A 72,089-nucleotide genomic window follows, 5' to 3' on the forward strand; every position below is an offset into this window, starting at 1 on the left:
TCAACATATATTTATATCTGTTATATGCATAGAAGGTGTGATTCAAATTTCAAATTCCTAATTTTAGACCAAACTAAATAATTTCCCTTTAGTTTTTAGCATAAGGTACCTGAGATTTTGTTGTTTTCTTTCTTTTGTCATGAAAATGACAATTTAAGTAAAGTAGTGTATCTGATAGTTAAAGTTTGTTCAGTGTGACATCTTTGCCTCTAAAAGTGTTACTGAAAAGACTTGTTATAATTTATCTGGGACTACCAATGAGAGCTAATTAAGATGAGCATCACAAATAATTGATAAGTCAAGTCCAAGAATCAATAAACAAGAACACGAATACGTTTTGAAATGAATCTCTAACATTAAACGGAGAAATATAACTCAGAAACTCAATTAATTATAACCACTCAAACTACAATTCGGTTTCTCTCTTAACAAACCATTATTCGGTTGCTCCTATATATTCATAATGTTAACTCTAACTTAGTTAATAACAAACCTGCTAACCCTAACTTGACCATTTACAAACCTATTATTAATCCATTAATAGTTTCTTTTAATTATTAGGTTCGGCCATTTTCTCGAAATCTCGGACCAAATAACAATTGACCTAAGACCATCCATAGTCATAATGCGATACCTCCAGACATTTTAAGCCATGTGACACCCAGTCAGTACTTTAACATTTTGTAAAAATATAGGTATAGTCATAACTCTGTAGCAATCATTACTCAATCATTTTCTTCTTTTTTTTAATTAATATTCCACTCAATCAATAAAAAATATACAACACATAGATTATAAATTTAAAAATACATAAATACTTGAAACAACTCTTTATTCAATAAACAAAATTCATAAAAATACTATTCTTAATTCCATCGACGTTTGACTTTCGTTATGACTTCATACGTGTCGTTATCGTCGGCGTTAATTTGCCTCATCATATTTTGCAATTTCGAGCACACTTGATCCTCTGTACGATAGCTTGATCCTCCCTCTGAAAAAAATAGTTACAAACTCGTGGCCAAAACCCGACGTTCGTTGTTCCTCGGGGTTCAAGTCTTCGAAAACATAGGACTCAAGCCTTTCCTAACGCTACCTCTTCTTCATGAGTCCATATTCGTAACCCTACCTTAATTATCGGTTGAGAATTTGGTAAAGTGATGGTATTTGTTCGGTTATTTGAAAAATAATGAATATGGTGAAGAAGATGGTTTAAAAATATAGAAATGGAGGTTTATTTTATATTATATAAATAATAGGTTTCTATATTTTTTTATGGTCAAGTTATTCTATAAAATGAGACAAAAATGAGAAGGATTTATAGCCACATAAAAAAACCTCTTCAAAAAAATTATAAAAAAAAAATCATACCTTAAAATTTAATAAAAAAACGAAAATAGTAAAAACATAAAAATGTTTCCACCTTCTTTCTCATTCTAAAAAAATAACAAAAAAATAAAATAAAAAAATATTGAGTGAAAAAGATCATTGTGTCTTTTTATTTATTATTGTGTTCTGTGTTTATTTTTGTCATTGATTGTGTCTTTTTTCTTTTACATTGTATCTTTTTTTCTTGATATTACGTTATATTAATCAATATTGTGTTATATTTTGTTCAACATTGTGCTATATTTTGTGATATATTGTGTCTTTTTTCAGTTACAATTGTGTCTTTTGTTTATTTTCATCATTGTGTCTTTGATCTCGGCATTGTGTGTGTGTTTTTTTATTGGGAATGGTGGGGGAAACATTTTAGTTTTTAAAATTTTTTGTTTTTTATTTATATTTTGAGTTATGATTTTTTATTACTTTTTTTTAATTTATTTTTAAGGAGTTTTTTGTGTAGTCACAAATCCTTCTCACGCTTCTCATTTTTGTCTCAATTTGTATTTTAACTTTACCATTTTTTCCCAATGTTCAACGGTTATATACTTATATTTATTAAAATTTGGGCCATTTGAACGTTATGTACAAAATTATACCTAAAAAAAATTGACCTAATACGCCCCGGCTGGGGGGGGGGGGGGTGGGCTGGTGTATTGGCCCAAGCGCCTACAACGAAGCTCGAGTACGAATGGTCTAACAATAAAACAATAAGTTGGTTACTGGCTTTCTTATGGAAAATAAACGCTCTAATCTGTTGGTGTAAGGATCATACTAATTAATAAAGGCTGTTTTCTGCAGCCTCCAACTTTATTATTTATCCTTGTCCAAAGCCCTTTTGCATGTTACTAGTTCCTGATTCTTTGGAATGCATTCAAGGAAGGTTTTAGAGAGGATATGATACAAAATCCAAAATATGTTGGGCAGCATGGACAAATTATTGACACAAATTAAATGCTAAAGCCCCGCGGGGCTTCGAATCACAACGGGGTTTCATGAGCTAGGGGCTTTAAAGCCCTATCCACAACACAACCTTAGAGCGGTGTTCTTTGCATCGTTATCGAAATGGTTGTGGATGTATCAAACGGATCCTTCGTGCCTATTGGTTAATACAATTAATGCAATATTGTTTAACGCAATCTCATCATGTTGTATTTGTATAAACTCGCTAGCTGCATGTTGTTAATCGGTAATTATAAAATTTTATGCCAATAAACGAATATGAGATTTATGTTTCAAACTTTTAATTTCTATTTCATAATCATATATTTTAATTAACATTTTATAAATGTAGATGGCAAACTTTTAGATAAAAAATAATGAGTATGTTAATATTTGAAATGGTTTTTAAGTTTTTTAATACGTATTGCATATGAATTATTAGAATGAATGGAATACTTGTGAAATTATAAAATACTAATTCAGCAATTTTACGATATGTGTTTTTTTATTGTTATAACTAATTTGGTCGTTCAAAAAATAATAATACTGAAGAGGTAGGTCCCAGCAGAGCTCAGTTGGACCCGCAAGACTCACCTTGAAGAGGGACGTCTGCGCAATGACCAACTGGATCCGCAGGACCCACCATGCTCAGAGAGATGAAGACCTTACGCGCAGTACGCCAGCTGTTCCCGCAGGAAAAGCCTCCCAATGGTAAAGTACCCCGCCTGTTCCCGCAGCTGCAGATACAAGCCATCAGGGAAGGCTACCCGCACTAATAGTAAGGCTACACGCACAAGGCACTAACTCAATAATTCAGTAATGTCACCTGAAGAAGGAATGAGCAAGGCGGGAATACTCCCGCCCAAATGAGCCAGTCCGTACGCTTCTGGAAGATCTTTTGTACTATACCTGCCAAGGTATGGACAAAATAGACAAGATCTGACCAAAGCAGCCCATGAACCAATCACAGGGTGACAGCTCACCGACAACAGTACGATGAGGAGCACGCTCTAGTACAAAATGTCACTATCAGCCGCTGCCTACCCACCAACCCTCATCGTGGCACGTACATAGCCTGTAGTTGGTGGAAAAGGAATAGTACACAGCCGGCCATGTCACTATCAGCCGCTGCCTACCCACCAACCAGCATGGCACGTACGTAGCCCACAGTTGGTGGAAAAAGAATATTATACAGCTGGCTGTACCTGCTTGGAAACCTACCTTCGGCTATAAATACTCCAACACCTTGGAACGGTATTAATATCACATCTTATCACATATCATCTGATATTATCTTATCTAGCTATTTCTCTTAATATACACTTATATTCAGAGCAATCTAGTCTGATTCTCACGCCGGAGGGTGGTCACAAGGAGGTACCCCCCCTTCTCAGTGACGAGCTCACGGTGTCTGTTTTGCAGGTCATCAGAAGAATAACCATCTTTGCCGAACCTAACCCTCGTGGGAAACATCTACTTAACCCTAAGATTATCCTTAATCTGCCGGGGTCACTTAGTGTTTCTTCAAATACAAAACGTTATTACTAATTATAGTAACTACTGTTTTATTAATGATGGGAAATCAGTAACTGATTAATAAAAATAAACGATAAAGAAAAAAGTAAGTTACGCATGTGCAAGTCAGCTGTTTTTCACGTATCAACGTGCCAAAAAATGTGTCACGTGACCCTACTCCCATGTTATTAGAGGTTTGTATCTAAAGTTTGTTTCTTTCCTTTTCATTTTTCTAAATTAATATATATATATATATAGTTAGGTTAATCCACTTGAGTTGTGAAAACTCTAGAAACTCATTCTCAACCACATGTTTTTAATTAAAGTTTAAATTTTGTGGTCCACAATTAAAGTTAATAAAAAATGTAAATACAAATATAATAGTTTCTATCTCCTGAAAACATATATAAAAATTAGTAAAAAATGTTAAAAAATAGCAAAACAATTTTTTTTTTATTTTTCGATGTTTTGTATTAAACAAGGTTGCAAAAGTCGTTAGGCGGACCCTAGGCGGCTGATTGGGGAGTTGGGTGTACTCGGAGTACTCGGGGAGTACTCGGAAATGGTGAATATAAAGAAAATTAATTTTTGGATATTAAATATATGCCAAATATCATAAGTATGCTAATATTTATAACAAAATAAGTGAATATCGATATAAATAAAAGAATATATTTTTAAATACTAAATTATTCTAAAATTTTCTAATCATTAACTAAAAAATGTGATATATTTTTTAAAATGTTATAGAACTATGAATTATGTTTTCTTTTTTAAGTCAAAATCGGCCGAAATTAACCGACTACATGTGATTCTGGCTGGGGTTGACCACATTTGATCGATTCTCAGTAACTAGGCGGAGTTGAAGAAACTCTCCTCGGTGCCATACCTTGTTGCGAGTACTCGAGGAGTACTCGGCCTTAGAGACATACTTTTACAACATTGGTATTAAATGTAACATCATATATTACATGTTCAAAAAAAACAAAAAACAAAAAAACAAAAACAATGTTACATAGGGTTTTCACAACTCAAGTGGGTTTTCATTCTATACTTCCCCTATCTACCTATTCTAATAAAGTAAAATAAATGTGGACACTTGTCATGTTTTGGTTAATTCTTACAATTCTTTTCCCTCCAAAACTAATATACTCTAATATATGTAATAAATCAATAATTATTCACTTTTCTTTTACACTATATTTGTATAATATCTATATATTTTTATAAATATAAATATTAACATATTATTTTATTATATATTTCAAAATACTTGGTTAATTCTAAAAATCAACAACAAATCATGTTTCTCAAATGAAAATTGTTTCAGGTTTTCTGTGAAAGTTAAATTTGATTTTATGGGTCAAAAGTTAGTAAATAGGTTGTTTGGTACAAGTTAACTACATTTATATCAAAATTTGTTATAGGTCAAAAATGAAAATTTTGAATATTTTTAAAAGTCTGAGAATGTAAAATAGATTTATCGTCAAATTTGTTATGGGTTCAAAGTGTTGACTTTAAAATGTCAAAAGTATGAAAGTTAGAATTTTAAACAAAACTCGGGTTTCAAATTTATTTTTAAGGGCATTTTTTGAAAAAATCAAAAGGTTCGGGATTTGGTAAATTTACTATTTTCCCTCAAATATTAAAATTTAAGAAAAGATTACGAACACTTTCAACATTCCACTTCCATACCTATCAATGCTTCTAGCTTTTATCAAATTTGAAATATTTATGTCAACATTAATTTTTCCTTCAATGGTAATCAGAACGTTGTATAGGAAGCACATCATGCAAAACTATGCTCAAATGAAACAAAATATTCACAAAATTGAATGGGTTAACATGTTATTTTTTATGTTGTCATTATGACAAAGTCGAGAAGCCCTCTGAAACTTATCAAATCTTTTTTATGGTGTAGCTCAGAAAAACATAGTTCTTGAAGAACATCCATTGCTACAATTTAATGTCCTACTTTCCTTTGATGGGTGATAAATTGATAAATATATCAATAAAGGGAGCGCCTCTTTTGTATTTAGGCTGAGTGGTTAGAACTACTATCATGTAAGAAGTTTTATTTTCGAAATTGGTTCATAACCAAAATTTTTTCAATTATACATATATGACAGCGAGAATGAATTTTTCAATAGAAAGAAACATTCTCGGGTACGATTTTATGCGGACATTTTTTTATTAAGTTGATTTAAAAAAATCATTTTGTGATATAAATAAAATCAATTTATGTACACATTGTATAGATACAAGATGTAATACATTTTTTTTCATATACGCCGTGTAATTATTTGTTTTACTTATAATTTTATAATTCGAATTATCCCGTGTGTGATTCGGGCTCTAAAACTAGTATATTAGGCTCTAAAACTATATATATATATATATATATATATATATATATATATATATATATAAAGAAGAACTTTGGTGTCTCAAGTGGCCTATTGGGTCACTTTGCGGCACCGTAATGATTGATGTTTTTTTGTTTTGTTTTTTTATTTTATTTTTTTATTTCAGTTATCATAATAAACGTAAAGAAACCGATTAAAAGTTAATTTTTTTTGTTTTGGTTCCTGTATCATAACAAACCTGAAAGACACTGACCGAGTTCGCGCAGATTCGCAGCCTTATTTAAAGCCCATGACCGACAACGCTCAGGTTTACCAATGCTTAGGTTTACCGACCGACACCCCCACCCAAAATAAATAAATAATGGTCGTTGGTCCAGCTCAAATTTTATATTTTTTCGTTTTTTAGTTTTGGTATCATAGCGTAAGTAATCAAAACCGGTTAAATTCGTGTCAAGTTATCGCCTCAAGGCCCTGGACCGACAACGCTTGGGTTTTACTACCGCTCGGGTTTGCCAACCAAATAAACATCGTCTTTAATATTTTGTTTTCTTATATGTTAATGTTTTTATATGTTAATTTGACGAATTAATTTTTTGGATTTTAACGCTCAAATTTTACCAATGGTGTCTATATCATGACGAACACAGCCGATACCGACCGAATTCGTGTCGACTCATCGGCGTAACTATTGGGTTTACCAACACCCGTGTTTCAACGATGGGGTTTTGCAACTGTACCGGTGCAACGCGCCGGGTAAAGAAATTAGTTTATAATAACTTACAATACATGTAATCTCCTAAGCTATTTTCTTTTTTATAAAACATCAAACTCACACACTCACTGAAGAAACACTAACCGAACCCTGGGCAGGTTACTGGCAACCTGGGGGTTGGAGAGATGTTTCCCACGAGGGGTTAGACCCTTGGAAGATGGTTCTTCTGATAACCTGCAAAACAGACACCGTGAGCTCGTCACTGAGAAGGGGGGGTTCCTCCTTGTGACCACCCTCCGGCGTGAGAATCAGACTAGATTGCTCTTTAAATATAAAAGTATATTAAGAGATTGCTAGAGCAGATATCAGGTATAATATGATGATAATGTAGTAAGATATGATAAGATGAGATGGTCATACCATTTGGGGTATTTATAGCCGAAGGTAGGTTTCCAAGGGGTTTAGCCGGCCCAACACGCTACCAACTGTAACCTATGCACGTGCCCTGCCTGTGAGTGGTGGATAGGTAGCGGCTGACACAGAGCAGGCGTGTCGTGCACTCTTCCTCTTCTGCCAACTACAGGCTAGGCACGTGGTATGGCAGGAGTTGGTGGGTAGGCGGCGGCTATTGGTCACAGTGCTGTGGCGTGCTGTCTGCCATGCTGCTGTCAGTGAGCTGTCGCATTCTTGGTCAGATCTTTTGTCTGTACCTCGTCAGGTATCACACAAAAGATCCTCCATCATACGGACTGGCTCATTTAGGCGGGAGTTTTCCCCCTCCCGCCTTTGCTCATTCCTTCAGGTGACACTGGGGAGAGTTAAGTGCCTAGTGCGTGTAGCCATGCTGCGCGGGTGGCCTTCCCTCATGGCTTGTATCCGAGGCTGCGGGAACAGGCGGAGTCCTTCACCATGGGAGGCATTTCCTGCGGGACCAGCTTGCATACTGCGCGTAAGGACGTCACTTCTCTGAGCATGGTTGGTCCTGCGGATCCAGTTGGTCTCTGCGCAGACGTCCCTGTTTAAGGTGAGTCTTGCGGGTCCAACTGGGCTCTGCTGGGACCTACCTCTTCAAGTCCCCCCAGTCCAATGTTCTTCTCATGCGTGTTTAATAAAGTGAGGTGAACTTTTGGACTTAAAAGGGTTTTGAAAAGGGTTTTGTAAGGTTTTCCATGGGAAGTCCTTGTCACTTGCAGAAATGCCCGAGTTTCCTGCTTGGTCTTTGGGTATGATGCGGGTAGGTCTGTAACCTCCTCGCAGGTCAGGAGCATTGAGTCCCAGTTGTGTGGATTCTCCATGAGGTTTTGGTAGTTTTGAACATAGTGATCAATTATGTTAAAACCACCAATTCCATCCTGGAGCTTCAAACAACGTAGTTCTCGACGTTCCCGCTATGCGGGGATGTTATTTCCTTTTCCGCAAGCATTGCCCAGAAGATCCTTCTTGGTTTCAATTCCCAGCGGAGCGCTAGGTATGTGAAGGGTTTTGCCTTAACACTGTACCTGCGCTCGTCTTACGGTTACTTTACTTCCAAGGTATTCCTGGCGTCAATTCCCTGCGGGTGCTAGGTATGTGAAGGGTTTTGCCTTTACACTGTACCCGCACCCGTCTTATAGTTACTTGGTTGCCGAGGTATACTTGGCTTCAATTCCCTGCGGGTGCTAGGTATGTGAAGGGTTTTGCCTTAACACTGTACCCGCATCCGTCTTACGGTTACTTGTTGGCCAAGGTTTTCTTGGCTTCAATTCCCTGCGGGTGCTAGGTATGTGAAGGGTTTTGCCTTAACACTGTACCCGCATCCGTCTTACGGTTACTTGTTGGCCAAGGCAAGGGGTATTTTCCCGCTTACTTTTTAATACTTCCGAAGTTTGAATTTTGAAATTCGAAGAGTTGGTGAAAAGATAAACCTCTGAAACGTCGTGCGACGGTTTCTTCTGACTGTGTCAGGACGTGCAGGAAGTTATGGTGACGTGACAGAACATGGTCATTCCAGTCGCTTTTTCAGGCGCGTGGGAGCGATTTTTCGGGCGCGTGGCCGCGAAATTACTGGCACACGTCCTTTCAACAGCTGTTGCCAGCTTGCTTTTTGCCACGTGTCATAGTTTCATTGCCCATTTGATTTCTCTCTCCTCCGCATTAAATTCACCGCATTAATTGCGATTACTATATAAAGGGGGAGAGGGTTATTTGCAATTCACACTTTCCACTTTCATCTCTTCTTTTCAAGTAATTTCCGGCGAATTTTTCTGTTCAGTAAAGCTTTACCCTGAAATCTCTTTTCATCTTTCTTTCACCATGTCTTCTCATGATGCTGATGACCAGAAGACTGCTGGCGAATGCCAGTGCTCTCTTCCTGTCGATCTGTACCAGTATATCGTCAGGAAGTTCATGCTCGAGTCTCTCGAGCCTGAGTTTCCTGAACCCCACCATACTGTGTACGATGCCCCTAGTGGCAAGATCGGGGTTTATGCTGCATTCTTTGTCTACGGGAACCTTAGGTTTCCGTTGACAAAGTTTGTGTACCGTGTCCTAGAGAGGCACGGTGTGCACCTGACAGAGGTGCACCCCATGGCCATTGCCAAGGTCCGGCACTTTGAGTGGGTGTGCCGGATACTGGGCCTTGAGCCCCTCGTTGATCGCCTGATGACCTTCTATACATGGAGGTGCATCCAAGGGTGGTACACTCTTACAACCCGTATCAAGGGTTTAAAGATTTGTACCACCGAGCGGAGTCTTCGCTCATGGAGAAGAGAGTTCTTCTTCATATCCGCTCGCGCCATCCCCATCGCCATGAAGTTCAAGAATGGCCAGGCGCTTCCGAACCTTCCCGCCCTCAACTACGAGGAGGCGGAATGGTTCTCGAAGATTTCCCGGGTCCAGTCCCCGGTTTTCCGTTTTCCGGAGTCGGCGATGGTGATGTTGGGGATGAGCCGGGTGTGGAAGGCGGCGAATGCGGATAAGGTTCCGATCGTCCTTGAATATGGTTCGAACTCTGTCCCTTATGGTACGTCTTGTTTCATTTTGCTGACTTCGATTTTTACTAACTTTCTTGTTGATTTCAGAGGGGAACGATCTTCAGTCGCTCCTGAACCCGCGGGAGGAAGATGGTCCCGCGCGGATGGGTACTCGTGCTCTGGACGAGAACGAGTTGCCCATCTTAGAGCAGACCGCGGGTCGGTTCGTGGAGGTTTACCCGCCAGGCCAAGAGATCCTGAGCCACCGACGGCCAGGTAAGCCTATCTTCTACCCTGAACCTCTCAATGCTGTGCCTGCTGCTGGAGTTCATGACATTTCTTCTTCTGAGGAATCCGCAGAAGGTCCTCCACTGGTGCGGAAGAAAAAGGCTGCCGTCGGGAAGGGCAAGGAGAAGGTGGCCTCTACGGCCGACCCGGTAATCCTATCTGACTCGGAGTCAGATAATGCAGAGGTGGCGGGGAAGCCCGGTGGTGAGACCACCGCTCCGGAGGCTGCAGGTGTTACCTCCGGGGAGGCAGCGACGACGACGGTTACCGGTGTCAAGAGGCCGGCTCCATCGGGTTCGCCCCCGCTCGTCCGTGCGTTCAAGCTCAAGAAACCCCGTGAGTACCTCCATAATTCTTGTCTAGATTTGTTGTTTCAAATAAATTTTTCTAACACTTTTGCTTGTGCAGGTGTGGATGTTGACGCATTCCAGGGTGGAGTTGGAGCAAGTATTCCCCCGCCAATGACGGTAGGCTCGGTCAGCCTTCCCGAGGCGTCGACCCAGGCGTCTACGCCTGCTTCCGCTGGTTCCAGCCTTCCCAAGGCTGTTCCAGCTGAGAAGGTGTCTCCGCCGGCCGTGAGTGCAATTTTTACAGCATCTTTCACGGAGCCGGCGGTTACTGTTGCTGAGAAGGTGGCGCCAAACATGGCTACCACAGCGGCTGCCACTATACCTGCGCCACCGCCACCGACGGCCGGACCATCAGGTATGCGCCAGGCTTCCCGCCGATCTATGCCACCTTCCCGTCTGCTTGACCTGTTGGATGGATTTCCTTTAGGTTCAGGTGATGGGTTTGGCGGCTATCGGCCTGTTATTGACCCTACAGGTACGTAGGGTTATTTTTTTCCCTTATATATTTTTATCATCTTTTCCTAACTGCCTTTGTTTCTTTTGCAGTGTCGGATTCCAATGAAGTGTATGTTCCAAGATGGAACATACGCCGAGGAACAACCCTTCGCACCCCTGTGGAGTGCGTGGACTGGGCTCGCCACGCTGCTCCTCATGGTGCGTTGGGGGAAGCCATGGCCAGCTACCAAGAGGGTAGGCTAACCAATGAGCTTCGGGTTCTCCAGGCCCGAACGCAGCCCCGCGTCGAGCTGCTTTGTCGTGAAAACGACAAGTTAAAAGCAGCTCGCGCCAAAGATGTATCTGAAGCGCGGGCTCTTCGGGAGGAGAACCGGCAGTTGGCCGCTGCCGCAGCCGAGAAGGAGAAGGCATTCAAGGCCCTCGAGGTTGAAGTCCAGGCGCGACTCGAGGCCCGCTCCAAGGCTGCCCAAGCTGTGAATGAACAGCTTCGGCTGGCCAAGGAGACTGCGCGAAACTCAACTGAGAGGGCTGCCAAGGCTGAAGCTGTTGCTGAGCCACTTCGCGAAGAGAATGAGCAGCTTAAATGCAAATTAAAGGCTCTTCAGCATGCTCATGATGCCTTGGCAATGGAAGACGCCAAGAAGCTGCAAGAGATTCTTGACCAGAGGGGGGTGCTTGACCAAACCGAGCGGAAGCTTAAGGGCGTCGAAGAGGCTGCCGCAAAGGAAGTATTACTTGCCAATCTGAACCAAAGCGAAGCCGAACGCGCCCGTGACGAAGTGCAAGCTACCCTCCAATGGCTACTTCGAGAAGCGTTGCCTCAGGTATCCTCTTTTTTTTTTCTCTTTTCTACTTGTAATTAGAAAATGTTCTAACTTGTAATTTTCTTTTGTAGGTTGTGCGTCGGGTCCTTTCAGAGACCTCTTACGACGATGCAATGAGCGCAGCCCTCAACGCTTCTCATGAGGATGGGGAGAAGACTGGTTTCCTGCTTGGTTTAGGGTTTGCTGAGAGAGGCTTTCCGCCCTCCAACTTCCCTTTATTCCATGTTAATACTGAAGTTGCTTATGACCAAGCTGTGAACCAGTATGCTGCCTTCCCGCATCCAGTGGTGGAGAAGGTGAATGAAGCTGCTGCTGCTGATGATGGGCTAAACATCCTTAAGGCTTTCCTTGGGCAGCCACGCTCAGACGGTGCTGGTCCAAGCGGAGGTGGCCCTGAAGCCTGATCCTGAAGATCTCTTCCCACCGTTAGGATAGACAGCTTTGTATAGATTTCTTTTAGGCGGGTAGTTACCCGGCTACTGTTGTAATACATCATTGAAATATTAATCTTTTTGCGTATAAGACTGTTATTTCCTTCTTTGGGTTCCTTGCTTTATAAACTTTATGACTTGCATACTTAGTTTAAATTAGCAATTTTCCAAGTGTTCAGAATAAGAACCTTTGAACGTGGTTGATAGTGGGTTAAAGTTTCGCTTCCTCCTTCGTGATTGTGCGGGTAGAACCGTCACTTGCACTTAGTAGGATGGCAGAACTTTACCCTTATCTGACCTGCGTGTAGGTTTCTCATCTTTTGAGGATAAGTTAACCTTTGAACGTGGTTGATAATAGGTGTGAAGTTTTGCTTCCTCTTTCGTGATTGTGCGGGTAGAACCGTCACTTGCACTTAGTAGGATGGCAGAACTTTACCCTTATCTGACCTGCGTGTAGGTTTTTCTCATCTTTTGAGGATAAGTTAACCTTTGAACGTGGTTGATAATAGGTGAAGTTTTGCTTCCTCTTTCGTGATTGTGCGGGTAGAACCGTCACTTGCACTTGGATGGCAGAACTTTACCCTTATCTGACCTGCGTGTAGGTTTTTCTCATCTTTTGAGGATAAGTTAACCTTTGAACGTGGTTGATAATAGGTGAAGTTTTGCTTCCTCTTTCGTGATTGTGCGGGTAGAACCGTCACTTGCACTTAGTAGGATGGCAGAACTTTACCCTTATCTGACCTGCGTGTAGGTTTTTCTCATCTTTTTAAGAATTTTGTTTTGAACCGTTCGACGCGCGGTTGTCGATAGGTTAGTGTTCATTTTCCTTTCATGATTCATGCGGATAGACCGGCACTTTCATTTAATGGGATGAACTCTTTCAACTGACCTGCGTGAAGGTTTGCCACGTTATTGGGTTCGTGCGGGTAAGACCGCCTTCCCACGCGACGACTTCACGTAATGTGAATGTTGTCACCAGTGTTGGATAGTTTTAACCGTTCGACGCGCGGTTGTTGACAGGTTATTATTCAGTTTCCTTAATGATTCATGCGGATAGACCGGCACTTTCATTTTTGGGTGCTGAACTTTTTCCCCTTCAACTGAGCTGCGTGAAGGTTTGTCACGTTATTGGGTTCGTGCGGGTAGGACCGCCTTCCCATGCAATGACTTCACGTAATTATGCGGTGGAAACCGGCATATTAGTGTTCAGAAAAGTATAAATGTAAAATCATCAGCTTCGATATTCTTAAAGAGAATCATTTCCATTAGAAGTGGCTCTTGGCCTTCTCTTTACAAATTGGAATTGATTACATGCAAACTGTGTAATTGAACTCCCTTCCATGTTGGGATGGGAGTGCCATCGAGCCGATACGCACCTGGTTCGGGATCTCGTTCTTTACGCAGCATGTAGTCTCGATTTTGAAGCTGAAATTGGTTCGTGTTTTCCCCAGCTGGGGTTCTATACGCACTCGCCTGCCTAGCTTTTATTTCGCCACGAGGTGCGCGAGCGTCCCATCTCTGACGAATGTTTCGACCATGTCTTTTACGTCTATGCATTCTTCGGTGTTGTGGCCTTTTGTTCTGTGATAGTCACAGTACTTGCTCCGATCAGCATCGTGACGATGCCGGATTACTGGAGGCTTTGGCCATGGGAGCTCCTCAGTAGCAAATATGTCAGTGACGCTTTTGGTAAGTGGCGTCCACCTGGAGTTCCGGTGCGGCTTTACATTATCCCTTTCACCCAATCGGTGCTGTAAGCCGGATGAGGTGTCAAAGTTTACCCTTGACTGCCAAATGCCTTGCTTCCGTTTTTTGTTCAATCGGGCGGTGAGGGCGTTGTCCTCTCTCGTCCTCTGGGTGTAAAGGTTTGTGTTCTGCGGAAGGTCTCTACCCAGTTGCTTCTCCGTTTCCGCATAGCGTTTGGCTGCTGTCATGATGCCATCCCATGTGGATGGCATTCCATCTTTACCCGTTAGGGTGCGGATAAGCTCTGGGTCTTGCGCGCCCTGGATGAAGGCTGCGCGAACAAGATCCTCGCTGATATTGCCCAAACTTAACTTCTTTGAGTTGAAGCGAGTGATGAAGTTTAGCAGAGATTCATCTTCTTCCCGTGTGCATTTGAGGATTGTCCATTGCTCCTCGGTATACTTTCGCTGCTGGCTGAAGTGTTGGCTAAACTTCTGCTGGAAGTCTGCCCAGTCGTAAATGTGGTTAACCGGTAAACGATCGAACCAAGCCCTAGCAGCCCCCACCAGCGTCATTTGGAACATGTAACACCACGTGGGTTCCGTCCAATTGCTAACGGTTGCCCCCGCTATGAACCTGTTCAAATGATCGTCTGGATCAGATATGCCATCATATGTGCCTATGTTAGGCATTTGTTTAGCACTTTTCGGGGCGATTGCTTCAGCAATGTCCCTTGCAAATTTGGACGTTCCTGCATTTGTAACGTTTGGTCTGAACGTTTTAGAGAAGTCTCGTGGACCTCCATCTATGCTTCTTGGTTTGAAGGCTTGTCCAAAATGCCTTTTCGGTTGGATTTCCGTTTCTTTACGCTTCCCTTTTGCCTTATGACGAGGGTTCGCGTCGGAGTCGGATTCCTCCGAGTCATCCTCCCAGTATTCGAATTCGTCGGCCTGTTGCACGGAACGCAAGCGTTCGTTCAACTCAGCCTGGAATTCCTTTTGTCGTGCCTTCGCCCATGCCTTGACTTCGTCAAGAGTCTGGCGGGGGAGTCTTCGTTTTTCAAACTGGGTATCGGTGGATCCCAGTAGGCGGTCATTTACTGCACTTGCCCCTGCTTTAGTAAGTGGGGTAGTGTTCGTAAAATTTACTTCACTTGCTCCGGCTTCGGTAGCCGGAGTAGTGTTTGTAAAAACTGTGTTGCCGGTATTCCCCCCAATAGCTGGGGTTGTGGTTACCGGAATTTCTCTAACCATCTTTTGTATAAAGTTTTGAAAAAACTGGAGAAAATTGTAGTTCTAGCTTTATGCACGGATGGCGCCAATGAAGAAACACTAACCGAACCCTGGGCAGGTTACTGGCAACCTGGGGGTTGGAGAGATGTTTCCCACGAGGGGTTAGACCCTTGGAAGATGGTTCTTCTGATAACCTGCAAAACAGACACCGTGAGCTCGTCACTGAGAAGGGGGGGTTCCTCCTTGTGACCACCCTCCGGCGTGAGAATCAGACTAGATTGCTCTTTAAATATAAAAGTATATTAAGAGATTGCTAGAGCAGATATCAGGTATAATATGATGATAATGTAGTAAGATATGATAAGATGAGATGGTCATACCATTTGGGGTATTTATAGCCGAAGGTAGGTTTCCAAGGGGTTTAGCCGGCCCAACACGCTACCAACTGTAACCTATGCACGTGCCCTGCCTGTGAGTGGTGGATAGGTAGCGGCTGACACAGAGCAGGCGTGTCGTGCACTCTTCCTCTTCTGCCAACTACAGGCTAGGCACGTGGTATGGCAGGAGTTGGTGGGTAGGCGGCGGCTATTGGTCACAGTGCTGTGGCGTGCTGTCTGCCATGCTGCTGTCAGTGAGCTGTCGCATTCTTGGTCAGATCTTTTGTCTGTACCTCGTCAGGTATCACACAAAAGATCCTCCATCATACGGACTGGCTCATTTAGGCGGGAGTTTTCCCCCTCCCGCCTTTGCTCATTCCTTCAGGTGACACTGGGGAGAGTTAAGTGCCTAGTGCGTGTAGCCATGCTGCGCGGGTGGCCTTCCCTCATGGCTTGTATCCGAGGCTGCGGGAACAGGCGGAGTCCTTCACCATGGGAGGCATTTCCTGCGGGACCAGCTTGCATACTGCGCGTAAGGACGTCACTTCTCTGAGCATGGTTGGTCCTGCGGATCCAGTTGGTCTCTGCGCAGACGTCCCTGTTTAAGGTGAGTCTTGCGGGTCCAACTGGGCTCTGCTGGGACCTACCTCTTCACTCACCCAATCTACTTCTAATTCTTTTTATTGTTCACAACGGACTTGAACTCTTGACTGCGGACCTTTAAGAGAAGGGTCACTATTTAACGCACAAAGCATTGAAGCGCTAAACGCCTTTTGGTTTACGTAATCTCCTAAGTACGAGAACAAATTCACAATTAATGTGTACTATATTAAAATGTCTACGATTAATTTTGTTTTTAAGTATTGTTCATGATTTTAACTCATTAGGTAGCATTCGAGCATTCTTAAACACCATCTCAGTATTTACCTCGGACAACTGGCATGAAAAACATCAACCCTGATAGTATATGAATGAAGCATTTAGACAAACTTTTAAATTTATTTATTTTTGGACAATAGTTCATCTAAACTAGCTCTTGTCCAGTCAAATAATAAATAAAATTGAAGTTTTATCATACGATAAAGTTCTCTCTATGTGTCAACCAAATTATTCAAAAATGATAAGCATCCTTTGCTACGAAACGATTAATGCATTTTGTATGTATATATATACAAAGAATAACAGGCATATAAAGGCTACCAACTGGGGTAGAAAAACTGGGGAAAAAAACAGAAAAAAAAAAAACAAATTGTATCCGTAACCAGAAAAATCGAATCCAAATTCATAATTTGATTTTCAATTTGGTTATAACCGGAAACCAAATTCAGAGTTCGATTTTCGGATCGATTTGCAAATGTGATTTTATTTGAATGTGATTTGTTCAATTTATTCAGTTTACCGAATTAATTAATTTAAAATTAGGCTATATTAATTATATTATATATTATACATTTAGTTGTATAATCTTTTAAAGCCCATGTTTTATTTATAATCCATATTCATAATTCATGTTAGATCAAAATACTAAAACTCATCACTATTAAGACTATTTGTCATTATGGATGTTTATTATGTTTAAGGCTGTTCCGGTTTGTATGGTTTGTTTATGCTCATATGTATGGTTTGTTTATGCTCATATGTTTAAGACTATTTAACGATTTGGATTTTTTTTATGGCCTTTAACTTTTGGTTTTAAGAATTAAGACATATATATGTTGTTTTGTTTGAATGTTTTGATGTTGTACAAACTCCAAATAGCTGCTCAGAACAAAAACATAAAGTAAATATAGGCAAAATTGTTGTTTTGGTTGAATTCGATTAATCAGTTTGAATTGGTTTGTTCGGCTTTAACCTAAACTGAACCAAATTGAATTTGGATTGATTACGAATCGATTATTACCATTCTGAATTTGGTTAGGTTTGGTTTTCGATTAGGGGTAAAAAACTAATAACCGAATAACCCAAATCAAATAAATTGTTAACTGGACCGATGAACACCCCTACCACCAATTGTTTTTCTTGAGCATTTACTCTCAGAATGTGTTAAAACTCCTAATTCTAACAATACATACAAATATTTGCAACAAAAGGCCATTAGTCTAGAGGTATTGAGATGCTTGATAAAAATCTTTCATTTTCATGTGAGAATTCGAATCTCATATATGACAAAAAAAAATTGTGTATTTTTAACAGATAAAAAAACATACAAATATTTACTCTCAAATAGAAAGACTAATGACTAATTATTACAAAATATTTATACACTATTCCTATATAGTATCAGATAAATACCCTTTGAGCACTATAAAGGCTTGGAACAATATCGCCAGGATGGTTTTAAATCTAAAATAAGATGGTATTCCCTTGTCGATTTATATTAGAGGCAACTTTGGTTTTGGTGATCGGTTTGCTTTGGCTCAACCTTGGTTTTCAAGGGACCTGTTGCGTATTATCTCCCCAATGTATTTAGATTGGAAAAAATGCAGGATTGCTGATTGTTAAGCGAATGGCAAAAATGTGTAACGTTACTAGGTCAAGTACAAGCGTCTACCAATGAAGACAAATGGGGTTGGGAGGGTGATGCATAAAAATTTTTATGGTTAAGTCCGTAAAACGTTTGCTACCTAAATTGGATGGGTTAAGGGAGATACAATTTCAAATGGCACAATTAGGTTCTAGTAAATGCGACATCTTTGGTTGGAGAGCCAAAATGGACCCTATTCCAACCTTGGTGGCTCTAAGCATTGGGAGCTTTCGCTTGAAGAAAGGGAAACAGTAGAATACATTTCCCTCTTGTTACATGTCCTCGATTATTTGGTTGTTAGCAATTGGTGTAAGATTTTGTCTTTTCGATTCGAGATATTTTCGATCTTTATAAGCAAGTCTCAAAGGAAGATTTTAAAGACATCATTCATGACATTTTTGTCAGCTCATGCTAGTGCATTTGGAATGTAAAGAATGAGCTACACATCTCAAATATGAAAATATAGTCGAGGAAAATATTGAAAGACATGAAGTCTCTTGGATAATTATTAAGGTTTTCTAATAGGTTTAACTCCAAATCCATATTTTGGCTGGATTGATGCAAATTCAATTTTATGCAATTATGCTGTAATTATCTTGTAATTGTTTGGTCTTTCTGGCCGTTTTATATAAAATTTACCTTTTCAAAAAGAAAAAAAAAACACTACTAGAAAAGATTAATGTTTCCTACAAAATTTCCAACGCATTTCTTACGAATGTTCTTTCCTACACATTTCCAATGAAATTCCAACGAAAAAAGACTACCCAAAATTTGCAACAGATTGTAACAAGTTACTGACAAAAACAATTGTGTCAGAAATGCGTAGCAAATATTCCTACACATTTCCAACAAAAAATACATTCCGCACGCATTTATTTAAAATTTTTGTGAGAAACGCGTAAGAAAGAAAAAAAAAATAAATTATAAATTTCGTTGGAAATGCGTAGGTTGTATTCCAACACAGTTATTATTGATGCTTTTTTTAATATTGTTTTATTTATAATTAGATTATTTTTATTACTAGTAATAATAGTAATAGTAAATTTACTGCTTTTTATACTAAAGTTATTGACAATAATAATATTAATAATAATATAAATTTTTTAAATCTAAAATATATATCGATGATAATAGTAATAGTATAAATCAATTGGTTTTTTGCAATATTTTTTTGTTAGAATTGTGTAGAAAAAAGGAACCAAAAAATAAATTGTACATATTTATCTATACTTGTAGCCTACTGGTAGGAAGGTTTAGGTTTGTTAGTGGAGACGCAAGTTTGATCCTTACTTATGTTATTTGGGTGGATAGTGGCAGCTAGGCCTTGCGAGGTTTCAGTTCAGATCCGGAGCCCACCCGGGTTTTCGTCCCACCGTGTGTTACGCCAGAGTTATGCTCTTGTGGTGGCACAACGACTGTTAAGTGGCAGCCGGCGGTATGGTTTTCTGAGGGAACGCCCAAGCCAAATTCTGAAACCCAGCGTGAGTCTGATTAAGACAACATAGTATTGTCAGAGTGGGGCAACGAAGCTCTCCAAATTGGAGAGTGCGGTAGCCTAACACTAAAAACAAAGTCGTCGTTCTAAACAAAAATATTACATATCTATCTATTTTTTAATAACAAAGTTATTGGTGGTATGATATAGTGGTGTAACGAGCTGAGCCCGAACTTGATTATACTTACTAGAGCTCAAACTCGAGCGCGGCTCGTTTCAAGCTCTTTTTATAAAGCCTGAACTTGGCTCGTGAGTTATTTTTCAACCTTAGGCTCCGTTCATTTATTATTTATTAGCTAATTTACATACGTTTTTAATTATTTTTATATATTTTGAAAAAAAAAACCTTAAACGAATCAAAGTTGGCTCGAGTTCGTGCAGTACCTTATTCGTGTTTCAACTTTAGCCTATATTGATTTTTATGCAATTTATGGCCGGAAACAAAAAGGAAAAAAATATTGTTTTTTTCGGGGGGGGGGGGGGGGGGTTGACTCTTGTAAATTTTTGTAATATTTTTCGTCAGAAACATGTACTCTAAGAAAATAAAAAATATTATGTGTTATTGGAAATGCGTTTGGGAACATGAAATAGATAATAATTATATGTTCATAATTATTATTATATTTTTTTTTGAAAGGTGGCTTAAATACATTAGAGAGAAAAACATAAGACCACTACTAGCAAGAAACTAAACGCATTGCAAATGGAAAAGACCATTACAAGTGCGTTAGGAGATTCATTATCCACTTGGTCTAAGTAACAAAACACTACTAGAACTACTGTAATACCAAAAAGAAACAACTTGAACAATATCGTCATGAAGGCTCTTCTTCTTGATTCCTTTAGATTGGAAGACTGTCGTTTCTCATCCTCCGAGTAATCCACCAAGTGATAAAAATAATCGATCCCCCTAAAACATAACCGATCCCTCCATGTAAGGCACCGAATTGAGCCAAGCTAGAATAGAGAATGAGCTTGATTCACCAACAGCACAATACCCGGCCAAGAAACAATTTTACTCAAGATGCCAATGATAGAAGGGTAACTACCAAAGATGTGATTACTTGACTCATGCCAAAGATTAACAAATCGGATAAAGAACCATAGGGGTGTCATAATTTCTATCGACAAGGTCCAATGGGTAGGAAGACGATCCAATAAAAAATCTTCAAGCACAAATGTTGATTTTTCTTGTAATATGATCGTACAAATACTTGAATGAGTGGCAACCGGTAAAACATGCTACCCAATCGATTTCCTCGTTTCCTTACCAAGAATCCCACCACCCCATGTCATTGAATTCCTACCGCTAACAGTCGTTACCATTTTCAAGATGTAACTATATGTCACACCCCGACCAAAGGCGGCGGAACATGCCGAGGTGTAACGATTGTCCATAAGCACATGACACTAATTAAAGTGACAGTATTTAATAAACTCATTTCATTTCACAACATCGAAAATGTTACATAACAATTATCCATAAAATAACCATAAACAAGATATCACAAAATATGGCAAATTGATATTGTTCATTTTTACTAATATCCTAAGGTCTTTGATGTCGTTTTCTTCACAATCATAAATCAACCAAGATGCAAACCTGCAACATTTCATAAAATAAAGTTTGTCAACACAAAGGTCGGTGAGCAATTCATAAGTTTAATCATATTAGTATATAATAAAGATAGCCACAAAACTTGCATACGAAACGATAAATAAAAGTGGTAATTTGGATAAATAGATATCGCTAAACACATTAGCGACACCTAGCTATAAGGGGATGCCAAATAGTCTAGGATTTTATAGTTATCGTTAATTGCATTACGTTAACGACACCTTGCTATAAGGGGATGCCAAATAGTATAGGATTTTATAGTTCCACCAACCAAAAGTGATAAACACATAGGCATATAAGCATAGAACACCAAATCGAGCAATTATTTAGGTAAAGTATACAACTACGTTTGTGGTTTAAGATTCAAATATAAAGCATTTTGTTGAATAAGTATGAAATGTCACCCCCAAAATAAAAGATGGAAAATGGGGTATGAAGTACTCACCTTCAAGTGGTAAACTTGAAAGATGATAATTTGGAGATTTGTCGGAACGACGAGTTTAACGCACAACGCCTAAAAAGAAAAGAAGTCTTGAATTTAGAAAGATTGTCTTGAAGGTCTTTAAACAAAATAAATGTTGAGAAATGTAAATAATTAAAGTTCAAGGTTTAAAATGTGACTATTTAAGAATTTATAATAATAACCCTTTAAAAATGTAAGTTTGCTCGAAACCGGGTTAAAGTAGAACCTTAATATTTACTCAACCTATGTTAAGTAACAAGGTGGGTAAAATGCAATAATGCAAATCCCTTTGGAATAAAGATACTAAAACGGGTTTTTTTTATCGAGTGTTCGGGTTGTCGGTTCGGGTCTTGATAATTGGTCAAACCCAAAGTCAACTTTCCAAAATATTGAATGTTATGAGATAACTCAATATTTTGGAAAGTTGACTTTGGGTTTGACCAATTATCAAGACCCGAACCGACAACCCGAACACTCGATAAAAAAAAGCGAGCAAGAATCGGTTTGGTTCGGTTTCCATCTCACAACAAGTTCATAGATGGTTTCCACATGTCCAAACACTAAAGAACTTGTATAATAATGTACAAATAAAAAAATACTAAAAGCTAATAATAAAGTCTTTAAACAAAAGTTCGGTTTTCGGTTCGGATCGTGTTTCGGGTTAAGACCGAGGTAAGATTCTACAAACCCATAACCATAGAATTTGTAAAAATGATTTTAGAAACTTAGATCTAACACTAAGTATGTTTAAACAAACAAAACTAGTAACAAAGTTTGGTTTACGGTTTAGAGCTATTTACGGTTAAACCGAAGCATAGACTTTTAAAAACCCATAACCATGGAACTTGTAAACATGACCAACAAACTAAAATAAGCAAGATTAATATGTATGAACAAGTTATATAGATGTATATATATCAAGGACACGAAGTCCTCTATGAAGCCTTGCCTTATGAGGTCCGAAACCTCACCGACCGGAATCGGAGAAGTAACTACCAAAGGTAAACAAGGGGTGTATATTATATATATGTTGCACAATCATAAACAAGTATTAATAAGGCTACATAAACTAATTAAGATGAAAGACTAAAAACCTTCAAGAACACTTAAGAAGATAACCTTGAATCTTTGATGTTTGAGAGAGTTTTTTTTGGAGTTGTAGCAAGGGAAAATGAAGAGGAAAGGTGGTGTATATATAGGGTAATGTTGGTGGTCAAATATGGGTGTGAGACACAAGAGTTTTCATGCAAAATGGATCAAGACAAAAACACAAAACAACAAAAATAAATAAATAAACATAAATAAAAATAAAAATAAAGATAGGGTGTTTTCAAGACCAACAAGTGTGAAACAATATTGTAACATAAATCCATCATTTTGATTATAACATAAGCTTCGGTTTACAAATTGGGTTGGTTTACATAATAAACAAATACAAAAACGAATACAAACAAGACCCGAAATTGACGAATGTCACACTATATGAATATATTATTATTGTTGTTATTGTTGTTGTTGTTGTTTGTGTAGGAGTTGGATCTAATACAAAGGATATTCTTGTAAGGGTATTCCCTTACAAGGTACGAGCTTGGGCAAATAACTAAAGTAGTATTATTTGAGGTTCGAACGCTGCTCGAGCTCAAGTAGCTCGCGAGCGGCATGCTTGTTTCAATTTTTTTTATTGATCTAGGCTCAGGTAGCTCACAAACGGTTATGCTCGTTCCGAGTTTTTTTTTAAATCAATTTGAGCTCAAGTAGCTCGACTCATTTTGAGCATTTTATCGATTTGAGTTGTGGCTCGGATTGAGCTAAAAAATACATAGGCTTGTTTCAAGATTTTACCAATCTAAGCTCAAGTAGCTCACGAATAGTTCGACTCATTTGCAACCCTAGTATAATATACATCTATTAAACTTCATGACTTGACTTGTTACAACAGAATTCTGACACTGCCTGGCTTGACTTGTTACAACAGAATTCTGACACCGCCTGGGGAAGGTGGCAAAACATGGTTCGATCAAAACGGGCAGGGTAACACTTTACTTTTTTTTTTATTTACTACTGATACCGTAATAAACTTAACCAATACTGATTGAAGAAATGTATGTAAATCAGGTCTTTTTGTTTTGAGTTTATTCTAACTTTTGGTTACCTATACAACATCTTTAATCCTAATGTTGGTAACCAAAAGACAATATTTTTTATTGATTTGTAGGAACAACTTGGAATAAAAATGATGAAATCTAATGATAAAGCTCAACCGTACTTGGCAAATCTTTGGAGCAATGCTAAGCACCAACCATGTGTAGGTATCAATGTTTTTATACACTTTTAAGTTTTATCCTATTTGGAGAAAGCTGTTTATATGTTTTTTTTGTGAAGCTAATTAGATTCAAGATGAATGTTGATTCTTTTAGTTGTATTAGATACTCATACCAACCAAATATCGGAGATTTAACAAATGCTAGTTCAATTACTGCTTGAATAAAGTAACAGACACTACATTAAGGGATAATTTGGATTATGTTTGAGGTTTATCTAAATTGAGATATATGAGAAGAAAATTTGAATGGATTTTAAAATAGAGTGCGGTTTATTATAACTCTCTGATTATATTTATTGGTTAGCAAGTTAGATTAGTATTTAAAGTGGGTTAGGGCCATTGCATTTTATTAGACGTTTTGATTAATAATAGTTCGAGCAGGTTGCTTCAATAACTATGAAGTTTCCAGATTTGGTTGTCAAATGCTCGACCAAACTTACAAAGGTTGTTTTTAGATATACTTATAGTTAACTTCTACATATTGTTTCAATATCCCTATTGCCTCTTTTGCAATTAAGTTGAATGCTTTCATGCTTCCATATGATACAGATTTTTCAAAGTACAATTTCTAAGGTTGACTTTGACTGCATTTTTCAAAGCATTCATAATTATCTGCAAGAAATTGGGATGGAAGAGATCAGGAGGAGGTATCCTATACTTCTATTATAAATTTTTTTTAGTTGTTAGAACTAGGTTTTATTTGTAGTATTACTAATTCATCTTTACTTATTGAGCTAGAGAAGATGACAAGCCTTTGTGCATGGTGAAACAATTCTGCATGAGCTTTTACAGGTCATCTTTTGATGAAATCCATAGACATGGAGCCGCAACCTATAATACTCACCTATATCAATCATAATCTTCAGGTATTTTGTTTGAGATATAACCTAACAATTCTATATAAAGGAAAAACTTGGAGCTTGTACCAATAAAATATTCTTTTTGAAAATGATTAGACTTTGGCTGCTCCAAGAATATTGACACCAATTGGGCCAAATGGAAGAACAACTAGAAAATGAACGGAAGGCAAGAGAAGACTTGGAAGTTGGCACATTGAGTGAAAGAAATGGAAAATGAGCGTATGAGAAATGAAGAAAAGATACAAAAATTTAAAGAGTATAAGAAAATTTGAGTCTTCTGCAAATTAGTAATTTGATTTTGCAATCAACCCTTCTTAAAACGAATTCTATATTATGAACCTTTTAATTTAAATTAGTGTATTTGTGGTTGATTTGTAAAACATGTTTTACATTATATTCAACTTTTTATGCATTTTTTGCATAAAACATCTAGATTTTTTATTTATGTTTTGGAATATTATTGAAATGTGCAGAAAAAATATATAAAAAAAATTAAAAAAATAACAAATGTGTTGGAAATGCGTAGGAAAATAAAAACAAAAACTGGTTGGGTGCGTTGGAAATGCGTAGAAACCTCTAAGAAATAAAAGAACGAAAATAATTAGATTGCGTAAGTAATGCGTAAAAAAATATATTAATATGCGTTGGAAAAACGTACGAAAATGAAAACAAAAGTTTTAATTACCTGTGTTGGAAATGCGTTGGAAACTTCCAACGACATATTTTTGTAGGTAATACGTTAGAAAATGTGTTGGAAATGCATAAAAAATTATTTCCCACGATGCTTTTTCCTACATACCCGTTTTTGTTGGAAATGTGTTGGAAATGGTGATTTCCTACGCATTTCCAACGGTAACTGATGTAGGAAGTCAATCAATTTTCTAGTAGTGAAAATAATGATTGTTGCAACATGAACTTTCAGTTTGTTTTTAAATAACGTTATAAGATAGAACTTTATAAGATATGTTTTGATAAGAATTTCATGTCTAATATTTGTTGATCCAATATAAGAAAATTAAGTAATAATGTTAGGTCAACAATAACAACATAAAAAATAATTATTATTAAAATGTATACCCATAGATTAACATGTTTCAACGGTCATTAAGCATTTATGTTGATTAATATAATCAAACCTTCAATAATAAATTTATAACCTAACTTAAAATACTTATAAAAACAATACGCATTGGATATAAATATAAAAGTATATATCAATAAAAAAATGTAATTAACGTTCTTTTATGGATTTTTGCTTTCCTATAAAGGTGCATGTTATGGTACACCTAGTTGCATTTGTTTTTTTGCAATCATCGGGTTGATTGAGTGTAAGAATAAATATATTAAAATAAACTTTATATAAATAAAAAATATGCTCAACCAATTAATGTCCATTTCTACAACTCGACTCTAATACCATGTTATGATCCTTAAAAATATTATTTTAGTAAGGTAGAATGTCCTCGGTATTGTGTCCACATATTTTTATCAGTAACTATCTTGAAGATCAAATATATATGATTTAATGTTTTAAATCTTGGTAAGAATTGGCCGGTAGTACAGAAACTACCGGCTACCAGACTCAGCTCTGATATAACAAAGGTCGGTAAAACTAAGAGATGGCATATGTTCCAAACAGCTAGTAAATCCGGTTCTACATGTTCACACCGTTAAACCGGTTTAACAATCTTCAAATTTAATTTTTGAATTATACGGAATTTTTGGTGGTTGAATCAGAAGGAGAACTTCATAGAGTCATAGTAATGATATGAATAACATGTTTGACGAGAAAAAACATGAACCGACTTCTCAAACACAAGGTATTGGTATATATGTTACTAATATTATGTAATTTTAGTATATTATGAGTGTAGCTAACTAAAATTCTTATTTAATATTGTAGGAAACGAAAATAGTTAATTTCATCTTTAAGCGATCGCGAACTTAAAGCGTTTAACACTCCAATACCATAAACTTATTATAGCCTTTTATTTAAAAAACTTTGTTGAAAATTTGATTTTTTAATTATGAAATTATGTACTTTTGAATTATATTTTGAGTTGAAGTTGCATTTTTATGAAATTAGTTAACTAGTCATACCAGTATAAACCGCCGAGTACAACCGGGTGTGTCATTTCTAATTAAGCAGATCCTGGTAAGGTTAAAAACCGGTTTTTAAAACGTTTATATGATCAAATGTATTTGTTAATTATGGTTCTAAATTTTTTTCAACTAGTTTCTAAAACCAGATTTTGGTCAGTACATATATGTCATCAATTGGCAGGTTCAAGCAATGTTTTGAAAACCGAACAGTTTGTTGAACCATATCATTATTATCATGGTATGTGTCGAACACTAAGGTACGGGTAAAAAGAGAAACTATTATGGTTTTGACCCGTTTTTTAACCACTTCTTAATTTTTATCAAGAGTATTGATAGTGTCAATTCTAGATGTGACCGGGCTGGTCGGTTTTCCAAACATTGTGTACGTCATATGGTAAACAATAGAGGTTATTGTATTGTTTACCATATTTATACATAATTGTGTGAAAATTTGCGTTTAGAAGTAAAAGCTTGAACATATTAAGAAGTAAGCATTCATCACCTAAAATTACCCAAGCATTAGAATTTCATATACACAAAACTGAATCCCGTCACTTATCGAAGAGGAGGATATCGACAAATCTAATTAGATATAAGAAGACCCATATATAATTAATGTTGAATTTTGGAATTAAAATGTCGTATTTCATCATGTGTGTTAGGTACAACTTCCAATGAGACAACTCATTTGTATTAATCTGTGATGCTATCCTGTCGGTGTACATTAAGGCCAAAAACTTATGCATTAAAAGTTACAAGTTACGCTACAAAAGTTGTAACATTAAGACCTGTGTGCAAAGTGTCGGTAGCTTTTAACAAGTCCCCTTCTTTACTTGTTCTTTTAAGGACATCAAATCCCACTTTAGTTAATGCATCTTGTATAATTTTCTTTTATTTTTAATCTTTTTTTCTTTCACAAATATATATATATAATAATTCTTTAAACTAAAGTTAGACAGAAAAGGAACATTGATCTTATCAAATAATATACATGATATGCGATAATCTTTTGTTTATAGTTTTAATAAATAGAGATGTGTAAATTATGCAATAATACAATAATCAATTAGTTTAATATAAATAAACGTTAATGGGTCACTCTCTCTTTATGTGACATGCAAAATGTGTTGAAACTTCTTTATCAAAAGCTAAAGAATCAAAAGTACAGGGTTTACTTTGCATCTCGGAAGTGGTCATAAGCAAGAAAACACTAGAGACTGAATAAATATTTAATATAATAATTTCCTTAATTTCTTTGTTTAAATTAAAATGTATTTTCAACTACGACATATAAATTCCACCAAATACGTACTCAAATGATGGGGAGATATTTATTCCACCATATTGGTATTTAATAATGTTCATGTATTAATTCATCATATATATTATTATGGAATCATATATTATTTATTTCTAGTTAGTATACTATTAATATATGAGCAATTACATGATTCTATGTTCATTTCATCATATACATGTTTAATCGTTAATTTGACATGTTTAACCGAAATATCTAGATTAATATTTTATAACATGTAACATTAAAGTTTTATTAATTTAACTTAAATCAAAATGGAATCTTTTAGAATATTCTATTTTTAATTTTCAAGATTTGCCTTATCCAACTTTTGAATTCAAAACCTAATCAAATTATATCCTTAATTCATCTCAATCTCTCTCTAGACACCCCTATAAATAGAATTCCATAGCAACCTCAAAATTCATTCCAAACCTGAATATTCCAAAGCCCCAAGTTTGCAAAGTCGTGATCCTCATCCTCTCAAAGATTTCACAAGTCGTTTTCCTTCCTAATAAGTTCTGGTTTTCATTTAATATTTTGTTCTTTCATTCTGCAGAAAAACCTTTTATTTCAACGCTTAGATCTCGGACATAATATGCTCAAATCACAAATTTCAAAAGCCTGAGTTGGTTCTTTATGTGTATAGTATCTCTGTAATTTTTGATGTAAAATTTTTAAAATTTAAAAACGTTTTACTATTTTTCTTTAATAAAGGGTCTTGCTGAAATCCTGACATAAAACTTTGGTCTCAAAACGAATGTTATAACTCATCCATGTTTACGAATCATAACCCAATTTTTGGATATATTGTAAAACTGTGAATTAGAAAAATTATCCAACCGGAATCGCCTTAATTTGTTAAAGTATCGATTTTTAATGATTTTCTACTCAACTGACTCCGAATTAGACCCCTCAGTAGTTTACGAATTTTATATATATTTTTTAATAACCACTTAAATCTTATAAAAAACATATATAAGATAAAAAAAACTCATACGTTTGCAACATATAAAATTTCGATAATCTAATTCAAAGGTTTACTATTTTTAAAAATTCGTATCTTGAACAGCAAGCAACCTATTTTTTTTCTAGAAAAGATTATCTAAAACCTAAGCCATAAAGTTATCACATGAAACCATAAAATCCAATTGTACTTCCAAACAAACACCAAATCTATAGATATTCGCCAAGGGTTCTGTCACTAAGGCTACGGGCCTAAGGAAAAACCAAGTGGCATGCCCGGGTTGAATGGACCCACTTACCTTTTCTTGGGAACCTGAGGTCGGAGATTCTATTCCACCGAAATAAAGTAACATCCTAATAACAACTTTCTTGATCATTAGGGCTATAAACCAAAGTGTTGCAAGTCTCAATTCATCAACAAAGGTGAGTTCATAGCCCCTTTTACATGCTTTTAAACATTTTCTGCTTTGGGGTGGAAAACATGCATAACCAATTATTTTACATGCTATCTTATTCAAGCTTTATTTTCGTTATGTGTGATCATTACAAGTGTATACATATTCGTATTGACAACCATTAACTTGTTAAGCCTGTGGTAGTATGATGATAGATCCATTGGCCCGATTCGCCACTCAGGCCTCGAGTAGAGGCCTGTGTGTTCAGAATCCGACGACCATTAAACATTAAACATAATAGTCTAATCGTGGATTAGACAACCCGCTAAATGTGTCAGAGGTTTGGCTGTTATCACAAGGTATATAAGTAACTTAACACATATGGAATGCTTTCAACTTAAAACTGATTTTATTAAAACTTATGTTCTCACAAATTATTTTTAGTTGACACTCTTACGTGTTTTTCATGTATTAGAAATTTGTTTGTTAAAGATTACTTTATGCAAGATATAGGATTGCATGATTGGACCTAGCTTAATATAAAACAACTTGTTTCATTGTATCTTTGTATTGCTTGATATTGAATTGAATTGAATTGAATTGAACAACTATTGTAACACGTAGTATCATGTGCTATGAGCAATCATCTTCTCGCCTTGACGTATTCCGTCGTCGGTTGGGGTGTGACAATTTCCTCCACTGGCCTACTTTGTATCAATTGATTTTTAAAGGTTAATAAAATCGACCCTTGATTATAAATTAAAATAAAAAAATTAGTATGAACGCAAACTGAAGGGTTGGGTCATGGGTGCAACGATTTTTGACCAATTTTACTTTACTTTAGATTACTTTGTTTGCTCCTATAAAATCGTCTTAGAATGTATTAATATTGACATTTTTGTGTTTATTTTGTTTTTACCCGCGCAAATTAGAGCTTGGATCAAGGGAGGCCGAAAAGTAGTTAGATATTGCATCAACTCCGGTCAACGGTCAGCCACATGTATATGATCTCCCACTTTTTCTTGCCTGTTTTTCGGTTTTAATTTTTATTTTGTCCTTTACTTTCAAATAATAACGACTAATTAACGATATCCTTTATCACGTGACATTAGTTTTTGGTTATTTCAATATATTTGAATTTGTAGTTGATAATATATGTTACATAAAAATAAAATCAAGCCGATGATATGCGATTAGATTAACATGGGATTCAATATGCATGGATGGTAGGTGGTCATACGGTTGCAACTTGCAACCATCCAACCTTCCTGTAATAGATTAACATGAGTTTTACTGTTTGCATAAATGTGAGTCTCCTAGTGATCTGCGTTCGGCTGGATCCTTCCAGACACCAGCATTCGTTTGTTCGTTCTTGTTTTCGATTGTTCTCTCTTAGCATGATGATATTGCCTTAATATGAACGGAGTCTTTCATACCTTCTTGAGTAATTGTATAACAAAGTGTCAACTTTCTTCCTTTTTTATCTTTTATTTTTAAAAATTAAAAAGGCTAATTTCTTTATTTTCACATAAAAAATATTCGTAATAGTTTCACTCAACTACAATAAATAAAATAATGTTTAACAAAAATAAAATAAAATGAAAACATGTGCATGATAGTGATTTATGGAAAGTATGATTCAGCTTTCGAGAGTGGGAACGCCGCTCTTTGGATAACGCTAGGAGGGGCAACACTCATTTATTTGTAGAGTTAAGGGCAATTTTGGGGTGCCGGAAAAACGCCCAGTACAGGTGCCCTTACAGAGTTTAGACAAAATTACTTCCTTCTGGCAGTTGAGTTACTTCTGATCATGACATTAAGTTACCTAGATAGGCCATTAACAATTGAAAAAAAAAACCTTAGAAAAGAATTTTAGGGATTTTCACAGTCAAAAATATTAAAAGAGGGGTGACATATCACATATACACAGTAAAAGTTGGTATGAATACATGAAAAGAATGTTTTTTGATTGACGAATTTGCCTTAAGACAATTGATAAAAAGACGGATAGAAACATGTTTGGTGTAACGGAGCAATAAAAAGGTTACCAAGATGCATGCATGCATGCATGAAATAGGGAGGTGTGGCGTGGAGTAATAGTAAGATCTTCACTTTTTCACGATTGCCAAAGGCTTATTGTGTTTGGGATCTCGATGAGGATAAATTGCGGCCTGGCTATTTTTATTGTGTTCTTATGTAAGCATTGCAACTCCATTAAACGTAAAGAAAGGGCATTGTAACTCTCAAATGGGCAATTTTAATGGAGCCTGTTTTTCTCCAATCAATCAAACTATTCACCCACCTTTCCATATACATTTAAAAGAGTATTGAATAATAAATGTTTCTTTAATTAAATCATTACTCGTTTTTTGAGTAAGAAGTTTGTGAAATAATGCCCCATGCCTATGGATGGCAAAATAACCCGAGCCCTGTTGATATACCCGAACCCGAAGCATCCAAGACGAGTATACCAGAAGCCCGACGGATACTGGGCCGGGTATAAGATTAGTTTTGAAAAATTTTCGCGGGTACTAGCCGAATATAAGATTTGGTGATACATGGCCCAATTACCAAAAACACATACCTATTTATAAGAACTATATATCCGAATTATAAACTCGAAAATTTTTCATTTTCAATTTATTTTTCCTTAACCTTTGTCTAATAACATCTTATTTTTGTAGGTTCATTATACAAAGAAATTATTTTGAATTTAAGATATGTATTTAAAAAATCTTATTTATATTTTGCATCTTATCAAGTTTATATATAAACTTATGAAAATTATAGTAATATTAATTATTTATGATAACATTTATGTGTACATAATGTATCATATTTTAATTTGTCATTGTTTAAAGGTTAATTAATAAAAAATATATACGATAATTATAATGGTAAAAAAATATATTTCAAAATTCTAATAGGATTATTTTTCACAAACTAATCGGTATACCCGACGAGTAATTACCCGACACATACCCGACGGGTAATGGGCCTGGTATAAGACTGAATTTTACAACCGGGTATTTGTATAGGATTAGCAATACCCGACCTATTGTCAACCCTGCCCACGCCTAGGGGGAAATGACATGAGCACGCGGTAGCACTTTTGATTAACCAGCCATGCTTCATAACGCTTGAATATGTCTTACTAGAGTGTGTAATGGTGAAGATGAAATGTAACGATGGGTGAGATTGAGATAAATAATTGATTATGCATATATAAAAATTTAAATCAATAACCAGTAAACAAACCCACAAACATTTTTTAAGCACACTAAATTTCTTTAAATCCCAACAATACTAAATTTCTTTAAATCCCAACAATAAGGAAAACTAACCCCAATAGTCTAATGCATAACTACCGTTAATCTATGATTTTTTATTTTTAACATATAAGAGTCTATTTTATAGTACTCATTTGGTACTTGAAATATTGAAGATGATTAATTGATTATGTGAAGCATTGATGTGCCTAATTGTATATCTAAGCATTTAAATATATTTCATATCAAACACTATCTTATCTTATAGTTGTCACACTAAATATCTTGTAAAATAATTTAATGTCACAAGATACAATCGATTTCTTGTATTTAATAACTATCAACTTTGTATTTTGAGATGACATGTTACATTTTTATGTTTTTGTCTTTCACATGATACTTCACGCATTTGGATTTCCAACCTTTTTATGGATCTAATAAACTTCCCATGAACTACTCCTATGAATATACTTATATAATAATATTTGTATTTCTAGTTTTATGTTTTTTTTATTTACATCTAAAATTTTGTTTAAAGACTTACAAACTTGCAAAATTTTATTTACAATGTAAGATAAAACAGGTAACTTTTAAGAATATATGAAATGACAACATATGTACACGTTAGTTATTTGGTTTATTATTGGTGGTTACCTTTTTAGTTGAACTAATATGTCTAATTCTATTTTCGTTAGTGGTAAATGTTAGACCCTATTTTGTTGTTTAGTCTTTTGTGTTATTTCTGTCATGTGTGATGTATTTTATTAGCTTTCAGCCTATGTTGTTATAATATTTGGACCCGAGGCTATGCATGATGAGCACATTGGGCCGGTTTATAATATAAAGAGGCATAGCATGGCTTCATCTATAAAAGGTGAAGCATGCATATGCTACACAACCTTTTGTCAAATTCCTATATAACTCTCTCCACTCCTTCTCTTCTTTCCCTTTACGGAAATAACCAAACACCAAACATATCTGAGATCTTGGCTCCTCTAGAGTGATTTATGCTAGCTCTAAAGTGAGATTGATCCAAGAACATTGTTGTTAGATCAATTCTAGGTACCTAGAGTAAGTATTTGATATTTGATTTTAAAGCGAAACTCTCGATTGATTGACTTATAAATTTTATCAAATTCTGAACTACTAAAATGGGTAACATGACAATTCATGTCTTAACAGGTTTAACATGTTAAAAGGGCGCGCTTAACACAAGTATTAAACATGAATATGACTCGTTTAATTACTTTATATGTCATGACTATAAGACAGTTTAAGTTTCATGTACCAATAAGGAAAAATGATGGAGTCCAACCTATTAATTATTAAAAAAAAAATAAAAAAAATCGCATATCGCACTTTTTTTATTAACCGGTATTATCGTGTCTTAAACATGTATCCAATTACCAGAGCTTAGATGATAATGATCACACTACTATGTAACAAACAATTTCTTTTAATTATTATTTTTATCGTTAGCATTTTAACTAATCTAAAGTAATTTAGGCTTATTGTGGAAGAGGGCGTTTGAAACCCAAACTAAAACACCACATCATTGTCAAGTAGGAAGCGAAGCTTTAACTAATAATTACTTTTAAAGCCTCGTTGTCACGTTAAAGCCCATGTTGTGGTTTGACATGACCATTTCCTTGTTAAAGCCCCATGACCCCACCTTTTTTTCTCAATTGCCGTCCGTTAACGCCTCAATGAGGTGTGCTGGGCGTTAAAGCCAGGCCATGTCACTTTGCCGCCTGCAACAACCAGTCTTATTAAATCTAGCTATTAATTTAATTCGAAACATATACTTATATATTAGAGTTATCTTTTTTATGATTAAGAATTCGTTCTTTTCTTGTCAACAAAACATGTGATAATTTTCAATTTATGTTCATATTGTTCAAATTTCATTTCTTTTAATAAATTATTTAAAGTTATTCAAGTAACAAATCACCCGCATGAGAGGAGTGGTGACTTTTTGTTACACCGACTTCCTAAATTACAAACAACCTATTTCTAAAATTTTAGTCGGCAAAACTGTCTTTTATTTATGTAATAGCAATGGACTCACTAGTTATAAAACTAATGTATTTTTCACAAAAAAAAATGCCACAACCGTTTTGTTGATTAAATGTATACATTATTTTTAATACTAGAAAAAAGGCGTGAATTTGTTATCAGACACGTAAGACATAACCTAGAACTCAAAAGTTACAAAATAAATAAGTATCCGATTATATATATATTAAATTTAATACATATTAACATAATCGATTGTAATATGTGATTCTAGAGAATTAACATGAAAAATATATATAAAAAAAAATCGTGTTAAACAGGTTGTGTTCGTATCAAACAGTGAATACATGTGTAATGCATCTATTTGTGTATCAAATGATTTTCATGTTCATTTCCTCTAAACTTTTAGGTTCGTGTCATATTCGTACAAGCAACATGCCGTAATCAGTTGTAAACATAAGCGTAACAAAATAAAACCAGTTTGCCATTGTTTTGTGAAATAATGATTTACATGTCAATGTTTTATGGAAGACCGGAACCAAAGGCCTCTTGGTCTAGTGGCAGTGTGGTACTAAGGTGTTTAATGAGATTTTGTCTTTCCAATACGTGAGTGCGAGGATTAGAGTCTCGTAGTGTATATTCATAATTTAAGAGTAGATATAAAGAGTGTCTAACTTATTTAACTTTAAAAAAATACATATTATTGCATAGTATTATCAAATTGGGATGGGATTTAGTTTTATACGCCGGAATATCCTTACGTAACAAGTAACTACATCATCTACAAGATTAGCAGCCGGAGGATGGCCGTTGACTAGTAATTCGTTCATCGAAGTTTCACTTTCAACCCTTCTTCTTTCACTTTTAAAATCTGGCTCCTTGTTACTATTTATGCTCATGAACTTTTGTTAAAAGTTGAACACCAAAGAAAAATCTAGCTGTAAACTATCAAGTATCGACTATTGCTGCAAATGTGAAAAGTAGCAATGACATATATACTCATTATGAAGGATCCCATAGTTATGAGGCTTTATATGATCTATTATTTATGAATTATGAAATTTTTTTTAATACAAAGATTTCTTTTTTATTACAAATAAAACAAATAATGACATGCTTTATGACTTTCTTCATACATGGTACTGATTTTTACAAAATCTTGGTACCGGTATTGTATGCGAAAATCGGAAAATAACGGTACCGTACCAGTAGCGTCACGGTATTGATACCGGAAACTAAAAACTTGGTACCAATTCCGTACCAGTACCCGTTTTGTTTATCCCTAATACACGTTTTTGCTCTAAGACCAGGCCATACGTGAAACATCTCCCCTATTTCCCACCAATACGCGGCTCGTTGTTCCCTTATCATAGTGACAAATTAGATAGCGATGTTGTGATCCTGTCCCTTGTTCTTTATTGTGCCAATGCTACATCGTCGCCCGCTCAAGTCATCCCGCATGTATATCACAAGGCATAAACTAAACACTATACATATATGTAACACCTTAAATTCTTGATTTTTTAAACATGCCAAGTTGACCAACCAGGCCACAAAGAAAAAGTCAATAGGTAGAACTTGGAAGGATTAACTTTGTAAAACCACATAGAAAGCAGGACTCAAAGCAACACATTATTAGTTTCTTATTATTTGTTAAAACTAATAAGGTAAGAAAATAATTAAAAAAACATAATAAATCGACTATAAAAAACGTCAAAAACCCTCACTCTCTCTCTATCTTCACCCTCTTCATTTCCTATCCTCTCTTCGGCAATGCCACAACACACCTCTGTTTCTGCTCTGTTTTAACCCAACAGAACTCACAGATTCACCACTGTTTTGGCATAATCCGAAGCTGAGGTTAGGAATCCCATCAAACCCACCCATTTCCTCATCTGGGTATTCAACAAAACCTTCAAATCTCAATCACATTCATAGATCTAAGATCCCTTGTTTTCCACTGTTTTCCTTTGTTTCAGTTTAATTCGAAATGGGTGACGTCATTTCCGGCAAGAATTTGATACCGGAGAGTTTTCCGGGAGCGTCGGTGGACTTGGCGGCGCAAATTGGGATGCTGTGGGACTTAATTAAGGCGCCATTGATAGTCCCATTGCTGCAATTGGCTGTTTATATATGTCTGGCCATGACTGTTATGTTGTTTATGGAACGCCTTTACATGGGTGTTGTCATTATTCTTGTTAAGTTGTTTTGGAAGAAACCCGATAAGCGGTACAATTGGGAGCCGATTCGGGACGATTTGGAAATCGGGAACTCGGCTTTCCCCTTGGTCTTGATTCAAATCCCCATGTTTAACGAGAAAGAGGTTTGGTTCGGTTCGTTTATTTTTATTATTATTATTTTTTTTTTGTCATAGATGATATTTGATAAAACAGGTGGAAAGACATTTATTTGGTTTTTTAAGGTTATTAATTTGTAAGATTTTTTGGGGAATTTAACTTTTAAGGTTTTTAATGTGTTGAATGAATGATGACGTCACAGGTATACAAGATCTCAATTGGGGCGGCGTGTAATTTGTCATGGCCATCTGATCGGCTTGTGATTCAAGTACTTGATGACTCTACTGACTTTGTCATCAAGGTACAACTATTTGAAGCATAAAAGTTTGTATAGAATTAGTTAAAACATAAAGAAGATTTCAATCATTTTTCATCTTATTCAACCCTTTTTACTTGTTCAAATGATTACATCATTTTTAGAGCCTATATTCACGGTTTCAACATCCGAATTCACAAAAATGAGAGCATTGACCATTTGACTATAGGCGATTATTTTTGTTCCAGATACATTTATATTTTTTATGTATCTTACAGTTTAATGCAAATCATTAAATTTTATGGGGTTGATACAAATTTATTTATTTCACTGATTCTAATTTTTAAACAGCCGATTTAATTCATTTAACATTTAATGCCATTTTTAGTTTATTTTTGGTTTTTATATTGATTTTTTTAAAAAGAGAAATAATTTGTTTTTATAAATTTTAGGATATGATTGAGAAAGAATGCCAAAGATGGGCAAGCAAAGGGGTCAATATCAGGTATCAAATTAGAGAAAATAGAGGAGGTTACAAAGCTGGTGCTCTTAAAGAAGGATTAAAGCATGATTATGTTAAAGACTGCGAATACGTGACCATATTTGATGCCGATTTTCGTCCCGAGCCCGACTTTCTCAGGCGGGCCATCCCGTTCCTCGAGTTCAACCCTCAAATTGCCCTAGTTCAAGCCCGGTGGCGGTTTGGTAAGTCTTTGTTTTTTAAATAAACCATCCCTCATAAGTCTTAAGTTTTGGTTAATTAAATTGATACATTGACTATGTATAGTTAATACAACCCCAATATAATTAAATAATTAAAAGAAAAAAGAAATGAAATAAAAGGTAAGAAAGAGTACACCTGCTAACAGTGTAGAAGTTTCGGTAGCCTGAACCACTTTTAAGAAAAAAAGAAATTATAATGTTCACTTTTTATCTCATTAAAGTAATGGAAAACATAGATATTTATTTAATATTTAATATAATAAAATAACAATAAAAATCCCAACCAAATAATTGGTGACAAGAAGCGTATAACTTTGGGTTAGACAGAGAATAATATAAAAGTACATGGATCAGTTCTAAAACAAGAGTATAGTACAAGGAGTTAAAAGATAAATAACATGTTGCCGTAAAGGTGTGGGACCCAATCAGACTGCACCAATCACGGGATCGTAGCCGTCCGATTGTGACACTACTAGAATGCACCACTTCGTGTCTTGTGCCATCTCCACTTTGGTGGGATGGTAAAGGCTTTGGCCTTTGGGTGAGAGGTCCAGGGTTCGATTCCTGGCAATGGTGGTATTTTTTAAATAGTAGGAGGAAAGCATTAACATTCAAATAAAAAAAAAAAAAAAAACTTCGTGTCTTGTACTTTAGTTAACTAATTTAAGGTTTAGATGATTTTCTTGGAAGTTGTAACTCATGCTTTAGAAGGTTGTATCCTCTGTATTGACTTAATCATCCTGATTAAGTTCCAAAATACCCGTCATAAATGTTGTTGGGACAAGGGTGTTTTCGTCATTTCAATAACTTCACTAGACAAGGGGTGTTTGGTAATTTAGTACCGTGTTGTCCACGTGCATTATGTCGTTGGTACAGCTGCTGGATTCACCGACACTCAAGGGACTTGATTTTACATTTTACTCCCTTTGGTAAAAATTCAATTTTATTATATAAATTAGTGTATTTAATTATTTAAATGAAGAGGTTAGATATTGATGAGGTGGCCGTTGATGTAATTACACGTAGGATAGTGACAAAAAAACAAGCTGTGAAGTCATGTGCTTAATGGCGTGTTGTGTTTGTGATGTAGAAACATGTGAGATGTAGCTTCCATGGCCAGATAAGAATAACACATGACCCCACTAGACTAACCACTTATATAATTTGTTGCTAATTTATTTTTTTTAGTTATTTAATAATTATCAATAATACAATTTATAGGAAGGTTTATGTACATTTTAATTTTAGCACGAGAACGTAGTAAATAATATCAATTTATAATAAAATGAGAATGTAAGAATCAATACCAATGACAATACCAATATACATAAAAAATAATTTATAATAACAAAAAAAAACCTAAAAATTAGAACAAAAAATCAAAATCAAGAACAAAATTAATACCAGCAAATACTTATAACAACAAAAGAAAAAATCTAATAATAACAACAAAATATAAATCAACAAATATTTATGTCTCATAATAAAAAATTAGCAAATACGAAAAAAAAAATAACTACAAACACCTATAAAAATAAACCTAGTAATAACAGCAAATTGGTTATCACTGTTTTCATGTTAATAATAAAATGTTTTTGATCCTGTTTCACAATTTATATCAAGTCAAATATTATCTTAAAAGTATTTTGAATTAATTTATTTTTGTTAAATTGTGCAGTGAACTCGGATGAATGTTTATTGACAAGAATGCAAGAAATGTCACTAGATTACCATTTCACAGTGGAGCAAGAAGTAGGATCAGCCACTCATGCGTTTTTCGGATTCAATGGTAATTAAACAACCAAAATTAATTAATTATCTTTTTTAAAGGTTTTAACATGTAGAGTAACATGGATATATGAAATTACCACAGGAACTGGCGGCGTGTGGCGGATTGCTGCAATTAATGAAGCGGGAGGGTGGAAGGACCGGACCACCGTGGAGGACATGGATCTTGCTGTTCGAGCCGGTCTCAAAGGCTGGAAGTTCCTCTATCTTGGTGATCTTCAGGTTAGTTTTTAAATCTTGAATTAAGAAGCAAAATTTACATTTTTAACAATTTTTTAAATGGTACCCGCAATTAGTTCTTGGATTAAGAAGCTACATTGATGCATGGTGTAGGTTAAAAGCGAACTTCCTAGTACATTCAAAGCGTTCCGTTATCAGCAACATAGGTGGTCATGTGGTCCAGCCAATCTGTTCAGGAAAATGGTGATGGAGATCGTTAAAAACAAGGTTCGTATTTGAAGCGTCTTTCTTGATGCATTTTGACAGCAATGATATTATTATATTAAATATTAATCTTGATTGATTTTATTATGTTTGCAGAAAGTGACATTATGGAAGAAAGTATATGTGATTTACAGTTTCTTCTTTGTGAGAAAGATCATCGCGCATATGGTCACGTTTTTCTTCTTCTGTGTGGTTCTTCCCCTCACAATATTGGTACCTGAAGTTGAAGTCCCAATTTGGGGTGCCATTTACATCCCATGCATCATCACCACTTTGAATTCAGTTGGAACTCCTAGGTATTATTATTATTATTATTTTTATTATTATTATCATCTTCATCATCATAATGTTTATTTGAATTTTGTGTGATATATGACAAACTGTTTTTTTTCAGGTCCATACATTTATTATTCTACTGGATTCTTTTTGAGAATGTGATGTCTCTGCACCGTACAAAGGCGACATTCATCGGTTTACTTGATGCAAAGAGGTCGAATGAGTGGGTTGTCACCGAGAAACTAGGAGATGCTCTCAAGAACAACAAAACAGCTGCCAAACCAGCTCCAAAAAAATTCAAATTAAATATCGGTGACAGGTAAAATCATAGCTTTCTCTTTGTTCTTTTCGGGGCTTTCTTTCTATTTTGACTTCTTAAACTTGACCAAATCCAATATTTTTTGGTAACATGACCAAAAATGACCAAATCCAACTTCACCAACTACTCAATACTTTTAGGCAGTGTTTGGTAAGATTGAAGTTAGACAATGGAATGAAAGTTTTTACAATGGTTTTATTAAACAATGTATAAATAAGAGTTAAAACTATACACCATCTCTATGTATATTTAATTTCTGTCTTTTTGGTGATGTAGAATTCATCTCACGGAGCTTGGATTTGCGGTATTCCTCTTCTTCACCGGATGCTATGATTTTATGTATGGAAAGCACAACTACTTCATATACATATTCCTCCAAACAATCACATTCTTGATTGTCGGGTTTGGATACGTGGGCACCATTGTCCCAAGCTCTTAGAAACTCTGATCGCGCCTTGAACCTTGCTAAGCAAAATCGTGCTTCTTTGATCTCTTTCATCTCAACTTATTCTCGGTATATACAATGTTTCGTGTGATTGAAGCGCATACTGTTGAGGGTGAAGAAAAAATGTTAAAAAGGTTGGAGTTTTGGGGAGATTGATCTTGTTTGTGAAAATTATAAGAAAAGTAGGTGGTTTGTTAGAGGGTCATAGTATACAATTGAGTTGAAGAAAATTGATGTTTATGTTTTTTATTGCATTTCTTGTTGCTTTTGTTTTGAATATTTATATTTGGGTCTTTTAGAATTTTGCTTTGTTAAGAGGTATAATATGGTGGCAATAGGAAGACTAAAGACATCTATTGTTTCTTCACTTCTTTTACCTTTGTTAGGAGTCATGTATCTTAATCCAACTTCATACCATTAAATTAAACAAATGTTTGGTCTCTTTATTGAAAAAGGTCTTTTTTTCTTTAGTTTTTAACACTTTCAAATTTTCAATTTTGTATTATGTGATGTGATTACTTGCTTACACACTTGGAAAGAATCAAGATTTGATGTATAAAATCAAGTGATGGCCCAATAGCATTATGATGTTGGATCTATGTGCATAATGCACAGCTTACAAATAGCACTACTTTGTCAAATATGTTCCTAAATGTCACGTATGATTTGAATTTTAACAAGTCGGCTCAACAATGCACGTATTATTATTTGGATAACATAAATGATTTTGATTATATATATTTCATGTTATTATTTGAAGAGATAATAATATTTGCATTTATGTAAATTAAATGTAATCAATGTTATATGTGGAATTTTCATACTAAAACGTATGCATATTTAGGGTGAAACCTATATACCTAGAGGTGAAAAAAAACCCGAACCCGAAAAAATAACCTGGAACCGGTTTTTCTTAAACCCGGGTTTTTAATACCCGAACCCGACCCCGACCCGTAGGGTACAGATAGGGTATGACTTTCAATGTTGAAACCCGAACCCGTACCCGATATAAACCAGATAATACCCGAAACCCGGTTCTAGTTATACCCGAAACCCGGGTTTTTTGCCTACCCGAATAGGGTTTTTTGCATACCCGAACTTGATTTTTGTTGCATACTCGAATATTAGTGTTTGTGCACATGTGTTTGTGTGACACTTGGCAGTGGTTGTGTGGCTACCCATAGATCTATAGCCGTTCTTCAACGGATCTTTTTTTTAAGCACATATTTGATATAAATACGTATTTAGAGCAACGCCTTTTGATATACCAAATAACAATTTAAAACACATAAAATATATGTTTTTTATATTATTGTTTTGTTGTTTACACATGTTTGAATGAGCTTTGAAGTTTGTATGCAAAAAAATGGAGTTAGAATTAGAAAAAAAAAAAAAAAGCAGGCCCGTTAACAGAAAGAACGCTGCAGAAAAATGTTCTTTTTAATACCCGGAAACGGGGTATTCAAATACTCAGAAAATGGGTTTTTTCAATACCCGGAAATAGGGTATTCAAATACCCGGGTATTGAAGACCCGGTTCAATACCCGACCCGGACCCGGTACATAGGGTATGGTTTTTCAAGCCAATACCCAGACCTGAACCCTACCTGGGTATTACTAATACCCGATTTTCCAATACCCGATGATACCCGAACCCGGGTTTTTTTAATACCCGATTTGTGCACCTCTAATTATATACCATATACAGAAGAGATATGACATGTTAATATAAAATGATTGAATCCAAACGAAAGAAAAGGAATCAATCATAATCAAAACTAAATCTTTAATTATTCCGGTAGTAAAACTAGTTAGTTATCAAATAAATGCATGTTATGCATACTAATACTTCATTTCAGCCTAAAACGTAAACAGCAACTTTTACATCGAAATAGAAAGCAAACAGGCAACAAGCTACGCCACAAATTTGTGTGTAGCACACATCAAAGAGTGTTTACTTGAAACAGTTAATGTCAGTTCTCTTCTGGTTTCTACTCACACATAAATGGAACATTGTTTTGAGTGTTTACACAAGTTTAAAAACATTGTATTCGTAACCCTAGAACTCAAATAAAGTGACATGAAAAATGCAATATGAAATTTGATAGTTTTTTACATGAGATAAATATGGGATTTCTTTTCCAGAATGTCATTAAAAATTACATATGAATATGTGCACTGCCAAACAATACAAATAACCTTACATACAACTTCACATCCATCCCATATTGCATCATCATGCAACCTCCTATAAATGATATAAATGTTTCAAAGAATTTAAAAGCCAAAGTAAACCCTCACCAAGAAAATAACCAAACCCGACCTAAGCAACAAAAACATATCCATGATGCTCCCACCCGTCGTCATCACAACTCTTGCAATATGCCCTCCAAGATAACAATTCTCCAACTTTTTATTTCTAACCAATGAAATTATTTTCAAAGCTTTTTAAAGCAAACCAGCAAGTAAAGCACCAGGATCTGATGATGAAATCGTTTGAGCAGCTGGTTGAGGTTGTTGAGGCACCGGCTGCCTCGAGGTTGTGGGAATGCTTATTAACTGTTCCTTAATGAATTCCTTCAACCTAAGTGGATATTTAACCAGATAATATTAAACTCTGCATACACTAATATAATATAGTAATTATTCCTTTTGATATGAAATTTAAAACCGGAAACATACTCGAATGTTAGTGTGGGGTCCCCTGATGCCACTGTCATGCGTAATTGGGTTCTGTCAGCTGGATCCGTTTCTATTCGTACCTGAAAATTTATTAAAATGGTTTTATGATATCACTAGCGATCAGAGTGGAATTAAAATAAAGTGATTTAAGTTATTTAATTAGTTATATATTTATTTATACTTACTAGACATAACATGGACCGTGTACTTTCAGAATAGAAAGTTGTGCTTGCAACTAGATTATTTGCGTTTGGATCCTGAAAATGACATATATCGTAAGCAGGTTTGCCTCTTTTATTTAATGTAAAAAGACAAATTATTACAATAATCATAAGAGAAATTACCAGTCCAGGAGAAACAATAAGCCTCAAACTGTTCAGCAAATTTGCCATTTCTCCCAAGGGCATCGGTCTTACACCTCTAACCTGTTCATTTTGTATATAAAAAAATTATAAAAAAATTTTTGCAAACTTGTAATGTTAAAATAGATAAAAGTCAATTCAACAAAATGTATACAAATTACAAACCACTTCTTGAAGTTTCAAAGGAGGTGCAGCAAGTGATCTCCACTGTGGGAAAAATTCCTCTGCAGATAAAGTCATTGGCTGAAAAAATTTGTTCAACACTGCGGGAAGGCGAAAGTTTATTATCAACCTGTGTGAGACCAACAGTCAAAAAGTCAAAACTGCTGATGTCGAAACGTTGCCGGCATACATGATACAAAAATGAAGGATAACTACCAAGGTGGTTCCAAACTTGTACGAGAAGTCAAGAACGGCAACATCCCTACTTGGACTAAGATTTACAACTTCAAGTGGGCATTGAACCTAAACAAATGAATACAACTTTATCTTAAGAACCAAAATTTAGTATGTTAAAAGTAAATTAGAATGACCTATGACCTGTGCTCGTGGAGGAATAACTTCAGGTACTGATGAAAGCTCCAGTTTCAGATGGGATGGAGACAGAATTACTGCTTGAACAGAATCAAGTGAAGAAGTTGTATTGTTCCCCAAGAAAAGGACAAGACGGCCTTGATGACCTCGCCACTCTGCTTTAATACCAATCTACGATAATAACAAGAATAACATTAATCAGGAGAATATTACCCTGACGTACATTATTAGCAGGAGTGAGTACCTGGACATAAGGATCCTCATATAGAACTCCACTATCATTAACACATAAAGCATGGAATCTTTCTGCAATATCCACTATTGGCTGCAAGGTTGTCAAACGCCAGATTAGAAAGAGATATAAATATTTAAAAACAATGTAATATATGCAAGCGAGATAAAACCAGTACCTTGACAGCATTTTCCTGCTCTCCAACAGGTGCAAGAGCTAAGGCACCATCTTCACTTAAAGTTTCAGTTCCAGAAACACCTGGTGGTCCTTCAAGAGCCAGTGGGCTTAAAAGATCTCCAAGAATATCAGCATTTTGTGGCTCAACTTCACTCACAGTCCCATTGGTATGAGTCAATTCTTGGTCCACATGGTTATTTTCCTGTGAATATACTCAAGTTGCTGATAAACATGAAATCAGAAAGTAGACTCTTTATGTAGATTAATCTTACCATGTTGTTAATGCTAGGGATCTTGACCATGGCAAGTTGGGTCACTTGTGGTTGTTCATTTGCAGGCTGCTGGCCTGTCACCACTAGGGCATTAGAAGCCTGCTGTTGGGCCCGCGACTTGATAGCACTTAGCTCTGCTGTGTCAGTTTCAGTGTCCTCGGCTTTTTTAATCAAAGATGACTTCAAAAAGGGTATCAAAGTCAAATAATCATGAGTGTGTGTTGAATAAAGACAACAACATATATCAATATATATAAATAACAAATCCAAACAATATATACCACACGTTCTGGAAACTTGGGCATTTCTGCCAATATATCCACCAAAGCTGGACCTTTCTTACTCAATGCAAAATACTCGACAGCTCGTTGTTGTATCTCAGCATCAATGCACGTTTCATATCTGTAAGCATTAGAAAGTGAATAAATTTTATTTTATCTTTACATAAAACAATGATAATCGTATGAGTAAACTAACTTGCTGAATATTGCCCAAATCTGATTCTGCAGTTCTGAATCTGGTGGTTGTGAGTGCATCAAAATTTTTGCATATGCTGAGAGAAGAATGGAAATTGTAGGTGTCCTGGATAAATAAGAATCTTAGATTATAAGCAATAATGATTAAATAAAATATAATAAATAAAAGCAAAAATATACTCACAAAACAGTAGGAAGATTCTCATGTAAAATGCTAAAAATTTCTTTGGACTACAGCCTGGTCGTCTGGCCAAAAGGTGACTGTATTCTCCAAGCAGATACGCACTAACCTGTTTAAATTTTATTTGTTCCAAATTATATAGTTATGAGAAAAGATTATATATAAACTTGTGAAACTAATTTACATAATAATATAAAGCAACCTTCATCATTGTCTCGTGTACTGCCGGCTTATCTAGATACTCTCTAGCTTTCAGTGCTGCATAAGGCTGATGAAGTATGCAAGTGTGAGTCAGTGAGTCCTATGAATATATCAATAACACAGCCACAATTCCAAAATAATAAATGTAAATTAAATAAGAAATAAGAAGATTACCTGAAGGTCCTCATTGTTAGTTACAAATTGCACAACACGAAACCAAATGTCATCGCTGACGAAGTCTCCTGCTTTGTCAATCAACTGAAGAATAACATCCACATACCTGAACAAATAAAATACAATTTGGTTCCAAAATCAAATTTGTAGATTTAATTATGAAAGAAAAAAGAAGAGCATACCATGATAAATCAGGAGCAAATTTCTCTGCAAGAATAGCAGCTTTTAGTGCCAACTCTTCACGCATTGTAAACTCTGCTGTTGCAAGATACTGAAAAAAGATGTCATTGGTAACAAAACAAATTAGCATTCGAACACGTTTTTAAAATTTGTTAACTGAGATACAAGATAGTTAATATCTAGCAATTTCTACCTGTAATAATTCTTCAACGATGTCTTTAGCATTTGAAATATCACACATAGCATAAAGTAGATCCAGTGCACGTCTCCGAATGCTGTATTCAAGAAAATCAATACAAAAATAAAAAAAACTCATAAAACAAATGATGATATTATCAACAAATATAAAAATTAAACGATAAATTCGTTTAAGAGCTATCTAGCATTCTAACCTTATATCAGGATCCTTCAGTGAGGTAATAATTTGAGCTTGATGTCTCTTAATAATTTCTTGGACATCTGTAACCATCAACATTCGAGTCATATTCTCCTGTGTGTACCAAGTTGAAAAAATAACGCCATCAGAATATAGCGAGAAGATAAAAAGCTTCAAAAGTTAAAACATTGAACTTATATTACCATTTATTTATTTATTTATTTATTATTTTAATCACTTACTAGACCAAGATAACGAATATTTGGCTCACGAACAGCTATAAACTTCCCAAGTAACGCTACACATTGTGACATCATCTCTTTTTCAGCGTCAAGATGCATTACCTGTTATAGGATGGTTAAATGATCATTATTCAGTGAAACTTAACAATTAATAGAATGTATAAGAATGATAATGTTGTGATGCAATCATGCAAACTTACTAGAGCAAGAGCTTCAAATAAGACAGCATGAGATGCATTGTTCTTATTAACATTTTTCACAACATCTGTTCCCATGAGTATTCGTTGTAGAACCTCAAACAATGCTCTTCTTGTGTTTGGATCTTCAATTGTTGGAAAATATTGAAGGGCCCTTATTGTTTTCACCTGCAATACCAAATATCATTAAAAAAAATGGTTGCATTGATCACATCTATTTGTAAGAAAGTTTTTTAGGACAAAGTGCACAAACCTGAAGCCAGGGTGAAGGAATACCATAATATGTATATTCTTGAGGAACATCTTGATTTCTAGCAAGTCATTCCAATACTTTGACACATTTTGGTAAACAACTCCAGTATGCTTCATGGTTATTAGACACTAAAGAAACAAACAGGCTCATTGATGATGTCAAAACACCAAGATTGCGTTCATCTAACAATTGTGCCATCCGGTCTGACCTGCAAATTTACCAAACTACAATCACAAAGAGAGCTAAAAGGATATTCTAAAACAATGTATCTGATTAAAAGAAAAGCTTACCAGCCATCAACATTAACAACATCAGGGTTTTTTCTAAAAAGCCGAAGCAGACAAAGTGCAGCCTTCTTTTTCACCAGTGGTCTGCAACTACTTGAGATCTGAGGTACAACCGTACAAAGTAAAATGACGTCAATAATTAATCATTTTCATTTAAATTAAGTAAAGTTTCAAAATGAACATAGACTTACAAGTAACTTTTGAACATCAGGTGCTAACGATTCAGCAAATTCTCTACCACCAATATTCCCAACCTGTTAGTTATGGAATCATTTTGTATAGTTATAATAACAAATAAGTAAAGATCATCTGATTTAACCTCACAAATAAACTTATATATCCATACCAATGTTAAAGCCAAGCAATGAAATGTTTCGTTGCGGCCAATAATATCATTACGAACTGTATTAATGGCTAATCTTAAAAAATCATGATTCTCATTGAGCAAGCAAGATGTCACTAAATACCCAACCTGCAGGATCACATAATGTGAAAATAAAAATTCCAGTTTGCAACAAAGAGATCAAAACAACTTTGCAGCATACATCACATGAACCAGTATTATGTAACAAATATATATAATTTTGTGTACCTGCTTTTCAGGATATTTTGGTGCAGATATTAAAGAAACAGCTTCCATATGACCAAAGTCCACATCATATCCTAGCATAAATATGTAAAGCATTTTCCAAACGTATTTCTTCTTCTCATATGGTGTTAACCCCTGTGAAAAAAAAAACAAATGCAGAATTCATTACGACTGACAGCCAACATAAACAGAAAACTGATGCCCTCATCCAGAAGGGCAACCCGCACCCCTAGGCCCTTCCGTTCTTTCATTCTCTTTAATTCATTACATTCTTTGCAAAAACAATGAATTATAAGCATGCTTGGTAAAAATGTGTAAGGTCATAACAATATGTTAGATGATCCTGGTCGATAACTTAGACATGAATTTAAGGTCAACTGGTTTTTGATTGATATGTTAGTACATTTTTTTCAAATGCTGCACGTAATATGATGATATACAAAGAACTTCTCTTCATTATTAATGTGTCAATCCTACCCCTAAATTTTTATTTTACAAGGTAGCAGAGCAGTGATTCTATCTAATCCCACAGAAATTGAAGAGCTGCTATTACTGCACTTCTTATCACTAAGAAGAGTTACAAGTTACAACTCATCTAAAGATGATGATTACAAAGATAGAAGCTTGATAGTGAATTCAAATTTTTTTGCTGTACTTATTCCTTACAAGTATTATAATCGTCAAAAAATCCACACTTATGTTAACAAACTACTTGGTGAGAATGGAGTGAAAGAATGTTGAGATCCCACACCTAGGAGTGCAAACGAGCCAAACCGTTCGCAAGCCAATCAAGATCGGATCAATAAAAAGCTCGAAACGAGCTGAGCTCGATCTCAAATAAAGCTCTTTTTTATCGAGCCTTGTGTGTTTTTCAAGTTTTACTCTTTTAGACTTCTATGTATTGGTTTCACACTGCACACCCAGGCTCGAGCCTATCTTTCGCCTGTTTAAGGTACTGCAAGAGCTCTTAATCTAGTATGTTTCTTTAGGTTTCACTTCAATCCACCCACAACAACACTCCATGAGACTAAACTAACAGCACAGTAATTCATCACGGCATGTCTAACTAGTGATTCTACACTTAATGCATCCAAAACAAGCCGCAGTGAATATGACCAAATCATCTTTAAGTAGATAAAAGAAAAACTGTAGTTGAATTAAGGTCACACTTATCAATTATCCTCATCTCAAATAGTTAGTTTACAATTGGCATTCACAGTCACCTTTTTGGTCAATGAGAAAATTGACCAATCCAATTAAACCTAATTTGCAAAATTCTCTTTAAACTAAACTAATTCACACTTAGCAAAAGCTAAGCTTGTCAAAGAAAGACCTTAATTAATTTACATGAAAGTTGAATAAATAAATAAAATACAAACCTTTTCATTTTTGAAGCGAGTGCGGATATTGCCAAGCTCTTTATCAACACGAAGGCGTTCCTGTTCTTTGTTCTGGCAATTACGGATTTCGGAGATGAAGACGGACAGACCTCTCATGCTGGACAACGCCATCGTGATCAGATCAGATCAGATCCAGGCGATCTATAGAAAGAAAGTGGACTGACTAAAACTTGGGAGTCAGCCTGGACTACGGACTTCCCGTTTACAAACTTTATGATTTTTAAAATTCAAACCCCAACCCAAACCAACTAATATTGAACTTAAATGTGCAGCGGGACGCTAATTGGGCCAGTATTGATTAAGTTCGAATCATTGATGAGAGTAAAGGCGTAAACTAAAGAAAAGTGCATGTTCAAAAGAACATGTAGTTGGTTGGTAAAATCGGTATAGTATGATTGTAAAGTCGATGTGAATTCAATAAGTACCAGCTTACGCACAAGAATTAACCAAAATATAAATATGTCAACATCCAAGTACAATAAATTAGCATATTTAAAATAAAAAAAGATATAATAATACCTACGTAGTTAAAAAAAATTACGGTGAAAAAAAAACTGGGTGTCAGCGTGGGGAACCGACGCAAATTCAGTGGGTCCTAAAAAATAGTGTGACCGCGGAGAACCAATGAATTCGGTCACTTCTAAAAAATAACATAAAAACTTTAAATAATAGAAACAAAAAAGAAATTATTTATAAAAAAAGGGAACAAACCAGGTCATGTATCGATGACACCAAACTATGCAAATTAATAGTATTTATAATTATAATTATAATTATAATTATATTTACATTTATATTCGCTTTGGTATTAATTAGTTTTAAGTTGTAGCCTTGTAACCCATACAAGATAGGTAGGTTTTAATATGTTGCGGCCTTGCGGGTGTTCAAGAAAGGTATGTGATAAATCTACTTGTGATAACATTCTCTAATAGTGTTATGTTTTCAATAACAAAAGTATTTTTAGACTAGATGGAAAGACTACATGGCCACCTTGAAAACCATTTCTACAACACGAGCAGCCACCATTTTCTCCTTTTTCATCAACGATTCGATTTTTTAATCTCCAGTAATATTTAACAGTCGTGTTTTTTTTTTGTCTCATGATAAGTAATGCTTATGATCATTGTCTTTTTTTTTTCCTTTCACAAATTTATATTATGTTTTTTTACATCAACACTTTTAATATTTGTGAAATCTGGCAATTGATTTATTGAGGCAGAATTCCTTACATTGTTTTCTTTTCTTTTCCACCAAGTTGTTCTCGCATTTGACAAGTTTGTATGCTTTCCTCTCTTTTGTCAATGTGAAATGAATAAATAATATTTTGACAAATAAAAAACGACAAGAAAATAGATAAACTCATAGAATAGCTTACTAGTATTTTAATTAGAAAACAAATGATGACACCCTTTCAAATTTGATTTTTTATATAAGTTTTACATAAATATGATTTAAAAACCCAAAACAAGCATTAAAACTAAATAATATATATTTAACTAGAGTTTATATTTATATAGAAGTGATTAAGTAAATTGTCATTATGTATATTATGGGTTTCACTGTCTTTTCTATTTTTTTTAGTAAAGGGACAAAGGTCCGGTAAATTTTATAAATGTAATGGAAATTTAGAAAGAAAATGAAAAGAGAATATAATAAATAACTCATGAGGGCATTTCCCTAAGTTGATATTCTATTTCCAACACCTAATATAGCTATGGGTCCTATACAATAAATACATGAGGCAATTAAATCCGACCCAAAGCTCTAAGTCTAAACTAAGTAAATTCTATCCTTATTGGCCTAATATTGATTTGGAATGAAGACCAGCCTATAATTTCTCTTTCTATAATGCCTAAGCTACCCTTCCATATCCAATTTCCAAAGTATTTTGCCTTTTCCCATAAAAAAAGTGGAGTTTTATCAAGCCAAAAATGACCAGTTTACCCTTGATATTAGAAGTAGCAGAGTTGAACCTAAACAATTGAGCCTTCCAAATTTCAAGCTTGACCAGAAAATAGTCAAACATGACCAAAATGCTCAAACTGTACAACTTATAATCTTTATTCCAGCAATCTTTTTTATTCCAAAGTAACAGACTGGTCAATTGATTACTGGATTATGCTCTCCCTCAAAATGTCTAACTTTAGAATCCATAAGCCAAAAGACCATATTATCCTTATAGCAGAAAAGGGTATATTGTTCAAATGTACCCAGAATTTGACCTTTTATCTAAACCATTTTGAGATTCTTTATTCTTTTCATTTTCTTTCTAAATCATCACTGTTAATCAAGATAGAATTTGCAAAATCTTGGCTTGCATCAATTAATTAAGTAAATACCAAGGAGATAATATATAACAAGATTTCTGGTTGAAAATCCAACAAAATGAAGCAGCAGGCTGCTAAAGATAAGGCTGGCTAGCACACAAGTGACTGCCAATTGCCAAATGTCCAAATTCTACATTCAAAGGAAACAGAAACCACTTCGACAAATTATTATTTATTACTGAACACCACTCAATCTAGCCCAGTCTACAAACTGCATCCCACCATAAATGTTATTTGCAAAACGCACACCAACTGTAAATGCCATCGCAACTACAGGAACCTGTTTTGCCAATGGAGAAGCTTCCACCAAGCTTTCCAACCCATTGACGATTTGGTAACGCGTATTTGAAGACACCGCAAGAAAAACACCTGCAAACAATAATGTTCATAGCATCATTACTATGCTTGCTCCTATTAATAATTTATTTAACTTCAAATACAAATGCACATAACAAGCATACCCCAAAGAACAGCACTTTGCACCAAAGGAGGCACCTTTACATCACCTTCTGATGAATGCATCCTCCTGAAAGTCAAGTCTCACATTTAGGCGTTTCATTATTAATATCACAACAATTGTAATCTTTTTTCATAAAGGATCGCATACCGTTTGGCATTCATAATCATGTTAGCAATTCCTTGGCCGACAATACCACAACCAAATCCAATTGCACCATACAGAATACCCTGAATTCATACAACCAAAACACAAAGTTATCACCAGAACCACTTTTATGTGTATAATAATAGCTTGTAAAACATGAGACAATACCTTGTAAAAATACGAGGCAAGTCGTTGCTGTGCTGAAAATCTAATCCCCGGTCTCTCAAACTCAAACACACTACACAACCAAAAAAGTCCAAAATTAATTAAAAAACCAACATCAAGCTAATTTCCCGAGCGTTAAAATAAAGACATAACAATAACCTGCTAGGCAGAGCTGAAACAGAGTTCTTCAAACCACTAAACAAACCGCCACTCGCTAACGTTTGCTTCCCTATGCGCGCATACGGTGCCAACATTCCCACCATAGCAATATCAACCACTATACCCACCAAAAGATCCGCAGCATACAACTCGAACTCATTCCAGAAATCTTTCCCTCTTTTTTGCACTTCGGCAAATGTCGCACAACAAGAATCAATCACTATCTGCATCATAACCATCAACACATAACAACATGCAACCACCAATCAATTACGGCATGCAAGTAAAGATCAGTACACGAACCTCAGTTCCGACTTTAAACAAAAACGACGGGTCAGCAAGCAACCGGTTCCGAAGCATACCGAAATTCCTTGTCAAGAAACTTAAAGCCCAACCTGATTTCTAATAACCAAATCATCAATCACCTAACATTAGCCCTAATTCAATCCATTTAACAATTAACATAACAACGGTTAAAAATAGGTTGCAAAAGTTGCTAGGAGGACCCTAGGCGGCCGACTAGGGAGTTGGGTGTACTCTGATTAAATATAAAGAAAATTAATTTTTTAAAATTATATATATGTCAAATATAATAAGTTTAGTAATATTTATAATAAAATAGGTGAATATAAATATATATAAGAGATATATTTTTAAATAACAAATTATTCTAAAAATTGCTAATCCTTAATTAAAAAATGATATTTTCTTTAATATTATAGAAATACAAATTATGTTTCTTTTAAGTCAAAATCGGCCCAAGTTCACCGACTAGATGCAATCGATTCTGGCTGAGGTTGACCACCTTTGATAGATTCTTAGTAACTAGACGGAGTTAAAAAACTCAACAAGGCCAATACATATTGGCCTGGTAAACCTACTTTTACAACATTGGTTAAAGTAACTACCTGTAACTCCATATACCGAGTAACGATAAGCTCCCGAAGCCCGGTCGCCTTCGCAGCCTCCAACATATCTTCCGGAAGACTAACACCATTAGCTTCAGCCACCTTCATGACGTCATCAAACTTCATCAACATTCCAAACTCCTTCTCATCATGATCATCCTCATCTCCGCCGCCACCGCCGCCGCCGTTACCCGGCGGCGGAACATTTCCGTTACCGTCATCATCATCTCCACTATCATCATCATTTTCATCAGTTTTCCGATCTGGGTTTGACTCAAAAACACTAGTCACAGTCGCCATGTTCCCTAAATTATCTAAATTATCCGATTCGAATGATTTTAATTTGTGTACATGCAGACTCCGACCCGGGTTCGTTGAAACCCGGTTGTGTAAAACGATAGATAGCTTGAATTTGAATATGGGTTTGAAGGTTAAAGTTAACTGCTTTGGTAACTCGGTTCTGCGGGATGATGAATCGTTGAGTTTCATTACGATGAACCCTTGTGGAGATAACGCCATGGCGGAAATGTCACCGGAAACAATGGCGACTTTTGAAGTTATGATTTTTGTATTTAAATATGTTGGATTTTGACTTATTAAGAAGAATTGATGATTAAAAGGTGAAAGCTACAGATGATGATGATGATACAGTGTCGTCTTGGGGACGATAAACATAAACCCTAACTTATTATACTTGGGCCTAATAAGTGGGCTTCATAATGGGCCTGGTGTAGTGAGGTAAACTGGTTGTTGGTTAGTTGTTGTATCATAAAATACAAAAACAGTAGAAAATATATTTTGAATTAAAAACGTTATAAAACTAAATTTTAAAAATCTTTTGTTCAGCTTTTACTTAATATAAAAAGTGCCAAATATAGATGATTTGTGATTCTGTAATCGGAAATTTAATCATCCAAATAGGTCATAAATTTTAATGTGAATGATATCTTAAGTACTAGTAATCAGATTCTTGTCATAAGGCAATTTTAACCATCGGTGGAAGGATATGTTGATATAAAAACAATGAAAATTGATATAATTAATTGGGAAAAATTTTTAAAATCATGTTTCAAGTTTTAGATATCATTTGTAAATAATTTCAAAAATATGTATTTTAAACTAGTTGTGACGACTAGATTCTTGATGCCAACGAGTAGTTTATAAAACTAGTCGCGACGACTATTTTAGGCTAAGAAATTTCATAGACGAGTATTTTGACGTCCTAAACTTGTCGGGACGACTAGTTTAGGTAAAAAAAATAGTTTATACGAGTTTTTATGATTTTTTTTTGTATTTTTCTTAATGTTATATCATTATATTTAATTTTACTCATAATTAGTTTATCTTTTATAACTTTTAAAATATAAAGTTTTACTAAAATCCAAATACACATTGAGACGTGTTTTTCTTTATCTATGCACGGACATAAGATTTATTCAAAACCGAGCCAGTCAAATTTATATCGTGGTTTTTTTTTACCCGCTCAGTTTTAAATCTTATGTCGGCACGTAGATTAAAAAACGCGTCTCGATGGTGTATTTAGATTTTACTAAAACTTTATATTTTAAAAGTTATAAAAGAAAAACTAATTATGAGTAAACTTAAATATAATAATATAATATTAAAAAGAGTACAAAAAAATTCATAAGTACTCGTCCAAACTATTTTTTACCTAGACTAATCGTCCCAACAAGTTTAGGGCGTCAAACTACTCGTTCCTGAATTTTTCTTAGCCTAAAATAGTCGTCGCGGCTAGCTTTGTAAACTACTCGTTGACACCAATAATCTAGTTGTCACGACTAGTTTAAAACACTTATTTTTTGAATTCTTTACAAATCATATTTAAAACATGGAACTTCTTTTTAAAAATACCTATTTTGGGAATTTCCCCTAATTAATTTAATTTAGATCTTATCAAAACAAAATTATTTTTTAATATACTTAGACTTAAATTATGTTTTTTAAGAAAGAATACTTTATTGTATTTAGGCTACTGTACTATTTAAATTTGGAGAATCCCGTTGCCTTACTCTAGCCAGACTATGCTGTCTTAACCGGGCCACACTGGCTTTCAGAGTTTGGTTTGAGCGTTCCCCGAGGAAATACCGGGCCACACTGGCTGTCACTTGGCACTCGTTGTGCCACCACATTAGCAGAGTTCTCTGGCGTAACACACGTTGTGACGAAAACCTGGGTGGGCTCAAGATTCAAAATGTGTCCATTGCATAAAGCTTAACTCAAATTTTTCATTGCCAATATCCACCCAAAGTGACACAAGTGGAAATCGAACTTGAGTCTTCATTGAAAAAACTAAGCTTCCTACCACTAGGCCGGGGATTAGGCTATATTCAGACAAATGGGAAATAAACTCTAGAATAACAGTTTTTTTTCTAATAAAATAGTAGATACTATGAAACGGATTTGATTTTTAAAAAGAACTTAAATAAATAGTGTATTTAAAATATTGTCAAAATACTAGACCTGTGGTGACATAAGTGATATAAGTACATAAAACCCAAGAACAACAGATGCTATGAGCGAAATGTGAAGACCCAACGCCTTATTGGCTAAACAAGGACTAAAAAAGAAAGATACCGTTTGCTGTACCACTATTTATACTAATCAAAATATGCTTCAAAGTTATAGGTTTATTATGGAAAATTAAAGCAAGATATACGAAAGTCACTAAGTAACTCGCTTAAATGTTAAAAGAAAATATACTGTTTAAAAAAATGTAAAACAGAGTATTCTACAAGAAAAGGTTAACTAAACATGAATATACATATTCTGAAGGTTGGACTTGGATTAGTTATTTAAAGGGGACAATTAGGTAAATACAAACAAGATTGATGAAAAAAAAAAATTTATAAGGAATCAAGAAAACCCATACAAGATCAATAACGTTTCTTGGATGGGTTTTCTTGGTACCCGTACAACAGTACTAACCCTATAGGGTGCTAATGCTTGAGCATAAACACTGTCTTAACTAGTTTTAAGACACGAGATTTTAACTAATCCTTTTAATCTGTTGTCTCATTTTACCCAACTCTGCTTCAAGTTCGTGCACTCTAGCCGTCAATCGTTCCATCTCAACTCTTAGTCCCTTGTTTTCACGAACCAAACTCACCCACCCATCTATCCGGCTAGCCATGGTTGAACCAATAGCCATAGAACCGGTAGGGGTACTTTCGGTATTCAACATGTTAAGGTAATCCGTTAGAGCTGTTTTCATATGAATCTGCTCAAAAAACAACACTTGAAGGACAAATCTTAGCGGGAGGCGTTTGTTTTGAGAAACATGAGCGCACGCATCAACCGATAGCTTCTTGCAGTCGATGGCATGGCAAAGTTGTTCTTTTTCTTTCTCTGGCAGCCACGGATGAGCCTCAAAATAAAGATCCAAAGCTCTGTATAATCCATCGGTTAAAGATCTAGACACTTCCGGAAGAGCCTGCGCTAGTGCATATAGCTTGTCGGGTTTCAAGTTCACATCTGATGCAATCTCTGCCATAAAACTATCTACAAGCTTAGAAACATCCTTTGATAGTATAGTTATACTACCTGTTTCTTCACAAGTACAAAAATAATTAATAATCCTTTCAACACAATCAGTGTTATATAATGTATCAGAATCAGAATAACTAGGAATCATTAGCCCATCTAATGTAGCAAGATTCAACTGCATTCCTATCCTCCTTTCAAGTGACTCTTGACATTTATCATTAACGCCCAATATCAAACCGACACGTAAAAGTCCCAGCAAGAAGCGGCATACAGACTTCCCCTTTGTTTGTGGGAGAAGTTGTACAACGGTTTCTAGTAATAGTCTTTGATCAATCGTGCCACTTTTCGAGTTAAAATTTGCAATTGATTTAGTTTTTGTAACCGGCCCGTCTTGCCATCTGCCTAAACCATGAAGAAATTTGCCACAATAGTACATAATAGCTCCTGCAAAATAGGATGGAAAATGGCATTAATTAAAAATCATGCTTAATCAACAAGCTTGTTGATAACAAATCATGGTGTAGCATCGGTTTTGACTTTCGACCCGTGTACTTATGTTTTATCTCTAAGGGGTTAAACAAATAAAATTAAGAAAATAGCTTGAAAATAAATTGATTAAAGAGTTGAAGGTCGCCTAATGTGTATTTATAATATGTAAAGGTGGCAATTATGACCCGTTGTTCAAATAATGGGTTGATTTAGGCAAAACTCATTAGTACATGAGTTCATTTGGTCACCTTAAATTAGTCGGGTCAAATTGAGTCACCTTTAAGTAGTCAACAGGTAAAAACGGGTAACTACTGAAAAACTTCTTAACTTAAAAAAAGGTGCAAATGGGTTGTAACAGCCCAGCTACAGCCGCACCATAATATGGTCCGCTTTGGCCGGGACGTACCACCATCGCCTCACAGATTTGCTTTTGGTTGCCGGGCCAGTGGGTACTTTTTTCTAAAACGAGTCATTTTAACCCGATTCCATTTTGATCAAAACCATTTTGACCCCAACCAAATTGATACTTTTTTAAAACGGTCCATTTTGACCCGATATCATTTTGCTTGAAACCCGTTTGACACGAAATCATTTTGCTTGGAGCCCATTCTGACATATAGGGTCGTAACTCGAACCCGCTCGACCCACCCAGTCTGGCAGGCCTCACAACATGTAAAACCTCTTGAACTACTTTATTAAAAAAATAAAATAAAATAAAACTAGATTACTATTAAAATAAGGTCATGTTTCTAATCATATTTTACAAACATTAAAACTTTTTTGCACAAAAGTGATTTGGGTCAACCCATTTTGATAAATATTTTTCCATCGGCACCTTTTTAGAAATAAAAATAAAAAACCCATTTTGACCCATTACCATACCCCTCTGACCCACCCACTTTGCCACCTCTAATGAAGAACCGTTAGCGAAAGAAGAAAAGAAGTAAAATCAAAGAGAAAATATGCTCAAATGGAATCGAGTTGAAAGTTTTCCAAAAAAAAAGAATTCAAAAGAATAAAGCCTCCTAAAATCATTTTATCCAAAAAAAAAAGTACATCACTTTTGTAATAACAAAATTTTCTAATGTTGACAGAAAAATAATTTAACAAAATTCTGAATTTTTGGACAAAAGCATGCTAGTTCAACCTGAACCGACCCATTTCAACCAACAAAAAAAGGATATACTTTTACGGAAACAAGAAAAGAATTAAAATCACAAAGGGAGAATTATCAATAATCACACCTGTTAGTTTTTCAGGTTGAATGCCTTTAGCTTCCAATGCTTTTGTAAACCTCTCAAACAAACCAACACCAAGACGTGACGCGTCATCAAACCACCAATCAGACTCCAGGCTTTGGATTCTTGCACCAGTATCAATTCCGTTCCACAAAATGCTACCACCCGGGCTTTGTAGCCGACCATACATCATCATTGGCCATCCAAACAAACTAGAATCTGTACAAACCATTGCTGACATGGCGTTTAAACATTTACAAATTATTTGAAGATCATCAGCTCTTTTCACAAAATTCTCACAAGTTTCAAGAGCCACCATACAATCTTTCCAGTTTTTTAGTACATTCTTATGGAAGTAACGCTCGGCCTTGGAGAATAAGTTATCATCTCCATACACATCAATCATTTCAAGATAATCTGCCAGACAATACACCATAACAACATTCTTTGGAGTAAGTTCCACATGAACACCATAACAGAATTTAACCGCCACCAAAAATCCCTCGGTATCGCCTGGAACTTCCTCCAGGGTAATAAAGCAAGTTCCTTCATCATTATTTTGTGTTTCTTTGATTAACTTTTCTATTTTCCCTGATCTTGATAGTAAAGGAAACTGAAGCAATACGCAGTTTTTAACTAAATTCAACTAAATTTGCTAGTTTTTAACTTTCAAGTTAGAATAAATATTACCTTGTGAAGGTGGAAGTTGACTCCATCTATGACAATGGTGAAATCACTTGGCAGACCTGCATTACAAAACCTGCAACAAGATAAACATAACTAATCAAGTATTATAACGTTAAATTTTAAACAAACAAAAGTAAAAATAATTTACCAGTCATTGGCTTTGTTATAGAATCCCAAAGCTTTCCCTGCAGGAGCCATGGACGATTGGTTTTTCGCAATTCAAAATACGAAAAACTCGTTACATATATAATCATATCATAAACCGAGTGAAGTTAGGCCATCTTTTGGACCATTGATTGATTATAGACAAAAAAAAAAAGTGATAATTGTGTCTCTTTCAATACTATATTTTGCCCCAATAAAAAGGTAATCTTTGAGTGCCACAGGACAACCCATTATCACTCAACAACCATCTCACCAGATACCAATTGGTCCCATTAATCATTAAAATTTTAAACTATAAGCATAAAGTAAAAGAAGCCACCTAAAGCTAAAAAAAAAAAGAATGCAGAATAAACTGGATTGCTTTCAAGATTCCTACTTTTAAGTGTTGTAACTGTTTACTAAAACAACAAATGACCCTACCATTAGTGTGCTTTTAGCTGTTTGTGCCTGCATGCCTTAACATACACCCTACATTGATCTTGGGTACCAATTGTATGCTTCATATATCCAGTATCAAGATTTGGTACCACAATAAGCGGAGAGAGTACTACATCTGTTCCTTGACAACAAACTTTGATTCTATGGTCGTTCATAGGCCTGTAAACCAACCGAACCAACACGGGCAAGGGCATGCTCGTGTTCGTTCATTTAACTTTAAATGAGCAAATATTTATGTTCATGTTAGTTCGTTAAAAAAATGAACACGTTAGTGTTCGTTTGCTTAAAATTCAAACGAACAGTTCACGAACGTAACAGGAAAAAGATAAACGAGCATATATGAACAAATGTAAATGAACATAACACAACGGAACAAATATAAAACCATTAACTAGATTGATGAATTAATTAAGCAGATGACTCATCCAGATCATATTTAATTATTTTCTATTAATTTGTAAACGGACATAAATAAGCGAACATAAATGAAAGAACAAAACATGTATTCATGTTGGTTCGTTTAATCAAATAAACAAAACAAATTTGTTAATGTTTTGACGAAAAGTTCAGTGGTTCGTTTACAGGTGAATCGAAGCTAATAACTGACATGAAGACAAAAAGACAAGGGTAATGATAGTGTCGAACACGTTGTGTGCAATAACCAAGAGAGAAAGTGTGGATCCATGGTGCTTTCGGCTTGTATATTCGAATAACATTCCATCTTTAATCTTTTACCTTTGCTTTTCAATGATCCGATTCAAAGTACAGCATTTATTTGCTTACAGATTATGTGTTTACCGGCTTTAAATTTAAAATTGAATTCCACGAGCCCCTGTTACTGATCATCATATGTATATGTGACTCAGTTTTTCTGCCGCCCACGTGGACGCCATCAACAAGGACCAGGCTCGATTACGTCGGAACCGGCTGACCCAAAGCTTTTGTAGAACAGAACAACTGTATAGTATTATACAATGTGTGTTCCCTTCGCGCGTTGTGTGTGAGGAACAGGCTCAAGTTTTTTAAATGTAAATATACAAGCATCTCATGATGATTATCACTTTGTTACAAAATAATAAAAAAGCTTATCTAAGCATAAGAAAACCTTGGCTGGTATCGATTCGGCTCATTATGATATCGACGTGGTACCGCACTCACTATACAGCTTGCAATACAAAAAATATATATTCTATTGCGAATACAATTTCGTTTTCAACGAACTTATATACTTTATTGATACATCTTCATTTAGCGGTGCGACATAGATAAAATAAACATGTCGTAACGACATATTAAAAAATCTAATAAAACTTTGTATGGTGGTCATTAAAAAAATGGTATATTGGTTTTTAATGGTCCCAACTATTGTATTTTGGTCACTGATGGTCCCAATTAATGAATTGGCTACTGATGGTCCCAACTTTTAAAGTATTTGTTCCTAATGCTCCACGACTAACACAATCCTAACGCCGTTAGTTTCAGGTTGTCGGGAAAACGTTTTTTGCCGGAAAATTCAAATTTGTTGCCGGAAAACACCGTCAATTGACTCACCGCTAGCCAACTACCACCACTTGAGCACCATCAATCGATTCCGACGATGGTTCTAAGGTTTCTGGCGACCTCAATAATTGGGCTTTTACTAGAAAAAAGGTTCCTAAAGGTCCGATACGAAGTTACCAAGATGTTTGGGACGAAAATGTTGAGTTTACGGGAAAAAAATTGAGTTTTCCGACCAAAACCGTTTTTCCGGCGACCTGAAACTAACGGCGTTAGGATTCTGTTAGTCGCGGACCGTTAGAAACAAATACTTTAAAAGTTTGGACCATTAGTAGCCAATTCATTGGTTGAAACCAACAGTGACTAAAAGACAATAGTTTAGATCATTAAAAACCAATATGCCTAAAAAAATCAGTAACTTATTAAACCATAAATATTTAGGGGCAAAATTGCAAAGTAAACTAATTTTAGCAAAAGAAATTATTTGGAATTAAATTAAAACGGTTTAGAGCTTTTTAGAGGGCTAAATATGAAAAAACTTAAAAAATTAACCGACTAAAAAACAAAAGCTTACACTTTATGATAGCTTTTAGATTTCCTTTAATATATATGGTATAATATAATATGTTCTTCAAGTTGCTCAAGCAGAATGAGGATTTTTTTAGGTGTATGAAAGTGTTTCTCTTTAAAATATGTTATTTTATATGTAATTTATTTTTAAAATTTAGTTATTAATCAAAATTTTGAGTATTTTCTACAATGAATGTCATTGGCATGTTACTATATTTCATCTATGTCGTAAAAAGTTTTTATTTGACGTTATGACCCTGCTTCACTTTTATGACCAAATAATATTAACAACAAAAAAGAGTGACAATTAGTAACCCAGATACATAACTTGAAACTGGTCCAAACTAGGCATATTTAAGATTATTCTATTCAAATCTTCAATTCTCGGGCTTAGTGTGGGTAAATTCGATTCGATCCCGTCCAACTTCTATCCGATGCACACCACTAGTAAACAATATTAAAAACCTATATTTTTCACTTGTGTTATTTATCGATGAATAATACGTACTAGACTCCCTTGTGATAGGTGTTTGTGGAGATGAGTTTGGATCAAATACAAATTAAATTATCATTCTAACTGTGAGAACCCAGTAATGTAATTATATATATATAACATAGTGTAATTATAGTGTATTGTAATTACAACATAGTGTAATTACACTACGATATAATTATATATACATTATATTGCTTTACAATGTAATTACATAATTACACCACTTGATTCTCATAGTTAGCATGTTAAATTAATTTGCACGTTATTGACGTTAACTTTCCCCTTGTGGAGATATGGGACATGCTAAAAAATTTGTAGGATATGACATTTTTCTGTAGAGTTTCTTTTCGGGGCCTTAGATTCTTCTGCATATAGATGGACTTTGTTTGTGATTTTCATGTATTTATGTATGTCTACATGTGTTCTATGGTGTTATATGTGTTTCTATTTTACTATGTCATTCTTTCACAATTTGATTTGTTATTGGTACATGCACGTTCGTTTGTTGCCTGCTTTAAAATAGAGGATCTTTCTAGAAGCAGTCTCTTTATTTATATGGATAGAGGTAAAGTTTGCATACATACTACTCTTTCAGGACCCTATCAATAGCTTTTTGACTATTTATGAGATTTATTGGGTATGATGGTTTGTTGTTGTTTCTTACATGCTACCTCCGTCTTACATATTTGTATCTTTTTAATGGCCCGTTGACTCAACAATTATTTTCATATCATATACTTAATCGAAGTGCAACATATAAACTTTTGCTTCTAATTTGTTCTCATGTAATGGTTTTAAATCTTGACTGGATTACGAAAATATGGTTCACACGATCTGATGAAGTATTAATCGAGTGAGATCATAATTTGACTCAAATAGAAATTAACTCAAATGGATGCTATTATGTTACTTACCCCCAATAGTTGTATGATTATAATATTTAATTTTCATAAAAAAATATTATAGCTTATTGGGAAAGGTGAGCGGAGTATACAATCTTACCTGATCCAGTCATGATTGAGGAGCCATACTGAAGCCAGCAAGGCTTTCCATACTGGTTGATGGTGTTTGTGCTACAGGTGTGCTTTTTTGTCCCGTTTAAAGATACGTTATAAAAAAACACAGAAAGTTTTTTTTTTTATCAAGAAAAAATATTCAGGAAACGAACTGCATACATGGTTTATGAAGGGGCAGCCAAATTTTTTAAGCTTAAAACAAATTCAATATGAACTTTTATGTAAATAGATAAGCTAAGACCATCCGCGCCAGCTTGTAAAGTTCAAGCTTTTCCCTTGAGCATTAGCGTCGAGCTAACTAAAGTACAATACCAGCCGAAACACAGACAGCACCATAATCATGAGATATGTATGTTCATAACGACGACGTGTTACATATCTTATTGTGAAGTTGATATCATATATATTCAAGATCTGTTTCTACAGAATCCACAGATTCATTATACAATATATATAACAGAATCCACAGATTCATTATACAATATATATGAGATATTAAAATCATGCAGTAGCAGTAGCAGTAGCAGTGGTGGCTCTCATACTCTTCAATAGATTTAAAAAGCTCTGAGAAGTTTCCTTTGCCAAATCCTCCACACCCTGCCTTCTGCTGCACCTTTCCTTCATCATCTTTCATCATACACCCCACTCTTTGAATTATCTCTATGAATATTGTTGGCCTGTACATACCAATTTACCACATTTATCATTTCATCGATGTATTGTTAACACGCTTACTTTGATTTCCATATAATAGAGGTCTCTAATGTATCAGTATGAACACAACTTCTACTACTTTCTGTTAGGGTTCGAGTCGCTCGTGAGCTACTTGAGATCGGCTAACTAAAAACTCCATTCCAGCCGAGCCCGAGCTTTTATTGAGGCTTCTTTGGCAAATAACCTCGAGCCGGGCTTCACTAAACGAGTCTTTTACTTATATAACTTTTATTTAAGATGCTAAATAATATTAATGTAATAGTTATTATTATTTTGTATAAAACTAAGATAAATAATTAAATATATATTATGATATCACAAAAATTATGAAACTACCCATGAGCAGCGCTCAAGCTTGAAAAACTACTCCCGAGCTTAGCTCAAGTTTGAGAAACTACTCACAAGCCGAGTTTGAGCTTTAGAAGTAGAGCTCTAAACAACTAAACAAGCAGAGCTCGAACTTTAGAAATATAGCTCTAAACGAGCCGAGCTCAAGCTCTAGAAATATAGTTCAAAACGATCCGAGCTCAACTGCATTTTACTTAGTTCTACTAGGGAGGTTTGAGTTTTCAGCAACTGTTCCCTCGGTCAACAAAAAATATGATAATTATGACACCAGGAATCAGATGATCCATTTCAAAACACAAATCCAAACGCCTCAACGTCTTATCTTTTACCATCTGTTTTTCTTTTATGAAAGAGTTTCGTGCATTTATGCTTCAACAGAGTTTAAAGAAACATGTAATACAATCCTAGCTAGCAAATTTCAATAGAGTTTAAAAAAAACATATAATACAATGTTAGGTAGCAGGACGACTTCAAGATTAAACATATGCTATGCTCATTGCTACAACCCTAACCCGATTTCGATAATTTCATGGTGATTCAAGCAAGATGCTAAGGCCAAACAATTAAAAGAACATAATGCTAAAAATCGGCATACCTGTCACCCACGGGCTTAGTAAAAATGTGAAGCAGAGTCCCCTGATCATCTCTATCCACCAATATCCCCAATTCCTCACACTCCTTTATCTGCTCATCACTCAAAACATCCCCCGCCCGATTCTTCAAATTCCGATAATAAGAGGCGACGGCATAAACTCAAAACCCCCAACCCCACTCCGCTTCCTCATCTCCCGCAATGTCCTAAATATATCCTCACTCGCCAACGCCAAATGCTGCACTCCCGCACCCTCATTATGCTCCAAATGTCTGTATCTGACTCTTCCTCTTCGTCCCGTACACCGGCTCATTCATCGGTATCAAAACCTCCTCGCTATTACACGCCAAAACCACCGAATTCAGCCCTTAGCTTCCGCAGTAAATTCAGCAAACTCGTGAAACCCAGTGAATGATTTGACATATTCTACAGCCGGAGCAAGCTCCGGGACGTTCCCGACCGCGTGATCGAGCCTGCGGATACCGTAATCAAGGTCCGGAAACGACGACGTCGTTTCGACAGGTTCAAACCCCGGTAAAAACGTTAAATTAGTCTCAATATTGGGGGTTTTGTAACTAACGTAACGCAAAACGACGTCGCCGTAGAGTACCTCAGACAATACGGTGACGTCATCGTTAAGAGTCACCGGAGCAAACGAGGGTTTGGCGCCGTTAGCAACACTAACGGCGAAGGCAGTCTCGGCGTCCTCGACTTCAACGGCGATTGCACGGACGGCGAGTCCGTGCTTGCCGGTGAAGTCACGGCAGGCGGTGTGGGAGAAGGAGGGTATGGAACTGGAGCTGGAACTGATTGAAAGTGAATAAGGTGCGGTGAAGAGGAAGTTGAGGTGGCCGGAGCGGATGAGGTATGAGGCGTGGACGGAGTTGCCGGTGGATAAGTCGGATTTGAGGATGATGGGCATGCCGAGGCCCCAGGAGAAGCGGCGGGAGGTGTTGGTGGCGTCGGAGCACCAGAAGTCGACGTGGTGGAAACGTTTGACGGTGAATTTGTCGGACTTGGGGTTGGTACGGATGAAGTTTTTGAAGCCGACGAGCTTGAAGGCTGGTTGTTGTTCTCCGGTGAAGGTGTTAGCTTCCGTGCCCATTTTGGTTTGGTTTGGTTTGGTTTGGTTTGTAGGTGTGTGTGTGGTTGTTATATAGAATAGAATAGAAGGGGTTAATTATATTAGTTGGAATAGAACACGGAAGTGTGGGTGATTGGGCTTGTGAGATGGGAAAGGATGACGTTTACACGTGGGAGTGTTTATCTTAATCCACAAACTAGACTATTAAAACATGTTTTCTTTTTCTTCCTAATTAATCATATTATTATCCGAAATATAAAGAGTGACCAGCCGGGTTTTGACAGGCAACGGCCGACCGGGAAACAAGTAAACGAAGACGAACTCAAATCTCAAAAGTTTGAATCTCATCCTTGCGGATCTTGACATGAAAGATGGAGTCGGAGAAAGAGGAACTCTTAAGATTATGTGTTACGCACTTACGAAGCATAGTTAGTTAAGTAAAAATGTTGTCACGTGAGTCACGTACCAGGCATTATTAACTAGTCCATTAAACTTGTGTAGTGGAGGGGCTTTAACTAAGCAACGCCCCAACTAATTGTTCAACTTTCTAGTATATTGCATCTTAATTACGTAATTTAACAAGTAGTTGCATAGTCCACACTTTGGGCCCAAAATGCTTGTTTGACGTAAATGCCTTGCACATGAAAAAAATCCACAAGCTGAGGCCCAAAATAGAAAGAGCGAACAGTCCGACAGATGTTTATATGTGGTCCTTGTCACTCTAGGGCTGTTCACGAGCCAAGCCGAACCGAGCGAAGGCTTGTTCATTGCTTGGCTCGTTTACAACCGAACCAAACCGAACGGCTGAAATTCAAACCGTGCGAAAAACGAAACGAGTCAAAATCGAATCGAGCGATATTCGAGCATTATTTATTTCTTTTTTATTTTAAAAAATTTCAATAAGAAAAAAGTTTGAAGGTTGTAAATAATATATTTTGTAAACAAATTAGTAATTTTTAGACAAACGTACAATAAGTTGTAAATTTTTAGGAGAAAAAAGTTTGAAGTGAGATATAATGAACATGTAAACAAAACTTTAGTATTCTGTAAACTTGAATCGAACTAATAAAATTATAAAATTGACGGAATATGAAAATTTTAAAAGGGTATTAAAAATTGTATACTTATATTTTATGCGTGTTGTCTATTTATTTATATATTTGTTCATATATAATTATATATAAAATAAAGTAAAAACATTCGAGCCGAACCGAATCGAACCAAACAAACTTTTACTTGTTGCTAGGCTCGTTTACGAATGTCAGGCCCAAAAATTTGGGGCCCAAAGTATATAGAAAATATAGTACAATACTGAAATGCTAAAATATACTACAATTAATAGTCAATACTATTAGTATTATTTGATTAAAATGCTGCAAGGACAATAATAATTTCGAGACTAAATTACATTGTGGTTTATTTGGTAGGATCACTTTTTGGATTATATGTATAACTATGAGAAAATTACGAATTCAAGCCCATGTGTTTGAAAATTTATAATGCGGCATGTTACAAATAATTATGTTAGATATATATCTTACAGGCGTGTTTATCCAACAAATAATCCATGAAAACCCCATTGATGTTAATAGAAGAAAATGTGTGTGTGGTGTGTGTGTGGCCCGTGTGGGTGGGTGGGGGGGGGGGGTTGAGTTATTGGTGGGGTAGGACTCAAATGGCATTTCCTTAATTTATTTATGTTTATAACAACCTTTAGATCATAATCACACTACCAACTCTAATTAGGAATTGAATCATGTACATAATTGTTGATACCTGCACTACCAAACTACTTGTGCATAAGTCCTGCCATCACCACTTTAGTGGTTATGAGATTTTTCTTAAGGTTATCTTCTAGAGGATCTCATGTTTGCATCTTGACTCATGTGCGCACTTTAAAACATGGGCAACATCATTGTAAGAAGGACTCAAACTTAGGTAATAAATATGACAAGTGTTACAATCTTTTAGGAGAAACACCGCTGTCTAATTTAATCGCAATAATGTGAGATGATTTACATGTTATAAATCAAGTTCATTAAATCAGTAGCTAAAAATCAGGAAGAAATTAAACATAGCTACATGAAGCTCAGCCTACCAAGTCAAAATGCACCCACAATCCTTTTAATACACTCAACTCATCCTAATTACATTATGTTGCTCGTCCAATAAACCATGCACCGAAGTCGTTCATTGTATACTAAAGATTAATTTCTTACCTATATATGCAAGCTATAATTATAGTCTCATTAGCCCGTACGTTATGAATATCATGAGTGGCGACAGGGGGAATATCATGAGTGGGGGTGGGTTGGGTTTGGGGGGGGGGGGGGTATTTTATATTTGTTATTATCTTTTATAGGGTAATAAATATTTTATTTTTTTAATTATAAAAGGGTATTTTGAACATTTTATAAAAACTTAACAGAAGTTTTAGATAGAGTTAACGATTTGGATGTTATTGGCAAGAAAGTGGAAACCTTGATGGTGTAGATGCAAAAAATAAACTTGTTGATCAAATCTCAGGGATGATTTTGGCACTTTAATCGAAAATTAAATTTAGGGTTACACTATTCACATTGTATAATCTTTTAATATTTTTTAAAAGCGGTTGCGAGTAAAGCGGAGAGAAAAAATAATGATAGGTGTATCAAAAATATTAATAAATTGAGCAGGATAATAAAAATGCAATGATTTTTATTGTAATTATATGGATATACATAGAGAACGGGCTGAATAGACATTCTTCCTGTTTGGAACTGTAAAAATGGTAGATTTCGTCTTGGTTGTCATTCATCTCATATTGTCATGGATGAACAGATATCCTTCCTATTTGGAACAGAGTGACACGCAGCGGAAATACAAACACATAATCAAGCACACACGATAAACACGCAATAAAAAAATATAAATATGACACGAAACTTTTAACGTTGTTTGATCCCGGTGAGGGACCTAGATCCATGGGCTACAACTAAGTTATTTAATAAATCTAGGATTAACAACTTAACTAACAAGAAATAAATATAGGCCCGGGCCTTTGTTCTCTTGTCGCCAATTTCAGTCGAATCCAAATCCGGTTCAAAGCCTTTTCAAATCCTAACACTTTCTAGTTCCCAGCTAAATTTTATCAAATTTAGATAAGTTTAGATTTTTGGGCGTACTGATAAGATTTATAAATATGAAATAAATGATGTTCTTCCATATATAAATTATTGGTTTAGGCTAAATGTACCTCATTTCTTGCTAAGTGTCACACCCCATACCCTATATCCTAGGAGGAAAGCCTGTGAACATCAAGTGGTGGTATCGGTGATTATTATTAAAATATTTAGCAGCGGAATATTTCATCAGGACCGTAGTTAGGAAAATTGATCAGAGTTATAAAAACACCATGATTCTTATTTCATAAACTAGGAATAAAACCCATTTTTATACAAATATAAGTTTTATAGGGATAAACCCTAATTTACAAAACACATTTCTTTATTCTTGTGACAAGCCACTTATTTAAGCTGGAAGCTCGTATTCATCATTCCTATGTCTCTAACAAGTCACATGAAACATGTTTAAAAATATTTGACCAACAAGAAATACTGATGAGTTCATTTATTTTTAAATTACACATTTTAGAGTTAAGGCATTAAGCTGTTTTTACATCTGTCTGCTTACAAATTACCGAAAGGTATTTGTCACTCGACCGTATCTATGACTGTGGTCATATTACTTATTAGCTAACACTTGTCCATTAAGTAACGTGCAATAGCCCATTAAGCAAGCCTTGTATGCAAAACCCCACAATATCAGTAGTAATCATCCCGTAAGTCTATAGAGACTTAATCACTTTAATGCAATTAAAATCCTTTGGAATATTTTGAAAGCATTTGGATTATCTGTCATGAGTCTAATAAGTTTAAAATCATCATGATAGTATTGAAAAACCAGTTGTCTCACGCAAATGTGAGTTGTACAAAAATTCGAATGCCTCACCTTGTAAGTTTATAATTAACGAGCTTCCCGGTATTAAGCAACTAGGTTAAACACAACGTAGTGTATCTAGATTAGTATAAACCCAATAATCATAACGATAATCACGGGATTAGAAACTTTGCACGATGGCACAATGTCTTACCTTGTTCAGGCAGAGCTTTTGGATTCGTGTATATAAGCTTCTTTCGATCGAAGAAGGTATCGTTACGACTACTCGGGTATTATACCAACACTCCTTCTCTTATATATAAGAAATATAGATAGAGAGAGAGCGGAAATTGGGACGAAGAGTGAATGTCCCAATTCCAACCTATTTATAGCTGATTTTTGGAACCGGTCGCCTATCGCGACGGACACAAACAAAGGTCGTCGCGTAGCGCGACGAGCCTATAGCCCTGTCGAGTCAGACCTAACGAGGCCACATGGCATGCAACATGTCCTGTCAACGTAACCTTCACATCATGTATCGCTATGGGTTACTTAAGGATCCATTGCGTAGCGCGATAGCCGCAATAGTTTCTAGATAATTACACGTCATCACGTATCGCGATGAGGCGCATCTAAATTCGTCGTGTAGCGCGATGGGAGGATATTTTAAAATTTTAATTTTCCACAAAAATACTAAGATAGCCCTTCAGCGGCTCGCAACGATGCAAGCGTGCGAATGCACCATCAAAGCGCCCATCGCACTTCGCCCGTGCCCATGCCTGAGCCCTGTGCGCATCAGGAATCCGCACCCTCCGCTAGGACCACTGAGCGTGTCTTGTCATACAAGAATATTTTCATATGCGCTCTCTTTCTTATAAAGAGCTTACAAATTTTGTAATCTAGCGATGTGGGACAAGAACTCACTTTCTTATTTATACCGAGGTGGAAGTATTTCATTTTCCTTTA

At 35.5% G+C, this 72,089-nt stretch overlaps 3 protein-coding genes and 2 pseudogenes across 5 annotated transcripts; 1 reads left to right on the plus strand and 4 right to left on the minus strand.

Annotated features, from left to right (window-relative positions):
- The first annotated feature begins 36,552 nt into the window (after positions 1 to 36,552).
- On the plus strand, positions 36,553 to 41,408 carry LOC143568051 (glucomannan 4-beta-mannosyltransferase 2-like). Its single transcript, XM_077054298.1, has 9 exons — positions 36,553 to 37,165; positions 37,342 to 37,440; positions 37,848 to 38,100; positions 39,797 to 39,907; positions 39,992 to 40,128; positions 40,240 to 40,353; positions 40,447 to 40,646; positions 40,745 to 40,945; positions 41,222 to 41,408. Exons 1-9 carry the CDS (start codon positions 36,833 to 36,835, stop codon positions 41,382 to 41,384), a joined length of 1,611 nt encoding a protein of 536 aa, XP_076910413.1. The 5' UTR covers positions 36,553 to 36,832; the 3' UTR covers positions 41,385 to 41,408.
- A 2,392-nt stretch (positions 41,409 to 43,800) lies between these two features.
- Positions 43,801 to 50,333, minus strand: LOC143568052 (AP-2 complex subunit alpha-1-like; annotated as a pseudogene). The gene is made up of 26 exons (XR_013141515.1): positions 50,184 to 50,333; positions 48,808 to 48,939; positions 48,562 to 48,687; positions 48,407 to 48,469; positions 48,219 to 48,316; positions 47,929 to 48,136; positions 47,679 to 47,843; positions 47,479 to 47,580; positions 47,253 to 47,350; positions 47,054 to 47,135; positions 46,863 to 46,951; positions 46,681 to 46,786; positions 46,508 to 46,573; positions 46,309 to 46,414; positions 46,126 to 46,230; positions 45,930 to 46,050; positions 45,649 to 45,828; positions 45,378 to 45,578; positions 45,212 to 45,292; positions 44,974 to 45,138; positions 44,786 to 44,898; positions 44,599 to 44,725; positions 44,416 to 44,496; positions 44,257 to 44,328; positions 44,072 to 44,151; positions 43,801 to 43,973 (listed from the first exon to the last, which is right to left on the minus strand). The product of XR_013141515.1 is annotated as an AP-2 complex subunit alpha-1-like (transcript).
- Positions 50,334 to 52,642: 2,309 nt separating this feature from the next.
- LOC143568054 (protein RETICULATA-RELATED 1, chloroplastic-like) lies at positions 52,643 to 54,886 on the minus strand. The gene is made up of 7 exons (XM_077054300.1): positions 54,368 to 54,886; positions 53,763 to 53,861; positions 53,460 to 53,683; positions 53,304 to 53,373; positions 53,139 to 53,218; positions 52,993 to 53,057; positions 52,643 to 52,900 (listed from the first exon to the last, which is right to left on the minus strand). Exons 1-7 carry the CDS (start codon positions 54,884 to 54,886, stop codon positions 52,707 to 52,709), a joined length of 1,251 nt encoding a protein of 416 aa, XP_076910415.1. The 3' UTR covers positions 52,643 to 52,706.
- A 2,477-nt stretch (positions 54,887 to 57,363) lies between these two features.
- On the minus strand, positions 57,364 to 60,561 carry LOC143568053 (BTB/POZ domain-containing protein At3g44820-like). Its single transcript, XM_077054299.1, has 4 exons — positions 60,434 to 60,561; positions 60,289 to 60,358; positions 59,605 to 60,211; positions 57,364 to 58,315 (listed from the first exon to the last, which is right to left on the minus strand). Exons 1-4 carry the CDS (start codon positions 60,481 to 60,483, stop codon positions 57,375 to 57,377), a joined length of 1,668 nt encoding a protein of 555 aa, XP_076910414.1. The 5' UTR covers positions 60,484 to 60,561; the 3' UTR covers positions 57,364 to 57,374.
- Positions 60,562 to 64,864: 4,303 nt separating this feature from the next.
- Positions 64,865 to 67,228, minus strand: LOC143568063 (4-hydroxyphenylpyruvate dioxygenase pseudogene; annotated as a pseudogene). Its single transcript, XR_013141516.1, has 2 exons — positions 66,125 to 67,228; positions 64,865 to 65,144 (listed from the first exon to the last, which is right to left on the minus strand). The product of XR_013141516.1 is annotated as a 4-hydroxyphenylpyruvate dioxygenase pseudogene (transcript).
- Between the last annotated feature and the right edge of the window lie 4,861 nt (positions 67,229 to 72,089).

Source organism: Bidens hawaiensis, unplaced genomic scaffold (assembly GCF_021521415.1).
Source record: "Bidens hawaiensis isolate Kalapana, Puna unplaced genomic scaffold, B.hawaiensis_p1.1 tig00023795_1, whole genome shotgun sequence".
NCBI lineage: Eukaryota > Viridiplantae > Streptophyta > Magnoliopsida > Asterales > Asteraceae > Bidens > Bidens hawaiensis.

Excerpts from the sequence above, each read along its gene's own strand:
- LOC143568053 (XM_077054299.1), bottom strand. The coding sequence starts at position 60,483 with ATGGCTCCTGCAGGGAAAGCTTTGGGATTCTATAACAAAGCCAATGAC. Across the intron at positions 60,212-60,288 it reads TCAACTTCCACCTTCACAAG|TTTCCTTTACTATCAAGATC; the intron begins GTAATATTTATT and ends GTATTGCTTCAG. Across the intron at positions 58,316-59,604 it reads TCAACCTGAAAAACTAACAG|GAGCTATTATGTACTATTGT; the intron begins GTGTGATTATTG and ends CCTATTTTGCAG.
- LOC143568054 (XM_077054300.1), bottom strand. The coding sequence starts at position 54,886 with ATGGCGTTATCTCCACAAGGGTTCATCGTAATGAAACTCAACGATTCA. Across the intron at positions 53,219-53,303 it reads TTGCCTCGTATTTTTACAAG|GGTATTCTGTATGGTGCAAT; the intron begins GTATTGTCTCAT and ends GTATGAATTCAG. Across the intron at positions 52,901-52,992 it reads GCAAAGTGCTGTTCTTTGGG|GTGTTTTTCTTGCGGTGTCT; the intron begins GTATGCTTGTTA and ends TATTGTTTGCAG.
- LOC143568051 (XM_077054298.1), top strand. The coding sequence starts at position 36,833 with ATGGGTGACGTCATTTCCGGCAAGAATTTGATACCGGAGAGTTTTCCG. Across the intron at positions 37,166-37,341 it reads CCATGTTTAACGAGAAAGAG|GTATACAAGATCTCAATTGG; the intron begins GTTTGGTTCGGT and ends ATGACGTCACAG. Across the intron at positions 40,946-41,221 it reads AAATTAAATATCGGTGACAG|AATTCATCTCACGGAGCTTG; the intron begins GTAAAATCATAG and ends TTGGTGATGTAG.